The sequence below is a fragment of the Pleurodeles waltl genome, chromosome 5 (genome assembly GCF_031143425.1).
Source record: "Pleurodeles waltl isolate 20211129_DDA chromosome 5, aPleWal1.hap1.20221129, whole genome shotgun sequence".
Lineage (NCBI taxonomy): Eukaryota > Metazoa > Chordata > Amphibia > Caudata > Salamandridae > Pleurodeles > Pleurodeles waltl.
In genome coordinates, this window is record NC_090444.1 from 737,685,380 (window position 1) to 737,757,468 (window position 72,089).

The window sequence follows — 72,089 nt, forward strand, 5'->3', positions numbered from 1 at the left end:
GATTTTTAATTTTCAATCTTAATATATTTCATAGTGTGATCTGTTTTGTTTTCTATCTGATGTATACAGACAAAAAAGAAAGTTTTTTCCTTTACTTTCTAACATATGAACCGAGACAATAATTTAATTTTTGAAAAAAGTTAATGTTTTCAAGTTTTGTTTTGATTTTGCACCTATGAAAATTAGTGGTTATATTGTTGGGATTTTTTAATGTTTCTTTTATGCTTTAGTGTTTTTAGGAGGAGTATGAGAACTAAAAAGCAAAAATCATGTCCAAAATAATGTAGAGTTCCATTGGCATTGCTAAAACAATATCACTTGTAGTTAATCTCACCAGTTTGATATGATTCACCAACAATTAGTAAAAACGAATTAAGGGTTACACATAATTATTTGGCAGGTACAAGATTAGTACATAAGAATAGGATTTAAGGGAAATACAAAGGGAATATATTCAAATTTATTGACTGAAAATGTGGAAATCATTAAGGTTATGGATTGTTATATCTGTGCATTCTTACCTACAGCTGATCAGGGGGTGTTAATTCCCTCCAAGTTCCTCTGACCTGTTCTCTTGTGATGTTTTTGTTAATGTCCTCATGGATCAAGAGCTTCTTGCGCATACCTCACTACACTGTGTCTTTGGAAGTTCTTCCTGAAAACTAAAGGTTTGAAAACTATTTCTGATCACTTAAGGTCAATGTTGCTCCTTAAGCCTTTGAATAAACTGATTAATAATGAGTTTGTATATACATTTAGTGATATTGAGCATAAGTTATTAAAGAGTTTAATGAGAGAAAGGTGAAAAGGAGTGGACACTGGAAAGAAACTAAAGAGATTGAATTGGAAAAAGAAACTAAAGAGAAATTCAGGTCCTCAAGAGTGCATCCTGGATTAAGAGTGGAACAGGAAAAGAAAGAAGTTATGTTTATGGTGTGTGAAATGTCTCAACATTCTGGGCCTGGTTGAGTTTGGGGATAAGAGTGTGTGTAATGTGAGTTACATAGTTGATGATGTGTTTCTGACTTTTGAAGAACCAATTCTAAGAGGAGTTTCTTATAGCTGTGGTAAGTGCTTATTTTAACCTCCCATGTAATTGGGTGAGAAGCTGCTATCTTGCTCTAGTCTGCCCTTGTGTGTACCATGTGAATAAAATGAGTGAAAGGGATGATATGAATCTCAAAAGTTCATAGTTCTGTTAATGGATGTGCTTGGTGCTTTAATTCCTCCTATTAGTGTAGCTTTGAATGATGTGAAAATTAGAAAGTTGTCTACTTTGGTTGATCGTTTGACTTCTAATATTACGCTGTATTAACTAATTAATGAGGAGCTTATGGCGATGCATGCAATGATTCTGCAAACCTCTGTGCTTTAGAAATCCTTCCAGTGAAGGAGGGTGGAGTCTATCATGTTTTGTGGGTTCAACAATGTTGCACCCTCATACCTTATAATAGTGAGCTTATTAATAATTACATAAGTAATATCACTAATATTATGTGTTAGAAATGGGTTGGCAGAGGTATACACCTTTGTCCAAATAGGGACCACAATCCTAGTCAGGGTAAATCACACATGATCCAAATTATCCTGAACCCACCCTCTGGTAGCTCTGCACTGACCAGCCAGGCTTAACTTAGAAGGCAATGTGTAAAGTATTTGTGCAATAAATCACACAGTAACACAGTGAAAACACCACAAAAATACACCACACAGGTTTAGAAAAATATAAGATATTTATCTGGTTAAATTAAGGTAAAAACTATAAGGATTCAATAAGCACAAGTTGAGCTATCACTTTTGCAATATTAAAAAGAGTCTTAAATCTTAAAATATCAACAGTTGTCTCTTGCTAGCACATAGTACCTGGTTTGCATGAAAAATAACAAATATGGAGACCGCAGAGGAGGAGATGCATGGAAAAATATGGTGTGTGTCAGATTTTCCAGGTGCAACACAGACGATGCGTTGTTTCTTTCCACGCTGCAAGGGGCTTTGCATTGATTTCTGGGGCACAGTCTTGGTTCCTCACTGCAATGCAGGGATCTTTTTGACACCCACAGATGATGCAGGGAAATCCTGGGCATGCGGGAAGAAGTTACAGGCGTTGTGTCAATCCTGTAGGCAATGCGTCTAATTTTCTGCTGCATGATAGGTGCTGCGTCGATTCTTCACTCGGGAAATTGGGCTGCGTCGTTCCGGTTCGGATGTGCATCGATCCAGTAGGCTGTGTGTTGAATTTCCAGTCGCAAGGCAGGCGCTGAGTCGATCCTTCACTCGGGAAGCTGGGCTACATCGTTCCAGCTCAGCTGTGCCATGATTTCTCTGACGCAAAACAGCTGTGCGTCGTTTCCGGCAGGCTGTGCGTTGATTTTCAGCAGAGTTTCCTGAAATATGAAGTCTTTTTGGCCCTTAGACTTCAGAAAACAGGAAGCAAGCTCAATCCAAGCCCTTGGAGAACACTTCTCAGCAAAGTCAGAGGGCAGAAGGGCAGGAGGGAAACATTAGGGCAGCAGTCCTTTACTGCAAAGCAGTCCAGATGAGTCCTTTGGGCAGCCAGGCAGTTCATCTGGACAGGTTGCAGGTTTAAGTCCACAAGTGTCTGAGTTGGTGGCGTCAGAGACCCAGTGTCAACATGAGGACAGTGCACGCTCTACGGGCGACGTAATGCAAAAAGCCAATCCTGATGCAATGTACTAATTCATGCATTGTGTGTTGATGCAGTATGTTAACCTTTTGCATTGCAGAGATTTATCTTGAAATGTCATAAATGCTGTTTGCAATGTATTGTTCATTTTCAAGGCTTTGCTGTAGGATTACAGGGAATGGTTAGGGTGTGGTCCCTATTCTGAGCCCTTCTAGAATCCTTTCCTGCAGTCTGGCTGGGTGTGGCACGTGGGCGGGGTCTGGGTCTATTTAAGGGACCCAGCCCAGCTCCATGTGCACACTATTCAGAGGTCCCGGTGCAGAGCAGCAGCATTTTGCTGAGCTCCTGTTTCGGAGGCCTACCTAGGCTTTTCCAGGCCCTGTCCTCATTATCTTGGTGATCCTCAAGCAGGGCGGTAAGGCGGAGGTTGGGTTAGGCCCCCGACTCTGTTTTCAGAAAATCTTAGTTTTGGGCCTTTTGGGTTAATCTCGTATGCAATTGTTTTCATGGCATTTAACTCTTGTAATCCAGATCGACAGAGTGCGCGATCATTTCATGTCATTTGAATCTTGATGTACGAATCAGCAACAGTGTACACGATTCATTCTTGGCATTTAACTCTTGCAGTACAGATCGGCAGAGTGCCTGATCATTTCCTGGCACTTGAATCTTGATGTACGAATCAGCAACATTGTGCGCGATTCATTCTTAGCATTTAACTCTTGCAGTACAGATCGGCAGAGTGCGCGATCATTTCATGGCACTTGAATCTTGATGTACGAATCGGCAATAGTGTGCACGATTCATTCTTGGCATTTAACTCTTGCAGTACAGATCGGCAGAGTGCGCGATCATTTCATGTCACTTGAATCTTGATGTACGAATCGGCAGCAGTGTGCGCGATTCATTCTTGGCATTTAACTATTGCAGTACAGATCTGCAGAGTGCGCGATCATTTCATGGCACTTGAATCTTGATGCACGAATCGGCAACAGTGTGCGCGATTCATTCTTGGCATTGAACTCTTGCAGTACAGATCGGCAGATTGCGCGATCATTTCATGGCATTTGAATCTTGATGTACGAATTGACACCATTGCGCGCGATTCATTCCTGGCATTTAACTCTTGCAGTACAAATCGGCAGAGTGCGCGATCATTTCATGGCATTTGAATCTTGATGTACGAATCAGCAGCAGTGTGTGTGATTCATTCTTGGCATTTATTTCTTGTGCTTCAGATCGGCAGAGTGCGCAATCATTTCTAGGCATTGAAATCTTGATGCATAGTTTGGTATTAAAGTACATAATAATTTCTAGACAATTGAATTCTAAAATGCAGAACAGAGTGTGACCTTGCAGTATCATTTATGAGTCTATCGCAGTTCATTCATGAAAACTAATGTGTTTGTTGATTCTTGTTATAACGTAGTTGCTATTTCAAGAACTAACTTGAGAAAGTTCAATGTTCAGAGCATAAGATGTTATTCTAAATACGCTCATATGAAAGTTTACATAATCCTTCTTTATTTTCCAGGTACCCAGAGCTGATAAGGTCATGTTATAGAAAAACCCTTGATCATTCATGTGATCAGTATATAAATATTTGGAACAAAGTTTATGAAAATCAATGTGAATAATTTTGCTCTTTTATTCTTAACTCGCTGCCACAGGACTCCCTCCCCGCTGTTCCCAACCTAAAACCCCATCCCCCGCTTGGCCATTTTTAACTCTGTGCTATAATAGCTGGTAGAGTTTGGAGTTGCCAAGAGGTGGACATATTGGGAACAGGAGCAAACCCCGAGGATCCAGTCTCCCTGACAGAATAGTGAGCCCACGATTTCTTAAATCCTCCTGGTCTGCGCTAGGTTGTCAATATGGCCACATTAGATGAGTTAGTTAAAGTAATTACGAAGCTCCAATCGGAGGTAGTAGCAACTAAAGATATGGCAACCAGTCTAGCAGAGAGAGTTAGTCAGTTACAAGAGTAGAAAAGAAGGAGCAAGGTCCTCTAGGTGCGGGTTGGTTTGGTTCTCCTCTTCAAGGTTCAGGAGGAAATCCTCCAACTAACATTTCCCTCACAGTTCCCTCACCCATTCCTTTGGCTCCTCCAGAAAGGTTTTCAGGTGACCCTCAGACAGCAAAATCCTTTTTGACTCAAGTAGAATTGCATTTCACTTGTCGACCAAACACCTTCCCTGATGCTCAATCCAGGGTGGCCTTCCTGCTGTCCTATTTGACTGGAGACGCGGCCACCTGGGCAATCCCTCTTGTGTGTAAAGGCAGTCCCCTGCTTTATAATTGGAGAAACTTTGTCCAGGTAACAGTTACTCCAGCCACAGACTGGGAACTGCTAGAATTGCAGCAAGGCAATAAAGACCTAGGGGGTCATTCCGACCCCGGCGGGCGGCAACCTCCAAAAGACCGCACCGCGGTCAAATGACCGCGGCGGTCATTCTAACTTTCCCGCTGGGCCAGCGGGCAATCTCCAAAAGATCGCCCGCCGGCCCAGCGGGAAAGCCCCTGCAAAGAGGAAGCCGGCTCCGAATGGAGCTGGCGGATTTGCAGGGGTGCGACGGGTGCAGTGGCACCCGTCGCGATTTTCAGTGTCTGCAAACCAGACACTGAAAATCTTTGTGGGGCCCTGTTAGGGGGCCCCTGCACTGCCCATGCCAGTGGCATGGGCAGTGCAGGGGCCCCCAGGGGCCCCACGACACCCGTTCCCGCCAGCCTGGTTCTGGCGGTGAAAACCGCCAGAAACAGGCTGGCGGGAAGGGGGTCGGAATCCCCATGGCGGCGCTTTTTTTGCAGCGCTGCCATGGAGGATTCCCTGGGCCATGGGTAAACCGGCGGGAAACCGCCGGTTCCCCTTTTCTAACCGCGGCTTTACCGCCGCGGTCAGAATGGCCCAGGAAGCACCGCCAGTCTGTTGGCGGTGCTTCCGCGGTCCCCGGCCCTGGCGGTCATGGACCGCCAGGGTCGGAATGACCCCCCCTAGTTTCTTACTTGGATAGCTTTAATCGGCTGATAGCAGAAACATCCTGGCCTGAAGAAAAGCAAGCAGCCCTGTTCTACCAAGGACTCAAAGATGAGCTAAAAGACATTCTTGCTCAGATCGATCCTCAACCCACGGATTGTCAAGATTTGATAAATCTTGTTTTGAGATTAGACCATTGTCTTGCTGAACGACAGGGAACACGCAAAAAGACTGAGAAACATTCCTGGCGTGTTCATGAACGCAGAGAATCACGAGTTCAGAAAGAGCATAATCATGAGCCAATGGAAATTGGAAGTAACAGACGGCCCTTGATGAAAGAAGAGAAAGACCTACGTAGGAAGAACGGACAATGCCTATACTGTGGTCGAAAGGGCCATTTCGTCAAAGAATGTACAGTAAAACCGAAAAGCAAACAAATTCCCACCTAGAAAGTGGTAGCAAATGTACAACTCGAGCCGGAAAACTAGAACACCCAAGGCGTAAAGAAGGGTTGCTCTTGGGTGTAACTATGGACCCTCCACAGTCAAGACATCTAAAGTTAGACCCAGAAGTGCTAGCGAAAAAGAAGAGTTATCTAAAGAAAGCCTTAGTAGACTCCAGGGCTACTGGTAACTTTATTGATGCACAATTGGTTCAAACATGGGGGATCCCATCCAAGAAGAAGAAAACACCAGAAATTGTACAAGCCGAGGATGGAAAGCTCCTAGCTGGATGTGCAGTGACTCTACAGACCCTCCCCTTGTCTGTGATCTGTAAAGGGGGGAATCAAGATACCAAACACGTAGAAAAAATAATCTTTGATGTCATCCATGCTCCTCAATATGGGATCATCCTTGGATTGCCGTGGTTAAGTTACCATAACCCTGTAGTAAATTGGCAAGAAAGAAAAATCATGTTTTCTTCACTCCTGTGTAAAGAAAAATATCTCCAGACAGCGAGTGTCACATTTCCTCACAAATCTCACGTAGCCACAGCCGCTGAAAAAGACATCACGCTGCCCTGGCAGTACTCATTCTTCTTAGACATATTTGACGAAAAAGAACAGAAACCTTGCCACCTCACAGACCATATGACTGCCAAATTGAGCTGACTCCTGGTGCTATACTCCCTAGTTGTAGTGTGTACGCCCTGTCAGAACACGAAACCCAGCACCTAAGAAAATTCTTAGACCAATTTCTAGCTAATGGCTTTATTCGCCCCTCTAAGTCTCCTGCAGCATCTCCTATTTTTTTTGTCTCCAAGGCTAATGGGGATCTTCGAACCTGTACAGACTACAGAGGATTGAATAAAATCACAGTAAAAAACAAATACCCATTACCTTTGATTCCTGTCTTGCTGGATCAAGTTAAAAAGGCCAAAATCTACACCAAGTTAAACCTAAGAGGTGCTTACCACTTAGTCAGAATGAGAGAAGGCGACAAATGGAAAACTGCCTTTAAAACTCGATATGGTCTGTTTGAATACACAGTCATGCCCTTTGGACTTTGTAATGCACCAGCAGCATTCCAATTCTTTTTGAATGATGTCCTTAGAGATTTATTTTTTAGATCTATTTGCAATAGTCTATATCGATGATATTCTAATCTATTCTGATAACGAAGTCGAACATGTGCAACATGTCAAAAAGATTCTCACAGCTCTTCGAAAACATCATCTATTTTGCAAATTAACCAAATGTGAATTTCATGTTACCTCCGTTGAATTTTTAGGGGTCATCCTTACCCCTAAAGGCATGGTCATGGCAGAAAGAAAAGTACAAGCAGTATCTGATTGGCCAATCCCAAAGACTGTTCGAGATGTTCAATGCTTCCTAGGTTTTGCAAACTTCTATCACAGGTTCATAGATAATTTCTCACAGACAGTGGCACCAAACACCAAGTTATAATGAAAGAAAGAACCATTTCTATGGTCTCCAGAAGCTGACAAGGCTTTTTCAACCTTTAAGGAAGCTTTCTCCATTGCCCCAGTCTTGACTCACCCAGATACTGAACGTCCGTTCGTAGCGGAAGCAGATGCTTCAGATGTGGCAATTAGTGCGGTATTATCACAACGCAGTAAAGATACTGGTCAGCTACACCCTGTAGCTTACATGTCGCGAAAACTGAACGAGGCTGAACAAAATGTTGTCATCCCTGAGAAAGAGCTTCTAGCAATCCGTGATGCCTTCAAAGAGTGGAGACACTATTTGCTAGGCACCAAGTACACTATCACAGTATACACAGATCATCGCAATCTCAGTTCATGAGTTTAGCCAGACTTGTGACACCTCGACAATTGCGGTGGATGCTGTTTTTTGCAGAGTTTGATTTTGTCGTAACCTTCTGCCCCGGTAAAGACAATCGCAAAGCAGATGCCTTGTCCAGACAAGATTCTACCATGTTACCCACAATCCAGCCCCCACGAGCTATCATTGCTCAAGACAAAATCCTTTGTATCATCAAAACCGAAGACTTTTTTGAAGAAATTTGTAATTCTTTCACCATTGAAAAGTGGCAGAAATGGGCTCAAGCAGATCCCAAAAGATCAATCAAACAAGGCCTACCTTTTCATGATGCATGTTTATTTGTTCCAACTAACAAGTTGCGTAAATTAGTGTTTCATTGGTTACACGTTATACCTACAGCAAGTCATCCAGGTATTCCCAAGACTCTTGAACTAATTCAACAATACTTTTGGTGGCCTACTTTGACAAAAGACGTCAAGCAAATGGTAGCTAACTGCGAACTTTGTGATCACATCAAGACAAGTCATTCAAAACCAAAAGGGTTGTTACATCCTCTCCCAACTCCACTCCGACCTTGGGAACACATATCATTAGACTTTATTACAGGACTGCAGTTGTTCAACTTCACTCAGTAATCCTTGTGGTGGTAGACAGTCTCACTAAATATGCACATTTCATTGCTTGCAGGAAATTGCCAACTTCCAGTGAATTGGCAACAATACTTTTAAATCGAGTGGTCCGTTATCACGGATTACCAAAAGTGATTCTCTCCGATAGAGGATCACAATTTGCCTCTAACTTCTGGAAAACATGGTGCAAAACGCTACAAGTTACATCTACACTATCTACCAGTCACCATCCTCAAACGGATGGCCAAACTGAGAGACTAAATCAAACATTGAAACAATATCTGCGTGCTTTCGCTGAGAAAGCACTTCATTCTTGGAAATCAATGCTTTGGTTAGCTGAACTGGCCTACAATAACTCGTATCATACTTCCGCTGGCACAACACCCTTTTTTGGTCTATTTGGCTATCATCCTGATACTTTGCCAATCACAATTCCACAAGAAAGTTTACTTACAATAGCGGTGTCAGAAACCATACAACAGCTCCATCAAACCCAGAAACAAATCCAGCAACATCTAGATAAAGCAAAACAAAAGTATAAAAAACATTATGACAAAAAGCATTGTGAAGGACCACAATATAAGCCAGGAGACAGAGTGTGGCTTTCCACACGCAATATTGATTTCAAGAAAAAACATATGTTTAATCCCAAATATATAGGTCCTTACTCAGTCCTTCAACAGATCAATCCAGTAACCTATAAGCTGCAGTTACCAAAATCACTACGTATTCATCCAGTGTTTCATACTTCTCTCCTGAAAAGAGCAGTCCAAAAAACCCGCTCTCAACCAGCTCCAGTTCTAGTACAGGGAGAACTGGAATACAAAGTAAAACAGGTTCTGGATTCAAAATTTAAAGGTCGTAATCTCTGGTATCTAGTATCTTGGAAAGGTTACGGTCCAGAGGACAACTCATGGGTCTCCGCATCTGACATTCATGTGCCACGACTAGTGCGGCGTTTTCTTCGCATAAACCCAGACAAGCCAGGCCCTAGAGCGCGTTCAGGAGGGGGGAGTACTGTCAACATCAGGACAGTGCGCGCTCTACAGGCGACGTAATGAAAAAAGCCAATCCTGATGCAATGTAATAATTCATACATTGTGTGTTGATGCAGTATGTTAACCTTTTGCATTGCAGAGATTTATCTTGAAATGTCATAAATGCTATTTGCAATGTATTGTTCATTTTCAAGGCTTTGCTGCAGGATTACAGGGAGTGGTTAGGGTGTGGTCCCTATTCTGAGCCCTTCTAGAGTCCTTTCCTGCAGTCTGGCTGGGTGTGGCACGTGGGCGGGGTCTGGGTCTATTTAAGGGACCCAGCCCAGCTCCACGTGCTCACTATTCAGCTGTCCCGGTGCAGAGCAGCAGCATTTTGCTGAGCTCCTCTTCCAGAGGCCTGCCTAGGCTTTTCTAGGCCCTGTCCTCATTATCTTGGTGATCCTCAAGCAGGGCGGTAAGGCGGAGGTCGGGTTAGGCCCGACTCCGTTTTCAGAAATAGTTGAGTTTTGGGCCTTTTGGGTTAATCATGTGTGTGATTGTTTTCATGGCATTTAACTCTTGTAGTCCAGATCGGCAGAGTGCGCGATCATTTCATGTCATTTGAATCTTGATGTACGAATCGGCAACAGTGTGCGCGATTCATTCTTGGCATTTAACTCTTGCAGTACAGATCAGCAGAGTGCGTGATCATTTCATGGCACTTGAATCTTGATGTACAAATCGGCAACAGTGTGCGCGATTCATTCTTGGCATTTCACTCTTGCAGTACAGATCGGCAGAGTGCGCGATCATTTCATGGCACTTGAATCTTGATGCACGAATCGGCAACAGTGTGCGCAATTCATTCTTGGCATTTAACTCTTGCAGTAGAGATCGGCAGAGTGCGCGATCATTTCATGGCACTTGAATCTTAATGTACGAATCGGCAACAGTGTGTGCGATTCATTCTTGGCATTTAACTCTTGCAGTACAGATCGGCAGAGTGCGCGATGATTTCATGGCACTTGAATCTTGATGTACGAATTGGCAACAGTGTGCGCGATTCATTCTTGGCATTTCACTCTTGCAGTACAGATCGGCAGAGTGCGCGATCATTTCATGGCACTTGAATCTTGATGCACGAATCGGCAACAGTGTGCGCAATTCATTCTTGGCATTTAACTCTTGCAGTAGAGATCGGCAGAGTGCGCGATCATTTCATGGCACTTGAATCTTAATGTACGAATCGGCAACAGTGTGTGCGATTCATTCTTGGCATTTAACTCTTGCAGTACAGATCGGCAGAGTGCGCGATGATTTCATGGCACTTGAATCTTGATGTACGAATTGGCAACAGTGTGCGCGATTAATTCTTGGCATTTAACTCTTGCAGTACAGATCTGCGCAATCATTTCATGGCACTTGAATCTTGATGCACGAATCGGCAACAGTGTGCGCGATTCATTCTTGGCATTTAACTCTTGCAGTACAGATCGGCAGAGTGCGCGATCATTTCATGGCACTTGAATCTTGATGCACGAATCGGCAACAGTGTGCGCGATTCATTCTTGGCATTGAACTCTTGCAGTACAGATCGGCAGAGTGTGCGATCATTTCATGGCACTTGAATCTTGATGCACGAATCGGCAACAGTGTGCACGATTCATTCTTAGCATTTAACTCTTGCAGTACAGATCGGCAGAGTGCGCGATCATTTCATGGCACTTGAATCTTGATGTACGAATCGGCAATAGTGTGCGCGATTCATTCTTGGCATTTATCTCTTGCAGTACAGATCGGCAGAGTGCGCGATCATTTCATGGCACTTGAATCTTGATGTACGAATCGGCAACAGTGTGCACGATTCATTCTTGGCATTTAACTATTGCAGTACAGATCTGCAGAGTGCGCAATCATTTCATGGCACTTGAATCTTGATGCACGAATTGGCAACAGTGTGCACGATTCATTCTTGGCATTTAACTCTTGCAGTACAGATCGGCAGAGTGCGCGATCATTTCATGGCATTTGAATCTTGATGTACGAATCGGCAACATTGTGCGCGATTCATTCCTGGCATTTAACTCTTGCAGTACAAATCGGCAGAGTGCGTGATCATTTCATGGCATTTGAATCTTGAAATACGAATCAGCAGCAGTGTGTGTGATTCATTCTTGGCATTTATCTCTTGTGTTTCAGATCGGCAGAGTGCGCGATCATTTCTAGGCATTGAAATCTTGATGCCTAGTTTGGTATTAAAGTACGTAATAATTTCTAGACAATTGAATTCTAAAATGCAGAACAGAGTGTGAACTTGCAATATCATTTATGAGTCTATCGCAGTTCATTCATGAAAACCCCAACCCCCTCTTGGCCATTCTTTAACTCTGTGCTATAATAGCTAGTAGAGTTTGGAGCTGCCAAGAGGTGGACATATTGGGAACAGTGCAAACCCCGAGGATCCGGTCTCCCTGACACCCAGTTTATATACCCAAAGATGCATTTGAAGTGGGGGAGACGTCAAATAGTGGTTTTGAAGTGCACAAGGCCCCATTTCTGTACAGGTCTGTTTGCCAGGGTCCCAGTAGGGGGTTAGGAAGTCCATTGTGTGAGGGCAGGCCAATACCCTTTGAAATGTAAGTGTCAGGCCCTCCACCCTCCCAGCCCAGGAAGACCCATTCAGTATGCAGATGAGTGCAGGTGTGACTGAGTATCCTGTGTTTGTGGTTGTCTGGGTGAAATGCACAAGGGAGCTGTCAACCAACCCAACTCAGACGTGGATTGGAAACAGGCTGCAAGGCACAGATGGATTTTAACTGCAGAGAAATGCTCACTTTCCAAAAGTGACATTTCTAATATAGTAACATAAAATCCAACATCACCAATAAGCAGGATTTTATATAACCATTCTGGCCATACTAAATATGACCTGGTTACCCCTTTCTGATCAGAATCTACCACTCAAACAGTATATGAGGGTAGCACTAATGCTAGCCCACCCATGAAAGGAGCAGGCCTCACAGTAGTGGAAGATGAATTTAGGAGTTTTATACTACAAGGACATATAAAACACACATGTACATGTTCTGCCTTTTCCCTGCATAGCACCCTGTTCTATAGGCTACCTAGGGCCTACCTTAGGGGTGACTTATAAGTAGAGAAAGGGGAGTTTAAGGCTTTTAAATGCCAAGTTGAATTAGCAGTGAAACTGCAAACACAGGTCTTGCAATGGCAGGCCTGAGACATGGTTAAGGGGATACTTATGTGGGATGCACAACCAGGGCTGCAGGCCCACTAGTAGCATTCAATCTACAGGCCCTAGGCATATATAGTGCACTTTACTAGGGACTCACATGTAAATCAAATATGTCAATTGGGCATGAACCAATGTCACCATGTTTAAGGGAGAGAACATATGCACTTTAGCGCTGGTTAGCAGTGGTAAAGTGTGCAGAGTCCTAAAACCAAAGAAACATTGTCATAAAAGTGGGGGGAGACAGGCAAAACCTTGGGGGATGACCACCCTAAGGCTGTCTAGTCTAACAGTTTGTGTTTGCAAAGGCTCTCGTAGAACATAGGTTATGAAACTTAGTTGGTGGATAAAGCAGTGTGATTGTAAATGTTTTTACAAAGATTGGTGAGTGGTTCGATAGTAGAGTAGCACAAATTTAGACTCCATTCTTTACACATGAATCATTGCTCAAATTATGCATTTATATTTGATATTATATTTACTGTGTGCTTTAATATTATTAACATGCATGCCTATCTTAAAGCATCAATCAAATGCAACCAATGAAAGACCAAAGCTTTATAGACACGCACCCTAATGTTAATTTAAAATGCTTTTATGTATTCACTATTCACTTTGTACACTTGCAGTTTAAGTTGTACTAGTTGAAGTAAAATGTATTTTCTTATTCATGTTTGCATTTATTATGAAAAGGCGATGGTGCACATCTAGAACCACGTATTTGAAATGCACATTAAATGTGTAGTTCAAGTCAGGCTAACTTAAATGACTAAGGCCCTCATTATGACATTGGTGATAAATCCTGCTTACTGCCATGGTGACGGCCGCCAACATACCGCCTTGGTGGCGAATATCCGTTCCGCATATTATGACACATATACACACCAATCCGACAGAATACAGCCACATACACAAATCCGCCAGCCCATAGGTCAGTGATAAAGTAGCATAACCAACACCCATGCTGTTACGCCAACAGAACAATGCCCACCACATTACAACCCACGAATCACCACGGCGGACATTCAATGGCAGTAAACCATTGGTAGTACATACCGCCGCACTCAGAATGAACACCCACATACAAAACAACTCTACATTGGCCAATACTAAAAACACACATCTGACACTCATATACCCACCACATCCACCCACCCACAGCACCATAAAACACACACCCACATAACCCACAACCCTTTACAAACAACAATTACTGCCAAGAGATTGACACAAACAGCACAGAGACAACTAGACACACACACCACATACACCCATACATCCCTCACGCACCCCACATCACACAACCCACGACATTACTCAACACACTCCCACAACACACACCACACAACACCCATGTCCCCACAAAGGCACCCCTGTTTCACTGATGAGGAGTTAAGGGTCATGGTGGAGGAAATTGTCAGGGAGGAGCCACAGCTGTTTGGAGCACAGATACAGCAAATATCCTTTGCCAGGAAGATGGAGCTATGGCGGAGAATCATGGACAGGGTGAACGGCACCCAAGAACAAGGGACGACATCAGGAAGAGGTGGAACGACCTACAGGGGAAGGTACGTTCCGTGGCAGCAAGGCACCAGCTCGCCATACAAAGGACTGGCAGTGGCCCCCCACCTCCTCCCTCATAGCCTACAGCATGGGAGGAGCAAGTCTTGGCATTACTGCATCCTGAGGGAGTTGCTGGAGTAGCCGGAGAACTGGACACTGGTGAGTCAACATTTACTACTTATCACCCCATACCTGCAAGCCATCACACCCCCTCACTCCCATCACTCCACTCCATCCCACACCCTGCACCTACACATATGACTAACCCCAATGCCTAGCCCTTCATGCTATACCAATGCATGGACAGCCCTCCCAGCCCTGAATGGACACCAATCACGAAAGCATGCACAGCATAGGGAAACTACCAATCCCACAATACATCACCATACACAAACTTCGGTTGCAGGCCAACAGCAACAATGCACTCAGTGATGACAGTAACTCTGGACTTTAGGATCTGGACCAACAACCTGGCCCATAAGGGACCACTGGACAGTCGGTCAGCCCACTCACAGTCCACCACAGAGCCTCCACCATCAGTATCCAACACCACAGCACCCACCCAGCGTACCACACCTCTGTCCCCAGGACACGTCAATCAGCAGTGTGCCCACATGTACACGGACCCCAGGCCACACCTCGCCCCCAAGACAATCAGGGACCTGGGATTAGTGGCAGTAGGCACACCATTCAGGGGACAGCGACACAGGCCAACAGGGACACTGGGAGGACCGCTGTGCGCCAGGGGGAGGACAGGCCCCGGGAACCAACTCTCCAGGAGGCACTCACCGAGATCCTGGGAACCTACCAACATTCCCAGGACACAATGGGCCAGATCCTTGACAACATGCAGGAGAAATGGCAGCTGCAGGAGGAACAGTATCAGGGGATCAGGGAGGACTTGCAGGCCATCAACACCACCTTGATCTCCATAGCAGGGGTGCTAGCATATAATATATGGCCATCCTCATGAGGGAAGCAACAGCACACCAGCGGGCCACTAGCCAGTCCATTGGCCAGCCCCCCACTTCCGCTGCAGCTAGTGGGCAAGACGCCCCATCACAGGACTCACAGGCCACCAGCACCCCTCACCCTGCAGAGGGTGAACCACCCGGCAAACGTTTCCTGCGAACCAGCCAGAAGCCAGAGACACTTGCCAAGACCTCCGCCAGGAAATGAGACTCACCTGATTGCCCCCCTTGTGTCCCACCCTGTCACTTGGTCCACTTTGGAATGCCTTTTCTCCCCTTCCTATGGCCCTTTGGACACTGCACCTGTGCTACAAACAGACTGGAACAATGCCCTGGACTTTCCTTCATCATCACCCCATTCCATTGCACTTTTCCCTCAATTTCATAGCACTACAATAAACACCCTTGAACACAACTTGACTACTAATATTTTATGTGTTGAAAATGTGCATTTATGGAGACAGTCACATCTAGTGCAAATGATCTGAACACTATGAGAGCATAGAGATAATGACTTGTAGCTGTCCTTGCTCATCACATCAGTACACAGTTGTTATCTCACCAACATCTGTAAAATGACAAGCCATAGGAGACAGTAAGTTGAGATGCAATGGAAGTTAATGCCATCATGCTACAGCCACACAGAAAACATCAATAGTCAGGGGAATAGGTAGGGGGGACTAACGCAATATATGTCCCGTCAATGGCCCCAACAATATTGGGCATATGTCCTATTGCATAGAATCCGGCCTTCACAGTGGCCAGATCTTCCACCTGGGGAAAGCTATGTAGCTGCACAGACAAAACTCTTGCCAGCACGATTGAGAACATTGGCTGTGACATTCCTGCTGCCAAGCCCACTGTCACTTGGAAAGAACCAGTTGCCAGGAAATGGAGCACTGATAGCACTTGCGCAAGGGGGGGATCCCAGTCGGATGACAGATAGCAGATATCAGGTCAGGCTCCGATTGGGCACAGCGCTCTGTGATTGTGGCCCTGTCCAGTCTATAGGTGAGAATAATGTACCTGTCCTCCAGTGTAGCCAAGTCCACAAGGAGTCGGTACACGGGGTTTGTCTCCTCTTCCTATTTATCCACAGTGGTAGGTATCTAAGGGACACAAGCGTGAGTAGATTGTCACAATTTGAACAATGGAACCCCAACTTCAGTGTACATAGTGCATTTATGTGATGTGACGCAGTTAAGGTTGATATGACCGTTGTCTGCCATCATGAAATGGCAACCGCCTGTCCTGTATGTAGGGACATGTGGAAGTGAGGTAACTCCGCCGACGTTGGGCGCCGTGGCGGAAGGCGGTCTTGCACCGCCGTGCAATTCCTCATTGGATCATAAGGGGCTCTCTGGAGTAAAGTGGCCAATGGGGATCAGCGCCGGTGGTGACGGTGTACACCGTCGCGGACGTGACCGCCATTTTCTATCTGATTCCTCACTTGTTTCTTGACCTTTAACAGGAGAACACCTATACTGGGTGTGCTGCTGTGACTTGTGTCTGGAATCTATAATGGCCCGTGTGACCGGGGAAAGGGCACCTGCCTTCACTTCGGAGGAGTTGGAGTGTTTGGTGGATGGGGTCCTACCCCAGTACAGACTGCTGTATGGGTCTCCAGACCAACAGGTGAGTACACCTTGGGCACGATGCATGTGGGAAGGATGCATGGAGATGTGTGTGCAAGCATCATGTCATCGGAGGGGGAATGTCTTGTGGTGGTATACATGGTGTGCGCCGGCCGATGTGTGTGCCAATGGGGATGGAACGGGATTGGTGGGCCATATCTGTGACAGGCTGGATTGTATGTGTAACGGTGTCCTCCTGTCTGTATTACCTCTACAGGTCAGCGCCCATCAAAAGAAGGGATTATGCGTGCCATCGCCAAGGATGTGTGGACCCTGGGCATCTATGGCAGGCAGAGCACCAACTGTCGGAAATGGTGGGAGGACCTGAGACGTCAGGCACGGAGGACCCCAGAGGCCCAGCTGGAGATGGCCTCCCAACAAGGAAGGGGTGCCCGTCGGAACCTGACGCCCCTGATGTCCCGCATACTGGCGATGGCCTACCCAGAGCTGGAGGGGCGCTTGAGGGCATCACAGCAACCACAAGGGGGTGAGTACAGTGGGTATTACTACGATAATTGGTAGGTGGCATGGGATCCGGGTGGTGGGTGTGAGTTAGTGGGTGCCCCTAATGCCAGGCCAGACATTGCAGCGTGATCCAGCTCAGGGTAATGGGTGTATGGCAAATGCAGGTAACCTAGCTTGTTAGCGTCCATGTCATTCAGGGCTCTGTGGGTCCCAGGAGGTGTGCAGTTGGTGGTGTGTGGCCCTCATCTGACTGTGGCATCTAGCCAAATCACTGGCAGTGCAATGCATAATGCTCAAGCCTGATCCCTGTGTGTGATGTATGCCAACTGTGGTGTCGGTGCAGTAATTGACCCAGTGTTTTCTTTCTCTCCCTCCCCCCCTTTTTCTTCTGTCATCCTGTCCATGTGTGCCTTAGCATCATCTGGCAGAGGAGCAGGGGCACCAGTGACAGAGCAAGCTGCATCCCACAGGATCCTGGAGGCAGAGTCCACCGATGCCGAGGGAACTAGTGGGACGGAGGGCGAGGGGAGCACCACGGCAGAGACAGGAGGCGACAACACAGACTCAGATACCTCCTCTGATGGAAGCTCCCTGGTGGTGGAAGACAACTCTGTGACCACCCCAGCTGCAGGTACAGCCACCACCCCGTACCAGCACTGCCCTCCCAGTAGCTCCTCAGCGAGTTACCCGTGCCCGCTCACCCGGGGGGGGCATCTCCTTCACCCCAGGCACCTCAGGCCCTGCCCCAATGAGCCCTGCTGCCCAGAGTGAGGAGGCTATTGACCTCCTGAGATCCATCTCTGTAGGGCAGTCAACCATTGTGAATGCCATCCAGGGGCTGGCATCCCAGGTGCAGATATGCAATACATTCCTGGAGGGCATCTACAGTGGATTGGAGGCCCAACAGAGATTGATTCAGGCTCTGGCCTCCTCTCTGATGGCAGCCATTGTCCCTGTTCCTACCGTCCCCCCTCCAACTACCACTTCCCAGTCCCAGTCTCTTCAACCCCAACACATCCCAGGCACACATACAGACGAGCATGCACACAAGACAACACACAAGAGTGGCACAGTCAAACACAGGCGCCACACTTCATCCCACAAGCACTCACGTAAACACCAGACAGTCGCAGACACAACCACATCCACTGCCTCCACTGTCTCCCCCTCCTCCTCCACCTCCCTTGCAGTCACGTCCACACTTATCTGCATGCACTGCAGCAACATCCACAACCACCATCACCACACCAAGCAGCACACACCTCACTAGCAGACACCTCCACAACATCCAATGCATGCGTCCCCTGTGTCCTCTCCCACCCTGTCTGCCCCCTCTCCTAAAGGACACAAACGCAAGCACGCAGACACCCCACAGCCATCCACCACACATCAGCACACTGGCCATGCACCTGCACCCAAGTCCAGCAGACATACACCTCCAACAACCACTCCCTCAACCTCCACTCCCATCCCTCCTCCCTCATCCCACCCCACCGTCCCTAAGAAGCTTTTCCTTGCCCAACTTGACCTCTTCCCTCCCCCTCCCCCCGTCCTGCCCATAACAGCAGGGTCCCAATGACCCAGCCCAGCACCTCAGCCAAACAGTCCACACGGACACTGGTGGCACCACCTAGACGTGGTGGCCAGTCAGTGAAGGATCCCACTCCACCAGCCAGGAAGGTTAAGGATCCCACACCTCCTGCCATGAAGGGGAAGGAGCCCACACATCCTGCCATGAAGGGGAAGAAGCCCTCAACCCCTGCCAGGAAGGGTAAGGATCCAACGCCTCCTGCCATGAAGGAGAAGAAGCCTTCAACTACAGTGGAGGCTGTCAGGGTGACACCACCACCACCAGTGGTCACGGGGCCCACACCGCCAGCTGAGGAAGTGCAGCCCTCACCTCCAGCAGAGGCTGCCCAGGAGGCACCTTCACCTGCTGAGACAGTGCAGCCCTCACCTCCAGCAGAGGCTGCCCATGAGGCACCTTCACCTGCTGAGACAGTACAGCCCTCACCTCCAGATGACATATTGCAGCCATCACCACCAGCGGAAGCCATATAGGCCACTCCAGAGACTGTGACCTTGCACCCCCCCAGCACAGAGAAATGGGCATGAAGCCCCCTCCAGAACCTGTGGGATAGTCACCCACTCCAGAGACTGTGGCCTTGCACTCCCAGCAGAGGGAAATGGGCATAGAGCCCCCTCCAGAACCAGTGGGCTAGTTCCTGCATTCGGCTGAGGTGCCCCCCACCCCTCATCCCCTTGAGGTGCCTGCCCACTTGCAAACTGATTCCCCTGCAAAGTTCTATCCGGATGAAGTCAGGATTCGAGTTGGGCCTTGGACTGTGCTCTGTGGCCATTTGGGCCCTTAGTACTTTGGACTGGGCATTGGCCATTTGTGTATATTTGTACATACCTGTTTTTCGTACAATTGGTTCTTTTGGTAGCTGTTTACAATCAATACATTCTTATTACTGCATTCTTGATTTCCTTGCATTGTTCTGCCGTGTATTGTAAGGTATTGTTTTTCGTCTGTAGATGGTTGTGTGTATGGTGTGTGTGTCGGCTGTGTGTCATGTGTGTGTGTGTCACTCTCGTTTTACTCCCTCCCTCCCTTGTGTGCTAGTCGGCTGTAGTCACCGTTGTCGTCCTCGTCGGTGTTGGTATTCTAGGTGGAGCATGATGTAGATGAGCATCAGGAAGACTTGCAGTTCCGGTTCCATGGCAGCGTTGTTCTTCCCTGAGTCTCCGATGATGAGTGTTTGCTCTTTTGTGATGTGTTTCCACCAGGCTTTTGATGGCGTTGGTACCGCCCCAGAAATCCTGGCAGATTGCAGGGTCAAAATATGGTGGGCGGTACTTTGTCTTCCTCCTGGGTGTTGTCGGCTACTGCCTTGGGCAGTTGTGTTAACTCCCTGGCGGTTGGTGTGGTACATTGGCTGTCTATGGGAGTTATCTCCGCCATGGTCATAATTTGACAGTAATTACCGCCAGCCTGTTGGCGGTATTACCGCCTCTATATCACTCACCGCCAGGGTCACAATGAGGGCCTAAAGGCGTTAATTCTGAAGTGCATTCTTTGTTTGATTAGCAAATTATTTCTTTGTAGGTGAGTTCCAAGGCTTTGGTAGTTAGAGGAGTGTAGCTTGTATGTTAGTTTTAATGATAGTAAGGCCAAGGAAGAAACAATATTGGCATGAGACGTGAAGATTTAATGAGCAGTTGAAGTCTCATATTCATTGTGTATCTCGAACGTGCAATGCGAAACCTGGATGATGTTACAATTTATGAAACAGACTCGAAGATCATTGGTCCCTGGAAGGGAGGAAAAGATAACATTCATGTTGAAGGTTCTGTTTGTTTTAATTAATGTTTACACTGTTAGAAGTTAAGGCAGATTCTCATAGACTTTGAGGGGTACATACGGCTCTGCTTCCTTTATTCTTGCAAGTATGCTAAACACTTATTCCTATTTGGAAGACTTCTACTGAAGTCTTCACTTTGCTGACACCTTCCCGCATTCCCAAATTGCCTTAAACCTTTTTTATAACCATTATTAAGATTTACTTCCAAACCATCTTCCTTCCAAATTGGCAAGTGTTGGTGTACCGTGTGCGGTTGTATAGAGCGCGGCAAATACCGTGCCCCAGGTATTACAGTTATCTACTGTAGGGACCCTCCCAAATGGCAAGCACATCGTTAGAATTCTATGTTTATCCTGAGGTCCCGTATGGGGAAATACTGCTTCCAGCGCAAGTATTTTTTGTGCTAACCAAAACGGAGTTTCCTCTCGTTTGGCGGGTACTTTACCCATGATCGAATGTACAGTGGCAGGGTTTATACCTGGCGTTACTGCATGTGGTTGTGCTGGAGCAGCACGTGCTGGGTTTGTACTTAATGTTTGCATCACAAACTGTATTAATCATCTATATGTCGCTGTTAGCTCAGTATGTAAGCGACGAACCTCAGCTACTGCTAAAGTCGCTACTGCAGTGTGTGGTGTATAGGTGGCCAATAAAGGCCATGTAGGACCATCATTACTTAGAGGACCTAACCTTACTGGTAATATTGTGTGGGGTAGGGCGCCATCAAGCCAATTATTATGTTCTTGATAAGATAAAGGTATTTCTAAATATGCATATGCCCTGTATTGTCCAGGGACGTTTGCAAGTATATAGTGATGAAATGTGTTTGTGTTCCCATCAAATGCTGGAAATGTGACCCAAGAATAGAAAAGTTCTGTTCTATAAGCTGGATGGGCATCCAACACAAATGTGACTGGACCCCCCTGGGCCGTTAGTCCATTTGCTAATAAATGTGCAGTCAGAGGTTGTCTCATATTGACTGCTATTGCTACCTGCTGCGGATTCGCAATGCTAGATAGAAAATATGTTCACAGAAGGCACACCAAATATGTTTTTTCCTTTTAGAATTCAAGCTCGAACAACCTCCAGGTAGGATAACCTATGGAGCTGGGGCGGAAATCCTCAGTACCACGGACGTCTCCATATACATTACTGGGGTATCATTGTATATAATGAGACAGAGATACTCAGGAGGACCCGAAAATTAGAGCCTGACCAAACGTTGGTGGCGCCATGTCGCGTAGGCTCTCATTATTCTAATGAGACTACTGGGTTTTGAGCGGCAGAATCGCCTGTGGCGTGGGTGACTGAGTCTGACCCACTGCAGGTGATGCCTGTCACTCCAATCCGGGTTTTGCCTCGGCCAACTAGCAGTGCCTCATCCCTACCCAAGGGCAGGGATAACTGGGCAGCCAAGCGCATGACATAATTGGTTTCTCAGCGAAACCGTGGTCACTCAGGTCTCATCCGTTCCTCTCAGTTACCTTAGTCTCATATATAAAATGACAAACAGAGGTAGTATATGTTTTAATAATGATTTTAATAAAACGACTGCATCTAAGATAGCAAAGCATGAGCTGCAATAACCAGGACGACACAACATGACAGTATTAAAATTGTGACTAGGAAAGTGAAGCATAAAAATAACGCTATCATATTGTCACTATGGTCAATAGACTAACTCCTACCTAGGCTATGATAGAGCACAGCGTGTTAAGCTCTAATTCTGCGCTTCAGGTTCCCCTGGGAAGACATTATTCCCCTACCTGAGCAAAAGCCTGTAGTGTGCGTTAGCATCTGTAGCGAAGCATTCGGCAATCAGCATACAGTCATGGTTCTCTGGCTGGAATCTCCCTCTAACGTGTAAGGGACAGGGAAGTGTTTTTATAACAACACAGCTGATGTTCTGAGAAAATGTCCCTAGGTAAGAATGTGTGTTTTCTACGAATGTTGGAGACTAAACTTACACCACGTTCACCGGCAATGTACCATGCTGTAGCCTTGGAAAAAGCACAGAGTGAGCAAGAATGTCTTGTTTGAGAACAGAGTGCTGGCCTAGGCAAAAACAGTTAGATAAACAGAAAATAAAACAAGACCATAAAAGTTTCTTTTGTAACAATAATAAAATAGAGCAAAATAAAATATATCTAGGTTAGAGTGCACAGCGGCTTGGCCTAGTGTGTTAAAATAACGTGCATGGAGCTATAGCTAACATGGCTACTCAACACTTTGTATCATCGTCTGATGCATGGGGTAGCTTGACTTGCTTTCCAGTGATGACAAAAACAGCTGCAGCACTGCAGACATAGTGTGCGTGTGACATATTGTGGCATTGTATCCATTTTCCATTTTGGGTTGGGGATTGTGGCTATTATTGCTGTCATTGCAATGTGTTTGAATGTGGTGCAAGCATCCAGTTGGTGTGGCATGTGCTATGGTTTTCCATGCAGGTGTTCCACTGTGAAGTGGGACTGTGACTTTTTGATGTATAGGGAGTGATGCATTGTAGGAGTTGTGGTGCTTGGCATTGTGATTGGTATCCATGCATTAGGGAGGGACTGTGTGGGGATAGTGGCAGTGGGGTGGTGTGGCATGCAGGGGAAGGGTGTTGGGTGACAGGGGGTGCAGAAGTGTGAGATGGGATGGATTAGGGAGTGATGGGAGGTGGGGACGCATGCTGTCCAGGAGTGGTTGGTGCCTGGGGAGTGTTGTTGGCTTACCAGAGTCGAGTCTTCCGATGATTACAGTCAGTCCCTCACGAAGCATGATGTCCACGACCTTGGGGGCCCACCACCGGTCTTGTTAATGGCAATCTGGTACCTGGATGCCATGGAATGCACTATCCCTGTAGGTTGTTCAACCTCTTCCTGATGTCCTCCCTTGTGCATGGATGGGCCCACTGAATTGACCTTGTCAACGATCCTCCACCATAACTCAATTTTCCTCGCTATGGAGGTTTGCTGGACCTGAGCTCCAAATAGTTGTGGCTCTACTCTGACGATTTCATATACCATGACCCTCAACTCATCATCTGTGAAACGTGGGTGCTTCTGATGGGACATGGTGGTTGTGTTGTGGATAGGGGTGTATGTTGTGTGTGTAGGGTGCTTGGTGGGGTTGGGGTGTTTGATGTGTGTGCTGATGGTATCGGGTGTATCTGGTGTGTGTGTGCAGTGGCGATGTGTGTATTGTGTTGCTGGTGCAGTTGTGTGGTGTGTGATGGTTGGGAAGTGTGTTGGTGCCTATGGTATCAATGTGCAGTGTCCTCCGTTGATGTGCTCCTCGATGTCTCCGTTGGTAGTTGTCGTTGCAAAGGATTGTGGGGCTGTGTGAGGGGATGGTATAGAGTGCAGTGTGCAGGTGTGTGTCAGGTGTGGGGTATTCAGACTGTCCAATGTGGCGTCAGGTTCTGGTGGAGGTGATTTTTTGACTGTGGCGATTTCACACCACCAATGGTTTTCCACTGTGCTGACCGTCGTGCTGATTTGTGGGTCGTAATATGGAGGGAGGGGTGTTGTTGGCGTGGCGGTGCTGGTAGTGGGACCATCTCTTTCCCGCCCTCGGTTTGCCTGGCAGTTTGGGATCTGTGGCTGTATTTGGGCAGTCTTCAGTTTGTGACTCGTAATACGATGATCACTGTACCGCCATCACAGGCGGTCTTTTGGCGGCCGCCAGTTTCCAACCTTGTAATGAGGGCGTCTGTGACTTTGTATAATTCTGTAATGTGATTTGTCAGTTTATTGCTACATTTGCTCACCCTATGTGGACACTGTGATTTCCATTGACTTTTATGGTAAAAATGTCTATATAAAGTAGATCTTTTGGAGGTGAGCCGTTCTTGTGTTCTGACTCCCTGACCTAGGCGACTGAACCCTTGTTGATTTGTCTTGCACTTTGGATTTAAAACATTCTTCCCTTGACTTTGTGCCATTCTATTGCTGTATTTGACTGAGCCTTATGCTAATTCTCTATGCAGTCTGAAGGATTAAAATTTTGCCTTCTGTCATGCTTCGGTCATCCTGGAAATTATTTTAAAAAAACCTTCATGGTTTACACATTGTTCTTGACTTGAGCACGTTTATTTACTATAATTTAATCTGTTTCATTTTATATCAGGATACCATTTAGGGACACATTGCCTCATCTAGTATTGAGGTTAAAACAATGTCTAGCAACACAAAAGGATGATGGACGGAGTGCTGACAATGCAAACACTCACCCCCAGTCACAGATCTGGGTTTAATCCATCGTTCTTTTGCTCACCATGCCACCCCAGTTTGGACCCAGCCATATGCAATCAATATTAAAACAATGTCCCCAATCCTGCATTGGTGCTATATCTCTATCTAATCGTATTATCTAAGATTGTGTCAACAATGTTTTATATGAGATGATTAAACTATAGTTGGCTGCCAGCTGTTATGTGTTATGGTGTTAGTATCAGGGTGGGCCATAAGGGTAATATAGGAATTTACTTTGCTAGATAATAGCCAGACTAACCTAAGGTCAGGCCTTCTGAGCTTACCTTGATATAGTAAGTAGGGTGCTGGTTGGGTCATTCCATATCTGTGGGTTGTAAAATGTAGCTTGAACTTGAAGGTACGATTATCTTTCTGGATTCAGGGATGATGTAGTTTATCTTCGAAATAACCATATATTCAACTGTTTTCTGAAGATTATGGCCCTCATTACAACCCTGGCGGTAAGTGCCGCCTACCGCCATGCTGACTGCCGCCAACATACCGTGACCGCTGCGGTATACTGCTACGGGTATTATTTCCCACACATAGAAATCCGCCACTATACAGGCACCCAAACAAGTCCGCCGGGCCAAAGGTCAGTGATAAACTGGCAGTAGCAAAACCCACACCGTTATGCCAAAAGAAATACGCCCACAGCATCATGACCCAAGAATCACAACGGCAGTCATTCAACCGCGGTAAACCATCGGCGGTACACACCGCTGCGCTCAAAATACACACAACCTAACAAAACACCACCACATTGGGCAATTCAGAATTCACACACCTGACACACATACACACACCACACCCACACACCCACACCAATATAAAACACACACACTGCCCACAACCCTTTACGACCCAAAGATTTTGACAACTGAGTTAGAGACAAGCCAGGAGTACCCACTGAATCGGAGCCACAGAACACCATCACCCATAAACCATCCACGCACCTCACAGAACACACCCCAACACATTACCCCACACACCCTCACACATACCACTCACACTACACCCATGGCATCACAAAGACACCCCAGGTTCTCAGAGGAGGAGCTAAGGGTCATGGTGGAGGAAATCATCTGTGTAGAGCCACAGCTATTCGGATCACAGGTGCAGCAGACGTCCATTGTTAGGAAGATAGAGCTATGGCAGAGAGTCGTGGCCAGGGTCAACGCCTTGGGACAGCACCCCAGAACAAGGGATGGCATCAGGAAGAGGTGGAACTACCAACGGGGGAAGGTGCGTTCTGTGGTAACAAGACACCAGATAGCTGTACAGAGGACTGGCGGTGGACCCCCACCTCTTCCCCCACAACTAACAACATGGGAGGAGCAAGTCTTGGCGATCATGCATCCTGAGGGTTGGGCAGGAGTAGCAGGAGGACTGGACTCTGGTAAGTCAAATCTTTACTACTTTATCCCCCACCCTACCTGCATGCCATCACAAACAACCCCTACCCTTACCCCATCACACCACCACCTCACATATACCCCACCATCACAACCCACCCATCCCAATACCAAGCCCTGCATGCAACACCAATGCATGGACCCCATCACAGACCTGCATGGACACCCATCACCAAAGCATGCATACTAGTGACAATCACTTAGCCAAACCAAGCACAACTCACACAAGCCAAAGCTGCCTTGCTAATAACAACCATAGAGGGAAACATATTCATGCACAAGATGGCACACGCAGATAAAATAACACTGCATTTACATCCCCACAGGACCCCCACTCAACATCACCGGAGAGGAGGTGCCAGTCACATCCAGTCCCTCCCCTGAAGAGGCCCACAGTGTTGACAGCAGCTCTGCACGCCTGGATCACGATGATCAACCTGGCCCAACAGGGACCTCTGGACAGTCGGTTACCCAGCCACAGTCCCAACCCACCACAGAGCCCCCCCTCAGGAAACATCAATACGGCACTCACCTAGCGGGCCCATCCCTCTGTCCCCAGGACACATCAATCAGTAGTGTGTCCACCTCTACAGGGACCCCAGGCAACCCCTCAAACACAGGTCGATCAGGGACCTTTGGTCAGTGGCAGTGGGCACACGGTTCAGGGGACAGAGGCACAGGACAACAGGGAAGCTGGGAGGACTGCTGTGCGACAGGGGGAGGACAGGCCCAGGGAACCGACTCTCCATGCGACACTCACCAATATCCTGGGAGCATACCACCATTCCCAGGAGACCATTGGCCAGATACTGGCCAAGCTGCAGGAGACCCAGCGGCTGCAGGAGGGACAGTACCTGGGGATCAGGGAGGACCTGAGGGACATCCACACCACCCTGGTCACCATTGCAGGGGTGCTGGCAGACATGGCCAACACCATGAGGGAGGCAGTGGCACACCAAAGGGCCCCTGACACTAGCCAAACCGAAGAACAGCTCTCCACCTCTTCCGGCGCTAGTGGACTTGAGGCCCCGCCACAGGAACAACAGGCCATCAGCACCACACCAACTGCAGAAGGAGAACCACCCTGCAAACAGTCCCTCTGATCCAGGCAGAAGCCAGAGAAAATTGCCAAGACCCCCTCCAGGAAATAAGACTCTCCTGATTGTCACCCTCTGTCACCCTGTCCACCATGAACTGACATTGCTCCACTTCCTATGCCCCCTTGGACAATGCACCTGGGATACAAATAGAATGGACTCTGCCCTGGATGTTCCTCCATCAGCAAACCAGCCCATTTCAATACCCCATACACTTATTAGCACATAAATAAACACACTTGGAACAAATTCAATTATTGAGTCTGTGAATTCTTTGACAAATGTATTAGTTTCACAAACTAAACTAAGTATGACCTGCAGTGGGCAGCAGTAAACACACCAGGAGCCAGAGTGGGGCACAGAGATCTGAAAATAGAGATGCCAAAGGGTACAGTAAGTGGCCATAGAAATAGGGAAATAAGGCTGCTATGTACAATGTCAAACACAAAACTGCAATGGAAGGTGAAGTTACAGTGCCTTACCTGTGTGTCACTGGAAGTACTGTTGAATCAGTGTACATCTGTTGTCCACATCTTCTTCCTCTTCCTCCTCTTCGTCACTGATCACAGGCTCCACCGCTGCCACATGACCATCCCCAGGCTCATCCTCCTGCAGAAAAGGCACCGGGCTTCTCAAGGCCAGGCTGTGCAACATGCAACATGCAACGATGATTTGGCACACCTTCATGGGTGAGTAGTACAGGGATCGACCTGTCAGATGGAGGCACCGGAATCTGGCCTTCAGGAGGCCAAAGGTTCTCTCAATGATCCTCCTTGTTCGCCCATGTGCCTCATTGTAACATTCCTCTGCCCTTGTCCTGGCATTCCTTACTGGGGTCAGTAGCCATGAGAGGTTGGGGTAACCAGAGTCACCTGCAAATTTTTGAGGGATACCTGTTAGCCACACACCCTTAGGGCCAAACCCACACCCATATACCTACATCAATTGGGTGGGCACCATGGGCTCACCTACTAGCCGCACCCTGTGCCTCTGGAGTTAAGACATCACATATGGAATGCTGCTATTCCTCACGATAAAGGCATCATGCACAGAGACAGGATACTTGCCATGAACATGGGAATTTACTAGTCTGACAAACACACCATCTGCACATTTGGAGAGTGAAAGCTTTTCCTATTTCTGAACACTTGTTCATTTCTTCCGGGGGGGGGGGGGAGGGAACAAATGCATTATGTGTACCATCAATGGCACCAATGATGTTGGGGATATGTTCCAGTGCATAAAAGACATCCTTCAAAGTGGCCAAATCCTCCACCAGGGGGAATACGATGTAGCTGCGCATGTGTTTCATCAGGGCAGACAACACTCTTGTCAGCACGTTTGAGAACATTGGCTGAGACATCCCTGATGCCATGGCCACTGTCGCTTGGTAGGAACCACTTGCCAGGAAATGGAGCACTGACAGGACCTGCACCAGAGGGGGGATACCTGTGGGCTGGCGGATAGCTGAAATCAGGTCTGGCTCCAATTGGGCACACAGTTCTTGGATTGTGGCCCTATCAAGTCTGTAGGTCAGGATAATGTGCCTGCCCTCCATTGTCGCCAGGTCCACCAGGGGTCTGTACACGGGGGATGTTTCCATCTCCTATTCATCCTCAGCGGTTGAACTCTAGGGTGATAAACGATGAGCAGAGGGTCATATTCACACATATGTCAATATTAATATAAATATTTTTCATTTACAGAAACAGTATGTGAACTCAAGAGTTATTTGATGTGCCAATGTCTGCTGTGACGCAGTTAGGTGCCAGGGCATGTGCCCCCCTGAAATGGCAGCTGCCTGACCTGTGAGGAGGGACAAGTGGAAATGAGGTAATTCCGCTGGTGTTGTGCGCTGTTGCGGTCGGCGGTCGATGACCGGTGCGCAACATCACATTGGTTATCATTGGGGCCTATCGGTTCCAGGAGCCAATGGCGATGTACGCCGGTGGTGAAGGTACACACTGCCGCGGACGTGACCACCATTTTCTATCTGTTCACTCACTTGCTACCTGACCTTCAACAGGAGAGGACCTACACTGCAAGTGCTGCTGTGACCTGTGTCTGGAAGCGACAATGGCTCGAGTGTCTGGTGAAAGGGCCCGCCTTCACTTCGGAGAGTTGGAGAGACTAGTGGATGGGGTCCTACCCCAGTACACTTTACTCTTTTGTCCTCCAGACAAACAGGTGAATACACTATGAGCATGATGCGTGGCCCATTAATGTATGGATTGCTGTGTGTGTAAGCCCCGTGTGGGGGGGGTTTGAGGGGTCCTGCTGCATGTATGGTGGGGAATGTATGTGCTTAAAGGGATGGGAGGGATATGGTGGGTCATGAGTATGACTGTCCGGACGGTATGACTAATCCCTTTTCTGCTGTATTTTTTCTGCAAGTCAGCGCCCATCAGAAAAAGGGTTTTTGGCGTGCCATCACCAAGGAGGTGCGGACCCTGGGGGTCTTTGACAGGCGGAGCACCCACTGCCGCAAACGGTGGGAGGACCTGCGCCGCTGGGCAAGGGAAGACGGCGGATGCCCAGCTGGGGCTGGCCTCCCAAGGAGGAAGGGGTACCCATCGTATTCTGACCCCCCTGATGTTCTGCATCCTGACAGTGGCCTATCCAGAGTTGGATGGGCACTTGAAGGCATCACAGCAGCCACAAGGGGGTGAGTACAGAATCATGACTTTGCGTGCGTTAAGGTTTTACCTGGGTGGGAGATGTGGGCTGTGGGTGCCCCTAGGCCAGGGCGAACATGGCAGGGTATGTTCAATGATGGGCAAGATCAGATGCACTCAAACCCCAATAGTATTAGTGGGCATCTACTACTGGGCAGTGCCCTGTGGGTTTCAGGTGTGCAGCTAATGGCGTTAGGCATTGTACCCCATGGCCTGGTGACTAGCATTGTAACTGGTAGTGCATGGCCTACTACAAAGGGCTGTTCCCTGTGTGTTGTGTACGCCTACGGTAGTGTTGTTGCTGGCATGGACCAAGTGTATCCTCTGTCTCGCCCCCCCTTTTTGTTTTGTCACCCTGTCCTTCTGTGCATTAGCATCATCTGGTGGAGGAGCAGAGGCACCGGCGACAGAGGGAGCTGCATCCCACATGGGCCTGGAGGCCGAATCCACAGACGGTGAGGGCACCAGTGGGGCGGAGGGCGAGGGGAGCACCACGATGGAGACAGGAGGGGACGCTACTGACAGCTGGATGGAAGCTCCCTGGCGGTGGCGGACACCTCTGTGCCCACCCCAACAACAGGTACAGCCGCCACTCCCCGTACCAGCACCGCCCTCCCAGCAGCCCCTCAGCGTGTTTCCCGTGCCCGCTCACCCAGGAGGATGGGCATCTGCTTCGTCCCAGGCACCTCAGGCCCTGCCCCAGTCAGCCCTGCTGCCCTCAGTGATGAGGCTATTGACCTCCTGAGATCCCTCTCTGTTGGGCAGTCAACCATACTGAATGCCATCCAGGGTGTAGCAGGGCATTTGCAACAAACAAATGCATACCTGGAGGGCATTTACTCTGGCGTAGCGGCCCAACAGAGAGCATTCCAGGCTCTGGCCTCCGCACTGGTGGCAGCCATTCTCCCTGTCTCCAGCCTCCCCCCTCCAACTTCCTCTACCCAGCCCCAATCCCCTCAACCCCAGCCTATCCCAAGTACACCTTCAGTCCAGCAATCACCAAAATCAACACACAGAAGTGGCTGAGGCAAACACAAGCACCACACTTCATCTCACAGACACTCACACAAGCACTGTCTCCATGCAGACACACCAACATCCACTGTGTCCCCTCCTCCTCGTCGTCCAGCCCCCTCCAAGTAGCGTCTCCACTCACACCTACATTCACTACATTCTCATCCACTACCTCCATTGCCAGCACGCCTATCACTACATGCCCCTCACTGGCAGTCACCACCCCCACATCCATGCACACGTCCCCTGTGTCCTCTCCCACTGTGCCTGTGACCCCTCCTCCCAAAGGACACAAACGAAAGCACACACACACCCAACAGCATCCAGCCCATGCACCTGCACCCAAACACAGCAGACTGACACCTCCTACAACCACTCCCTCTTCCTCCACTTCCAAACCTTCACCCTCTTCCCGCCCCAGTGTCCCTCAGAAGCTTTTCCCTGCCACCATTGACCTATTCCCTCCCCCTCCCCCCATCCTTCACCTCGGGCTAGGGTGGCCAGAACCCAGCCCAGCACCTCAGCCAACCAGTCCACAGCCACTGTGGTTTCTGCAGCTGTGAGATGCTCCACTGAGGCACCCGTCAGCCCAGCCAATGTGCCAGCAACACCTGCCGGGGCCAAGAAGGGTCCGCCACCTGGCAAGGGCAAGAAGGGGACAGCAGCCAGCAAGGGGAAGGAGGCACAACCAGCCAGCAAGGGCAAATCAAAGACTCCAGCTGGCACAAGCAAGGAGGCACCACTATCTGCCAAGGGCAGGAAGGGGCACAGAACACCAGCCATGGTACTTCAGTCGTCCGAGGCTGCAGGTGAAGGCCTGGAGGCTACCACCACAACTGCCAGCACCGTCACGGCGGCCAGCACTACCACCTGCACCGCGGCCAGCACAGCCACCTGCTCCGCGGCCAGCAGCACCACTGCCAGCAGCAGCAATTTACAGGCATAGGACATCAGAGCAAACCAAGGATTCAGTGCTCCAAATGCAGGACTATTGAACATTATGGTTTTGGATAATGAAGACGCTCATTCTGGACCCCTCTCCTTTTACCCTATAAGATAGCTCAGTCGGCCAGTGTGCCACTGCGGAGTTATGTGTAACCTGCAGCAATACAATAGCTAAATTAATTACAGTTCTTGCCAACCAGATGTACGTGTAACCCAAGCAACAAGTACCAATCACAAGAGTTATATCATTGCAGTAGGCCTGCTAGCCTTTAAAATATGTAATGCACTATGGGGGTCAAAATACCGCGTAGGTCATTCTGACTTTCCTGCTGGGCTGGCGGGCGACCGCCAAAAGGCCGCCCGCCCGCCCAGCGGGAAAGCACCAGCAACGAGGAAGCCGTCTCCGAATGGAGCCGGCGGAGTTGCTGGTGTGCGACGGGTGCAGTTGCACCCGTCGCGATTTTCAGTGTCTGCTAGGCAGACACTGAAAATCAATGTGGGGCCCTGTTAGGGGGCCCCTGCAGTGCCCATGCCTTTGGCATGGGCACTGCAGGGGCCCCCAGGGGCCCCACGACACCCGTTCCCGCCAGCCTGGTTCTGGCGGTGAAAACCACCAGAACCAGGCTGGCGGGAAGGGGGTCGGAATACCCATGGCGACGATGCTTGCAGCGCCGCCATGGAGGATGCACAGGGGCAGGGGAAAACCGTCGGGAAACCACCGGTTTCCCTTTTCTGACCGCGGCTTTACCGCCGCGGTCAGAATTGCCCTTGATGCACCGCCAGCCTGTTGGCGGTGCATCCTCCAACCCCGGCCCTGGCGGTCCATGACCGCCAGGGTCGGAATGACCCCCTATGCCCTCTATGGGCTAAATATATGGTTACACTGCACTACTTTCTGCCATTCTCTTTTCATGAGTTCCTGCCCCCTCGGGTAACCACATAGTTATATGGCCATGTTTCTTATAAGTGCTATTTTTATTGTGGTGTCCTCTAGGGGCTGTTCTGAGAATTACAGTCAACATACTACAATATTCGCAGGTACAAAAACTCGCCCCATAATGCTTTGCAGGGCAACACTTTTACAAAATATTTTTGCTCATAACTCAGCCTGTGATGGCACTAGGACAATGGGACCACCTTCAAAACGTTCTCCACAATATGCTCTTTCTGTCTACATCATCTCTTGGTCCCCACACTAGGTTAGTGGGGACCCCAAAATAATAACCCCTCCCAACATGTAGTGTTGCTTCAAGTGCTCTCATGGCTGTAACAATTGTTTTATAGCAGGGAGTAGCTTGTGTTGTTTTGTAATTTTATTGCCCTATACCTGCTAGCCTTAAAATGTGTAATATGCTGTGCTCTCTAGGGGTGAAATATATGGTTACACTGCATTGCCTTCTGCTGTTGTCTTTTCATGTAGTTATACTCTCGAGGGGCTAACTATATGGTCACATAATCATGTTTCTTATAAATGCTATTTACATTGTCGTGTACTCCATGGGCTGTTCTGAGCATTACAGTCTAATGCCATAAGTTTATTTCTGATAAAGGTTTTTATTAGGGGTTACATAATAATTGTATACGTTTTATTAATCTCTCCTTATTGCAATTATGACCATGATTCAGGCCAACTTAATATCCTTATTACACTATGACTATTTGAACATTAACATAATGAAATCGTAATTGTCTGTTTGCCTTTTCTTTCTAGGTACCAACTGCTCTTTGATAGAGACCATGATTAGATGTTTTTCAAATTTGTGTTACCAAATTGTTTTGCATGAAGCCCAACATGCTGATGCTAATTTGAGGATAGTTGAGGATTCACCAACATTGGGTGCAAATAGACAAATGACTGGATCTTTTGAATAACGTATTAATGCTACTCTGCTAAAGTTAATTCATGTTGACGTTGTGCTTTGTTCTAATGTTCATGATCTTTGCTCTGCTTAAGTCATACTCAAGTTGCCACATTGTGACATTGTTAATGTGTTTTCTGGTATTAAGACTAATAAACTTGCTAGTAGAGTGTAACTAATAGGGAATAAATCTTACTAAATCGAGTGTGGTTATTCATGACTGAAAGGTCATGTTGTGTTTAAATTCTTATTAATGCAATTAACTAATTTGGTTGATTTGTTATTGTAAATATTGATGAGGTTATTGATCTATTGATTGAAATGCGGAATAGATATCTCGTCTTGAGGTGTCCCCAATCAGGGTCAAAAGGTTCATCAGCCTAAAACGAGTCCCCATGCAAGTAAAGTACCTAGGTCGGGACGCGTTATCACAACCACTCCAGTGAAAAAGTTGTTTTATAGTGGTCCCTTCATGCAAAAGTAGTTTTTCTAATGGTCCATTGATGCAAATATTATTTTTGCTCAAACAGATCAGTGTGAATGTAATTTCTTCTGTGATGGTTAGTAAGTGAACATGTTGTCTTTTCACTCCTGTTCTTACCTCCAGGTTAACGTCTTGCACAGTAAAGACAGCAGGGTAAAGACTGCAGTGTAAAGACTGCATAGTTTGCTGTTTAGCCACACTAGGCAGCAACGGATCTATTAAACCGAATTGAATTGTTGCTTAAAAAATGTGTTAAAATCTGTCATAAAGTAGACGAGAATAAAAAACCTGGGGAATATATATTGTTAGTCCAAATAAAACTGAAGGATTTTATGAAGCACAAAAATGCTTTGCACTGCTATACAGGATAGTGATGACTTGGCAACAGGCTCACAGGTAGCACAACGCACAGGCAGCACTTGTTGCTAACTTTTCTCCATTTGATAAGGGCGTCGAATGTCTTAGATGGCTGCTGAGTAACCACTAGTGATCATCGATGAGTTCTTTCTCGTACTCTGTTTGCAGTAGGCATTTCAACGCTCTTCCACATTTTGCATAATTCACATTAAAAGTATGTAACCTATTACAGATTATCAACAGCATCCTTGATTTACAATGAAGTCATTGAAATGAGAGATCTGCATGCGAATGCCCTTCTGAGGGGCCCCTTGTGCGTGTGTGGTGCTGTTCATACCTCACATAGGGGCATATTTATACTCTGTTTGCACTGAAATAGCATAATTTTTCTGACGCTATTTCAGCACAAACTTAACTCCATATTTATATTTTGATGCTAGACCCTTCTAGCGTCAAAATATTGGAGTTAAAGTCACTGTTTGCCTGTGGAAAACTACCTTGCGTCAATGAGATGCAAGGCTGGCGTTCCCAGGCAAAAAATGACTCCAAGGCCCTTGCGCCTTATTTATCCTTTCATGCAAAAATTGTGCACGGGAGGGAGGCGGGCCTAAATAATGGCGTTAAGCTGACCCTGGTGTTAGGGGTCCAGTGGACTCATTTCCATGGTGGAACACCATGATATGAGTCCACAGGTGCCTTCCCCAGGCCCTAGGGTCACCCCCACCCACACCAGAGGAACCGTGGAGGATGGGGGACCCCATCGCAGGTAGGTACAGGTAAGTAAAGGTAAGTATTTACCTTTTATTTAAAAAATGCCATAGGAAGCCCAGATATAGGCCCCCATACATGGCACAGGGTGTAATGGCCATGCCCAGGAGACCCTTGTCCCCTATGCTGGCCACTGGGGTGGTGGGCGTGACTCCTGCCTTTTCTAAGGCAGGAGTCATGTGGCATGGTAGGTTTAGTGCCATAAAATGACAATAATCTGGTTAGAGTCATCTTTTTTATTCTAACCAGCCTAGCGTAATTTTTTGTGTGCGAAACACCCATTTCCCATACTGCCATCCCCACCTGGCTAACATAAAAAAAATTGACGCTAGCCCACCCTTTGTGCCGGATTGAGCCATTCCATTGCTATGGCGCCTGGCTGGCGTCCTGGAATGGTGCAAGCCGGTGCTATACTTTTTTATGCAAACCGGCGTCAGGGCCATAGATTGTGGCATCTTAGAACACCAGCCTTTTCACTCTCCACTTTATAGCATGCATATGGGACAAGACTGACCCTCCCATCAACAGGAAACTCACTACTTCCTTTTCCAGTGCCCTCAAAATGATGCTTGCGCTGGACTAAGGAGCTGCTGGCAACCCACGCGAAGACCATTACTTGAGAAGGTTGCAGCGCTGCCTGGCATGCATTCTCATGCAGCAACTCAGGTGAAGAAGGACAGCGAACAGGAAGAGAATGTATAGGTGAGGGACAGCAGTTAAATATTACACTGACTGGAAGTGAATACAGAAATTCACACTCAACTAGGACATAATGAACGACTAACTACTTCTCATCACTCCCCATGTCTCCTCATATCTCCCCCAAGAAAATTACATACAACTTCAGAGAAAAATGTCCTGTGCGTACTTTAATACTATGCAACTTGATCCCTATAAATGCTCAATAGAGATGAAATTGTCATTTCAGAACCATCCATCTGCACTGCAAATTATGATGCACTAAAAAAAATGTACCTTGCCTCCGCCACCATTACACGTGTAACACAAAAAATGTGACAAGCTAAGAGGGACCTCAATGACAACTGTGGCTCCCTCCTCACTAAGATTGCACATTCATAGCTGTAAGAAATTGAATGATTATTTAGAGTGGGTGACTACCCACCTCAAGGAATAATCACAACCCTCATCAGGGTGAACCTTCAAAATTACAAAATTAGCCTGAACGTGATATCCTGTTAGCTAAGGCACAGCAGAGCTTTCTAGCTTAACTTAGGTGATATGTAAAGTATTTATAAAGTACCAAAACAGTAATAAAGTCAAGTGCAAAACAATAAAAATCCCGATTAGAAAAAAATAGAAAAATAGAGTAAAATCAAATACAAAAATGACACCAAAATGACAAAAACCCAATAAGGGGATCTAGATTTATGAATTTCTAAAGTTTTAGGTAGAACTGGCACCAAAACGCATAAAGCAGCAATGATAGTCAATGGTCACGTTATACTGGAACACAGGCACAATGTGATCTGACCACAATGGAGCGTGGGTCAGATACACCAACCAGGTCTGTCTTGGTCAAAGATGTTACCTTCTAACTTAGGGCCTAATTTATATACTGGCAAATGGCACGTTGTTCCAACAGGGTGACAGAGTAAATTTTTCTGGTGGAGGGACCACCTGCCAGATTTATAAATGACAACTAAGTTGGCGGTCATTTATAAAGCACTAGCAGGAACCACAGTGATGGCAGTTTCTGTCAATGCATTTCGCTGTTTGATTAGGTCTCTGTCATCATGATAGGGCCCTGCACCAAATAGTTAATTTTTTTATTTTCAAAAATAAAATCCTGAAATGGGATTTTCTTTTTCAAGATAAAAAAGACAGTGCTCCCCTCGCCATGGGAGTACTCTTCCATGGCGAAGAGGGCATTTAGCAGTTTTCACTGCCCCTTACCGTCCTTGCTGGAATAACAGGTCTGCCTCCAATGGCCTTTACTCTGCAGGGCCGTTGGAGGGTTTTATTCACTGCGGAAACGGAGCATTTAAATCGGGCAGGTGACCCATTATCTTGGAGGTATGTACAGTATACTTTGGGGCATATTTATACTCTGTTTGCACCGAATTAGTGTCATTTTTTTTTACTCTAATTCGGTGCAAAACTAACTCCATATTTATACTTTGGTGCTAGACCCCGCTAGCACCAAATTTATGGAGTTAAAGTCATTTTTTGAAAGTGGAGACCTACTTTGCCTTAATGAGATGCAAGGTAGGCGTTCCCGTGCAAAAAATGACTCTATGGCCTTAACGCCATATTTAGGGGCATATTTATACTCTGCAGCATATTTATACTCTGTTTGCACCGAATTAGTGTCATTTTTTTTTACTCTAATTCGGCGCAACACTAACTCCATATTTATACTTTGGTGCTAGACCCATCTAGCACCAAGGCCGGATTTAATCTTTTTTTGCACCGCATTAACGTCATTTCATGACGCAAAAGTGGCGCAAACTTACAAAATATTGGCCCTTATTTATACTTTTTGCTGCAAAACTGCCCTAACTCAGTTTTGCACCAAAAAGTTTAGCACCGGCTTGCACCATTTCTGTGAACCAGCCGGGCACCATATTTATGGAATGGTGCAAGCCGGTGCAAAGGGTAGGCTAGAGTTTTAAAAAATGACTTTAGTCGGGTGGGGCTGGCAGTATAGAAGAAGAAGGTTTAGCACCAAAAAATGGCTTTAGGCAGGTTAGAGTAAAAACAAATGACTCTAACCAGATTAGCGTCATTTTATGGTGCTAAACCTACCATGCCACATGACTCCTGCCTTAGAAAAGGCAGGAGTCATGCTCCCCACCCCAGTGGCCAGCACAGAGGACAGGGGTCCCCTGGGCATGGCCATTGCACCCTGTGCCATGTATGGGGGCCCATTTCAGGGCCCCCTATGGCACTTTAAAAAATAAAATGCACTTACCTGTACTTACCTGGGATGGGGTCCCCCATCCTCGCAGTCCCTCTAGTGTGGGTTGGGGTGCCCCTAGGGCCTAGGCAGGGCACCTCTGGGCTTATTCCATGGTGTTCCACCATGGAAATAGGGCCACAGGTCCCCTAACGCCTGCCCTGACCCTGGTCTTAAAAAATGGGGCAAAGCAAGCTTTGCCCCATTTTTTGACCCCTCCTCCCTCCTTTGCACCATTTTTACATGGGAGTATAAATATGGTGTTAAGGCCATAGAGTCATTTTTTTGCATGGGAACGCCTACCTTGCATCTCATTAAGACAAGGTAGGTTTCCACTTCCAAAAAATGACTTTAACTCCATAAATTTGGTGCTAGACGGGTCTAGCACCAAAGTATAAATATGGAGTTAGTTTTGCACTGAATTAGAGTAAAAAACAAATTACGCTGATTCAGTGCAAACAGAGTATAAATATGCCCCTTAGCGTCAAAAAATGATGCTAATCTGATCAGAATCATTTATTTTGACTCAAAACTGCCTAACATCATTTTTTTTTAAGCTAGCCTACCCTTTGCACCGGCTTGCACCATTCCATAAATATGGTGCCCAGCTGGTGCTAAAAAATGGTGCAAGCCGGTGCAAAACTTTTTGGGGCAAAACTGCCTTAGTGCAGTTTTGCACCAAAAAGTATAAATAAGGCCCTTTGTCTCTGTTGCAATGGTGTATTAGGCCCTCATTCTTTTAAGTCCCAATCCACCACAGGAGTACACTTCTAAAGCTCCCCCCCCAGGACCTTAGTGAAGGCATTAAGGGGTATATTTATGAGCCCCTTGCCCCACCGTTCTGCACTTTTAGTGACACAATGGTGCCTTACTCTGAGCAAGAGAGGGGTTCCATGGGCGTTGTGGTGGGTGTTCCCATGCAACACCCATGGATTCTGACGCAACCCAAGATTTACAAGAGCTTGTGAACCTGGAGATGCGCCAAAACTTTACACCTCCCCTGGAGAGGCGCACCAAGGAGAAATATCTTTAGTTCTCATTTTTCCTCTTCTATGTGTGCTGCATTCTGTAGCACACACAGAAATAGGAAAAAGCCTTTCAGGGAAGTGCCCCTTCCTGCACAAAATCAATCGTGCCTACAACACAGACACCCTTCCACTATGGTGCAAAGGTGCCTGCATTGACGCTAGGCTGCGAACACAGCACTAGTGCAGAGGTAAAAGACAGGAATGTGCCATATTGCTTTAATACAGTGCATTCCTGCCAATTCCTTTTGATGTAAGGCAGCGCAGCAATGTGACTTGCTGAGCTGCCCTGTGCCAAAAGCCCATAATAATGGACTTAGAGACCCAGTGGGTGTCAGGCAGAGCCAAACAGCAGGGTCCATTTCAGGTCCATTTGCCACTGGTCATCTGGGTGCTTCCAGAAAAAAGGCATTTTGCTGCTTTTTGTCTCCCTGCAGCCCCAATGGAGGCCATCCAATTGATCCTTGGAGTTCACTTCTTTGTCATGGGCTCAAGAGGGAGCAGGTTCAGTCCTTCAAGGCTTCTCTCAAACCACAGACAGCAGGTTTAGCCCTGTTTTAACCTTCTGCAGTTTCAGAAAGTGTTCTGAAGTGTTGAAGCCAGTGCCCAGAGATGCCACATTTAAGTCTGGCACAAGGTTTTTTTTTTTTAAATGTTTATTTTATTGCATATTAGAGAAAGCCATCATACAACCGAACGGGACAGCCCACAGACCTAAATGCAAGAGAATTACAAAGTCCAAGCCCTGCACAGTCCCTGGGCATCACCTGTTAATAAAGATTACAAAGAAGTCACTGGTCTGTATGCCATGTCAAGTCTACCACATACCGCAGGAGGTCCCAGTCACCACAAAGTAGACTTGGTGCCACTGAACTGTCTCGAGGCGGTTCACAACCTGTCCGTCGGGCTAAAAATTAAAAACAAACTCTCAAATGAAAGGAATAAGAGGAAAAGAAAGAAAGAAGGCAGGCAGAGAAAGAGCTCAGGGGCACGTATAACGAACCAATGTCACATTTCCCACTACCCTGAGAGAAGAGCGAAGGCACACCAAACACCTAGACGTGCAAACTATCACGTAGTACCAGCTCAGCCATCCTTAAAGGCCTCCAAAAAGGAGCGCAGTGGAGCCCAGGTATCCCTGGGTCGAGTGCCCTCTGGCGTCAGCTCCCAGAAAATCATCAGCTGTTCTTGACAAAAGGAGGCATCATGCAGCCAATCAGAGCCATGAGGGACCCGGCCCGACCCCAGCACATCGCAACTCTACGCTTAGCTAACAACAAGAGAAGGCCCACCAGCTGCCTATGAGGTTGCAGCACTTCATCCACACAGCCAAGCAACGCTAATTTGGGGGTAAAGGACAGCTCCAATCCGGTCATCTCCTCAATCATCCTCATGACCTCCACCCAGAAATCATGCACCTCAGCTCACTCCCACGCAAGATATAAGAAACCAGCTTCGGGCGCACGGCACCGCTCACAACTCGCATCTGCACACAGGCCCATTGAGCGAAGACCACTGGGAGTATAATATAGGGGGTGCAGAAATTTGAAGTGAATCAGGTGGAGCCTGTAATTAGGGGACAAAACTCTCATCTGCGCCACACCTGCTCAGGTATAGGCTCACCCACATCCACCTCCCATCGCACTCTAGCAGACACACCAAGATCGCCCTGCCACTCTTGCATACAATTATACAGTTTGGTGATAAGTTTATGTGGTGTCTGAGCGCCCCACAGCACCTCCAAGGCCTGACACTCCACTGGAGGATCCTTAAGCCCAGAGAATCGCACCCGCAGCATAGTGCAGACACGCAACACATACAGCCACTGCAACGCAGTAGCACGTCCACCCTCTAGCACATCCCCAGGAGAGATCAATCGCCCATTCACAAACCAATCCCTCAATTCAGCCAGACCCGCGTCCCGAAGAAAATCACGCAGCTGCCTATCACGAGACATCTCAAGATCCGCAACTGAAAGAACTGGCAGTGAAGGAGCAAAGGCAGAGCTCACCCCAGAGCGGCGCAGCAGCGCTATCCAGGCCCGAGTGGTGCACGCCACTGTGTCAGTACCTCGAGATCGAGGCCAGGAGGGACTACCCAGGACTCGGATCAAATTGTCTGGCCACACTAAATCGCTCTCAGGCGCAAGATGCAGCAGACAATGGACCGGCCGCAACCAGTAATGCGCAAAATGCACCTGGGCACAATAAACGTAAAGCTTCAGATCCGGGGCAGCAAGGCCACCCAGCTCAAATGGCAACGTCAGGCAATATGAGGCTGCCCACCGGCCCAAACCAGTCGTATTAAAACAGAATGAAGACGTCGCAAAAAGCTCGTCGGGAGCGCGAGAGGGAGAGTAAAACAGAAACAGAAATTTTGGCAAGATCACCATTTTCGCAATGGCAATACGCCCAATCAGCGAGAGCGGTAATGAGCACCACGCCTCAACTTTCCCTTCCAACCATGATAGTGCCTTACCATAATTAGCCAGCCAGAGGGTATGCATGTCGCAGCTCAGCCAGACTCCCAAATAACTAACTGGGCCATCCGCCCATTCACTGGGGTACTTTGAGGGGAACCTCGTCACCGCCACGGATAATGGCAGCACCACAGACTTGGACAAATTAATCTTGATCCCAGAAAAGGAGCCAAAGCACACTGTTTCATCCAACAGAACATCCATATTATTGCGCGGCTCCCGAACATACAGCACAATATCATCAGCATACATGGATATCAGAATAGACCGCTGTCTAAATGGCAGGCCCTTATCACCATGATGCTGGCGTAACCATGCCGCAGGAGGCTCCATTGCCACAGCGAAAAGCAACGGGGACAAGGGGCACCTCTGGCGGGTTCCGCGGGCAAACGGGAAAGAGTCAGAAATCGACCCGTTCAAGTGTAGTCGAGCAGTAGGGGATGAATACAATCATCTGATCAATTTCACAAAGCGAGCACTCAGTCCCACTCTTTCAGTAATATAGCTGCTGGCCCATGGTCTGTGCAGCATGTTCGCCAACATACGACCAGCCCTCTCTCCCTCACCATATCTCCGTGCCCAGGAGTACCGCCCCAAAAAGCAAATTTCCCAAAGCGAGGCCTCCTCATATATGGACACTGCATTCCGCAGCTCCACAAGGACCGCACCCGACCAGTCCGTCACCAGTTTGCGCTCCAGATCTGCTATCCGCCCCTCCAGCTCCATCAGCTCACGGCACAGCGTCTTCAGCATACCATGCTGCTTTGAGAGGCACACCCCACGAATGACCACCTTAAACGCCTCCCACAGGGTGCCAGCCGAGCTCACAGACCCCCTGTTATCAGCAAAGAAATGGAGTACGGCCTCACAAATTTCATCGCGGACTGCCCTGTCGCGCAATGCCCGTGCGGCAACCGCCACAGAAAAGCGCGCTCCAATTCAAAGGGCACCTCCAGTACCTGCCGAACCGGGGAATGATCCGACAGGGTACGAGGCAGGTGATCCACCAAACAAGTCCAGAGCTTCACATCTCTCGTGCCCAACTAGCGGTCTATACGGGACCAGCTGCCATGCGCATAATTGATACATGTGCCCTCTCTAGCAGTACCATGCCTCGCCCTTCGCAAATCTACCAAAGCACCATCATCCATCACAAACTGCAGAGCCCTGGCGGCCGCAACATGCTGCACTCGCGCCACCCTCTCACGATACATCACGTGGTCCAATATCACATTAACATTGCCTCCCCAGATCACTGCACCGCTGCCCACCGACTCCACCAAGCGCCACTGCTCACGGAAGAACTCAGGACCACATACAAAAACCAGTCTACATGCTCTGTCCAGCAACGTACCGCTCAGCGCAGCATAGCGACCGTGAGGATCAACGACAGCCTTCTGAGTGCGCCACTGCAGCCCCCTACGCAGCAAGATCACCACCCCGCGTGCATAGCGCGAAAACACAGAGCAGTGGAATTCCCCGACCTAGCCAGCCCTTCGCCTGTCCCTAGTGGAAGCAACCAGATGCGTCTCCTGGAGCATGCAAATATCTATTCCATGGCGTTTCACATACGCGGACATGAGGCACGCCTTACGTCCATCGCTCAACCCACGCACATTCCAGGTGAGACAGCGAACAACTGTCAACTTACTTGAGCCATTGCAATCTCTCAACAGAAGGAAATCGCCTCCAGAGTGCCCCAAGCTGCCCGCCAGCAGTAAGCGAATAAGAAAAGAGAGAAGAAAGCAAAAGTAGACTAGAACAACACAGGGTACAAACTACCCAAACCCCCACCCACACAGACCCCCCAAATGGGCCAAAGCAAAGTCCCACCCCCCGATAACAACCAAAAACTCTTTTACAATACATGTGTAAAAACCAGGACTCATCCCACGGGCGTAGACCGTGCCATCCAACCCACCATTCCATCATGAGTGGGGGAGAAGGGCGAAAGGGCCGAACAGCAAAGCAAAACGGCAGAGCAGCCGTAAACAAAAAAGAAGCATAGTATGTGAACCCCAGCAGTCACACTGAGGACACCCCAACCTCTGAGGACCTGCCCATCAGTCATTGTCACTCAAGGCAGCCTGCTCAGCCCAATGGCCCCTAGGGCTCGAATCCTCCGACTGCTTAGGCACCGATTTAGCAAATTTAGCCACCTGCTTCGGATCGGTGAAGAACATTAGTTTCCCATCATGTTGCACCTTTAGTTTGGCAGGGTATAACAGCGAGAATATCACATTGGTTTGGCTCAGTGTACGCTTAATCGGTAAAAAGGTACGCCGCGCAGCCTGCACGCCCGGAGTGTAGTCAGGAAAGAAGGCAAGTTCAGAATTCTTGTAAACCACAGGCCTTCGCTCCTCGGCCAGCCTGAGAATGGTATCTCGATCCCGATAGTTCATCAGGTGAGCAATAATGGGGCGCGGAGGAGTCCCGGGTGGAGGCCGAGGACCCAAAGATCTATGGGCCCTCTCGACCACCAACAGCCGGGAAAGTGCACCAGGGAAAAGATCATAGAGCATGCCCTCCACAAAGCCCTCCATCCGGCCCAAATCCGTGGTCTCCGGCAGGCCTATTATACGGATGTTGTTACGGCACGACCGCGCCTCCAAATCCTCATTCTTATTGCGAATGACCTCTAAAACTCTCTCCATCTGTACAAGTTGTTCACGATCACCATGCTGACGATCCTCCAGATCAGACGTCCGTGACTCCAGCTGGTCAAACCTGGAGTCATGATCATCCACCCGGGTCTTGATGCGGTCAAGCTGCTCTGCAACATGGTCAAGTTTGGCATCTATGCCTGCACGGCCATTTTTGAGATCTAGAAACATAGCCTTGACCGAGGCATCCGAGCCACCAACCTCAGAGTTCTCATCGCCAGATAGAGAGGAGGAGGAGCCACCGCACTTCTTACCACCGTCAAAGGTAAGCCTGGACTGTTTTTGCTCTGACTTGCCCATGGTCCCTCTCCGCCAGCCACCAATGGTCCACCAACAACTGAGCGACGAAGCAGTAATCCAAAGAACCCTCACCGACAAAAAATGCTTCAGCGGCGCGTGAGGGCCCGTCAACACCATCCAGGCGCGGCACAAGTGAGGCACCAGACCGATATGCTAACACACACAAGGCGCCAAATAAGAAAGTCCAGATATGGTGCAGAGCCCCCCGGCAAGGGCCTGCACACAAGACCCAAATGCAGCATTCAAAAAGGAGCGCAGAAAGTTAGGGCCCAGTCCCAGACCCACGCATCACGGCACTGGTCACCCCCTCCACAGGTGTAGTATCCTCAGTGTCAATCAGGGCCAAAGTGAACTCCACAGCCCCAGCAGATAGGAGGGCCCTCCTCACCTCCTCCTCCTCCGGCCCGATCCGACTGGCGGTGGGCTCCAGAGGGCCAGGACCAGCACAAGTTCCAGGGGCCCACCACACGCCAGCCAGGTCACGCTGGGCTCCTCCAAGCCGCCCCCAGGCCGCCAGCGACCGCGGCCCACCAGCCGCCAGCAGGCCAGAGAGCACAAACGGGCAAGGGCCGACCAGAAGCCCCGGTCCGAACTACACCTCGGACAGTCGGCCCGCCTAAAACTAGGCCGCAGCTCCGTCACCCCACCGGCGCCAGCAGCCACAGCACACCGCACGTCCGGTGCCCCAGCTCCGGCCCGCACCAGGCCATGGCCCAAAACAGCCGCCGACGAAGCCACTGCGGGAAGACAGGAACACCCCCTCAGAAATATGCTCAATCTGCTCCGACTCCGCAGCCCAGGCCCTCCCGTCAAACACCCGAGCCGGGAGGAGGAGCGCCCGACCGGCAAGCTGATCCCCGCCACCAGACCCCGCTACGACAAGCCGGGGAAGCACACTTCAGACAGCCCTCCACTCGGCCGCTGCCGGACCCAAAACCTTCTATGGGGCACAAAAAGCCTGCAGCGCTAAGCAAGCGCTCAATCCGCCACTCCGCCAGGATAAATGCCGAAAATAGGCCCTAAGCCCGACAGAGCCTCACAAAGTGACGGCCATCTTGCCGGCAGGCCAGGCCACGCCCCCAAGTCTGGCACAAGTTAATGAGGAAGGTGACTCCTTTTCTCTCCCCACCCAATTGGGTAAAAGTATCGGCCAACCTCATCCACTGTTTGCCTTAATGCAAAAGGCCCAAAATGCCATGTGTCAGGGCAGTTTCAAAATGGCGAAAGTCTTTGGCCATACTAATCTTGGGCTCTTAGGGCTGAGTGTGTGTATGGGGACTGTATTATGGCAATGCCAGTGACCTCCCACATCTAACACTAAAATCCAATTTGGAGCAGGTACTGTAGGAAAAGCAAGCTCGGAGACACAAATCTGGTAGGACAAAAGCAGGGTCTTTCATAAACCAAGCAGTTGATACACAAGAACTGACTTGGTCTCCTGTTCTTTTCCCTTCAATGTGAACCCAGGAAACAGTTATGCCCATTCAAGACAGCCCATTGTTTGTTCCTAGGAGGCATTTTCACACCTTTGTCCCTCCTATTCAAGGCAAATTACTGCTTGGGAGAAGCTGGAAAGCTGATGCACATTAGTCAGCATAACTTGAAGGTAGGGAAATGGTAACTCTAAAAAAATTACTTTGCCTTAATATTTTTAAAAAAAAATCAGACTTCACCCTTGAATTGGATTTTTAATGACTATTAAATTAGTAATCATTCATCTTGCTTGTTCCATTCCTGATATAGAGTAATAACTTTTAAATCTCTATTGTGGTTTTCTACATAAGGCAGCTAAGCCTGCCACAGTAAAAATAGCCTATGAGTGACGTGACTATAAGGACATGTTAGCATTATTCTGTGCAAATCCCATTTTTAAATACCATTCCCCCAACATTGTGCGCTACAAGGCTTACATAGGGGTGACATTAATATTTAAAATGGAAGGTTTTACTTATCAAATAGGGCTTATTTTGATAGGTTGCAGTTTATATTTACACTGCAACAGTCAAGCGACAAAGGGTAGGTCTGAAGCCTTGCTTTTATTGCCACCGTAGTGGATAGCACAATAAGTGCTGCAACCCACTAGTAGCATTTAGCATACAGACCATGGGGACACTTTGTATATCATATACTTAGGACTTATGAGCAAGTTAAATATACCAGTTATGACTAAGGTAGTTTAACCATGTGTAAAGGGGACACACAGGCACTTTACTACTGGTTAGTAGGGGTAAAGTGCACGGAGGTCTACAGCCAGCAAACAAAAATAGGATTCAACAAAGGCTAGAGATCTGGGGTGGCCACGCAGAAAAAGCAGATTTCCTTCAATAACCCTCCAGAAGCGCCACGTGATGCCACTTAATATTCATCAAACAGAAGTGACACAACTTCAAAAACAATTATTTTGTAATGCCAAGATAGCCTTTCCCATATACTCAAAATACTTCCAGAGTTCATGGCATGATGCAGCCATCCTGGACCACAAACACCATATATATATTTAACACCACACTCCAAACACACAAAGGGGGTCATTCTGACCTCGGCGGTAAAAGCCGCTTACCGCCGGTCAGAAGACCGCCACAATACCGCCGCGGCCGCGGTCAGCCGCTACGGACATTCTGACCCACACCTGCCAAACCTCCAAAAATCCGACCTCCATTGCAGTCCGCCACATCAGCGGCCAGCGATAAACTGGAGATGACCAAACCTCCACCGCCACGCCAACAGAAATACGCCCATGCCATTACGATCCACAAATCCACGCGGCGGACTTTCAAACGCGGTAGTCTATTGGCGGTACACACCGCCGCGGTCAAACTACACACACATTTACAAAACACTACCACATTGGACAATTTGAAATACACACACCTGATACACATACACACACCACTCCCACACACCCAATACAATATAAAACACACACCCACATCACCCACAAACCCCTACAACCAAAAATCAGAGACGAAGGAGAGAGAGACACATCAGAGAATAGAGAGCCAGACACACAGAGGCACACTACAACATCACACACACCACATAGTAGCACAAAGCACCACACACCAACACACTCATCACCACATACACCACCCCACACCTCATCCACACCACCCCATGGCACCACAAAGACACCCACGCTTTACGGACCAAGAACTCAGGGTGATGGTGGAGGAAATCATAAGAGTGGAACCCCAGCTCTTCGGCTCACAGGTGCAGCACACCACCATAGCAAGGAAGGCGGAGCTATGGCAGCGGATCGTGGACAGGGTCAACGCGGTGGGACAGCATCCCAGAAATAGGGACGACATCCGCAAACGATGGAACGACCTACGGGGGAAGGTGCGCTCGATGGTGTCGCGACACAACATCGCGGTGCAGAAGACTGGCGGAGGACCCCCACCCACCCCACCAGAATTCACAGCATGGGAGCAAGAAGTATTAAACATCCTGCATCCTGACGGGCTCGCTGGAGTAGGCGGAGGAATGGACTCTGGTAAGTCCTATCTCATATACTTCATCCCCCCCACCCCACCAGCATGCCAACCCACACCCCCACCCTCACCCCCAACCCCCCATCACACATCATCCCTGAGAATGTTTCCCTAGCACAACCCACCCAACCCCTCACCAACCCTTGCATGCCACCACAAACATTGGACACCCATTACCTAAGCATGACCACTGCACATACCCATCCCCCCCCACAAGCCACCCTCACAACACCACCCACAAGGGAATGCCTGCACTGGGGGACAAGGGCACCCATAAATCGCACGCTATTTCACACACAGAAACAATAACCATACTCTCTCACCCTATGCAGGACCCGAACGCCAACACACCGGTCAGGAGGGTCCTCAAATGTCCATCCCACCCCCGGAACAGGCCCCCAGTGATGACAGCAGCTCTGTCGACCTGGAAGCTGATGACCAGCCCGGACCATCGGGGACCTCTGGGCAGTGGGTTCCCCAAACACAGACACAGGCCACAGCAGACCCAAACCCCCCTGGGAACAACAGCACAGCTCCCACCCAGCGGGCCCATGCCTCTGTCTCTAGGACAGGTCAAGCAGCGGTGTGTCTGCCACTACAGGGCACCCAGGCTAACCCAACACCCCAACAACAACAGGGACCTGGGGGCAGTGGGAGTGGGCACACCGTCCAGGGGACAGAGGCCCAGGCAAACAGGGCAACTCGGAGGGCTGCCGTGCGACAGGGGGGGGAGGAGAGGCCCAGGGAACCCACTCTCCAAGAGGCCCTCACTACCATCATGGGAGCATACCACCACTCCCAAGAGGCGATGGCGACGGTACTGGCCAGGTTCACCGAGATACAGGCACAGCAGGAAGAACGCTACATGGGGTACAGCAACCAACTCACCACCATCGCTACCGCCATGGGGAGCATGGTCCAGGCCCTCAACAGGATAGAAGACACGTTGCGGGACCATGTGGCACCACACAGGGCCACTGTCACTAGCCAGGAACAGCCTACCACCTCCGCCGGCGCTAGTGGACAGGAGGCCCACACACAACGACAGGCCACAAGAACCCCACCTCCTGCTGAAGAACAACCACCCCGCAAGAGGAGCCTAAGACCCAAAAAGAATCCAGAGTAGCATGCCAAGACCACCGCCAGCATGAGATACCCCCAGAAGTCATCCCACTGTCCCACATTGCAACCCTGTCCAAACTCAAACAGCCCTTGCTCCATCCTTCCACAGGCATATGGACAATACACCTGTCAGACTGAGAACTGGACTCTGCCATGGACATTACTCCACCCCCACCCATCACCGTTTCCATATAATGTACCATTATCTAAGCACACAAAATAAAACAATTATTGCACAGAAAACCGTTTGGAGTCATGCTGTATTTTCAAAAAATCGTACAACACATAACAGTTCACAATATGTGATGTCAGTTAGTGATGACAACATACCAATGTCAATACGCTGTAGTACATGGCCAAACCAAGCAGAAGTCGGGCTATGAGTCATTAAGCACTGAGAAGGGAAGGGAAAAAGAATATGTTATTTAAAAGAGCTGGGGGGAAATACATAAAGTTGAGATGCATGAGGCTCTAAGTAAATGGGAAATGGCGTGGCTGAACCTTACCTGTGTGCTACTGAAAATACTGTTGTATGACAGCTTCCCTGTTGTCTGTTTCCTCACTGTCGTCTTCCTCCTCTTCACTCTCCACAGGCTCCACGGCTTCTACGACACCACCATCTGGACCATCCTCCTGCAGGAAAGGCACCTGGCGTCGCAAAGCCAGGTTGTGAAGCATACAGCAGGCCACGATGATGTGGCACACCTTCTTTGGTGAGTACATTAGGGATCCACCTGTCATATGCAGGCACCTAAACCTGGCCTTCAGGAGGCCGAAGGTCCTTTCTATGACCCTCCTAGTACGCCCATGGGCCTCATTGTACCGTTCCTCTGCCCTGGTCCTGGGATTCCTCACTGGGGTCAATAGCCACGGCAGGTTGGGATAACCAGAGTCACCTATTAGCCACACACGCTGTCTCTGTAGCTGTTCCATCACGTAGGGGACGCTGCTATTACGCATAACATACGCGTCATGCACTGACCCAGGGAACATGGCATTAACATGGGAGATGTACTGGTCTGCCAGACAGACAACCTGCACATTCATAGAATGGTAATTTTTCCTATTTCTGTACACCTGTTCATCGTCATTTGGGGGTACTAATGCCACATGGGTCCCATCAATGGCACCAATGATGTTGGGGATATGTCCAAGGGCATAGAAATCACCCTTCACTGTGGCCAAATCAGCCTCTTCTGGGAATATGATGTAGCTCCTCATGAGTTTCATCAGGGCAGACAACACTCTGGACAGAATCTTTGAAAACATAGGCTGAGACATTCCAGATGACATGGCCACTGTTGTCTGGAATGAGCCACTTGCAAAAAAATGGAGGACTGATAGAACCTGCACTAGAGGGGGAATTCCTGTGGGTTGGCGGATGGGTGACATCAGGTCTGGCTCCAGCTGGGCACACAGTTCATGTATAGTGGCTCGGTCAAGTCGGTATCGGAGTATTATATGGCGTTCTTCCATTGTCGACAGGTCAACCAGCGGCCGGTACACGGGAGGATTCCTCCTTCTCCTCGCAAGTCCCTGCGGACGGTGCCTAGGAAGGACAACATGGAGCACTGAGTCAATCAACTCACAGGTACGTACAACACAGCTTGCACAGTACACGAAAATGTATTGATTGCTATGTTTGTATGTGTGCAAAAGCAAGGCCTAGGCCTGTGTGACGCAGTAGAATTTAAGCCATGTGGGCCCTTGAAATGGCGGCTGCCTGACCTGTGAAGTGGGACAATGGGATGTGAGGTCAATGCGCTGGCGTGGCACACCGTGGCGGTAGGCGGTCGAAGACCGCGGCGCAAAGCAGCATTGGTTAACATTGAACCCTATGGGATTCAGGAGCCAATGACGATGTGCGCCGGTGGTCGCGGTACGCACCGCCGCGGTACGCACCGCTGTGGGCGTGACCGCCATTTTCTATCTGATTAATCACTCGAGACCTGATCATCCACAGGAGAGGACCTATACTGCAAGTGCTGCTGTGAACTCGGTCTGGAAGTGACAATGGCTGCTGCGACTGGGGAAAGGGCCCCTGCCTTCACGTCTGAAGAGTTGGAGAAACTTGTGGACGGGGTCGTCCCCCAGTATGCGCTACTCTACGGTCCTCCAGACCAACAGGTGAGTACACTGAGTGCACATTGAATGGGTAATGCCTGTGTGGAGTGGGGTGGCTGTCAGTTGGTGGGGTGGGGAGAAAATGAGGAATGCAACGCACGACTGATGAGAGTATGGGCCACATGGCAAGGGTGGGGAGGGGGGGCATGTACTCCAAACATGCAGAAATGTGACGTTTTCTCTTTCCCACCCTGTACATGTCAAACAGGTGAGCGCCCATCAGAAAATCGATATTTGGCGTGCCATCGCCAAGGAAGTCCGGGCCCTGGGGGTCTACACCAGACGGGGCACCCACTGTCGGAAGAGGTGGGAGGACATCCGCCGCGGAACCCGAAAGACCGCCGAGTCACTGCTGGGGATGGCCTCCCGACTTAGGAGGGGTGCCAGTCGTACCCTGACCCCCCTGATGTCCCGGATCCTGGCGGTGGCCTACCCTGATTTGGATGGCCGCTTGAGGACATCACAGCAGACACAAGGGGGTGAGTATCAGCACATTCTCCTATCTATACGCGCAGTGGAGGCGTCTGGGTGTGGGAGGAGGGCTGTGGGTGACAGTAGGCCAGGGCGCTTTCTGTAGTGTAGTCCCCTCCCTTAGACATGGCCCTGTGCCCCCGCCCACCACCTCTGTAGGGTGCCAAGTGCAGCTATCCATGGTTCAACATCACCCATGAGCGCGTCTGTTGTCCCTAGACCTGTTGGCCTAGTCAGAAGTACAGAGTAGTGTACCCCAAGTTCGCGGCTTAGTGCATGAGGCACCTGTGTTTGTCCTCTCCGCCAAGGCTATTGACAAGGCATGCACTCAACTTTCTTTTCTTTCTCCCCCCACCCTTATTCTTTGTTTCTTGTGCATTAGCATCATCAGGCGGAGGAGAATTGGCGTCGGAGCACGAGGGAGCTGCAGGTCACCAGGCCCCGGTGGGCACTGACACAGACACCGAGGGCACCAGTGATCCGGAGGGCGAGGGGAGCACCACAACGGGGGCCGGTGGAGACACCAGCGACACGGACACGTCCTCGTTTGGGAGCTCCCTAGCGGGGGCGGCAACATCTGTGCCCCCCGCAACAACAGGTACAGCCGCCACCCAGCGCACCAGCACCGCCCTCCCAGCAGCCCCTCAGTCTTCGCTCCGTGCCCGTTCGCCCAGGAAGGCGCGCGTCTCCTTCGCCCCAGGCACCTCAGCCCCTGCCTCTGTTACCCCTGCAGCCCTCAGTGCGGAGCTCATTGACCTCGTGAGGACGCTCATTGTTGGGCAGACTACCCTTTTGAATGCCATCCAGGGGGTGCAAAGGGAGGTGCAACAGAGCAATGCCTACCTGGAGGGCATTCATTCGGGTCAGGCTGCCCATCAACGAGCGTTCACTTCTCTGGCCTCAGCACTGACGGCAGCCATTGTTCCTGTCTCCAGTCTCCCTCTTCTAACTGCCTCCAGCCTTTCTCTGTCTCCTGTTCCTCAGCCTATCCCATCCACACCATCTGACCAGCCTGCACACACCTCAACACCCAAGGCCAGCTCATCCAAACATAAGCACCACAGAACACACAAGCATTCACCCAAGCAACACCCAGTTGCAGACATACCAACAGTCACTACCACCTCTGTGTCCCCCTCCTCCTCGTCTCCCTCCTCCCTCCCTGTGACGTCTACACTCACACCTGCATGCACACCAACATCAGCCAGTTCTTCCATCACCAGCACACCCTCCACTACAGTCCTCACACGTGCAGTCACCACCCCCACTGCCATGTACACGTCCCCTGTGTCCTCTCCCACTGTGTCTGTCACCCCCTGTTCCAAGACACATAAACGCAGGCAGACACCCAAACAACAGCCAACCACCTCATGACAGCCTACGTCTCAGTCACCTGCACCCAAAGACAGCACACCTGACTCTCCTACAACCACATCCTCTTCCTCCACTTCTATCTCCACTACTCCTACCCTTTACCCTGGTCCCAAGAAATATTACCTCTCAAATGTTGACCTCTTTCCCTCCCCTGACCCACCCCCTCCATCTGGGAAAAGTCCCAAAGGCACCTCAGCCACCACCAGCCCAGCTTCCAAGGTACAAGTGGTGCATGGAATATGGAGTCCACCCTTTGGCGGCAGTGACACTTCACTGAGCAGCAAGGGGACTGGCAGCCCCCCCCCAGGCAAGAGGACCCGGAAAGTGAAGGGCCGCCGTGAGCGGACTGAGACGGCTGCCCCCAAAGGAGGTGACTCCGGCCACTTCACCTGCCACAACAGCCAGGGGAGGCAAGGGCCCGAGAGCCCCATCTAAGGAGCGGAAGGGCAGCAGGGTGGAGAGGCCAGCCAGCAGGAGCGCGGAGCAGGAGGGCCCCACACGCCCCATCCCGGCTACAAGGGACGACACCAAAGGGCCCAGGACTCCGTCTCCGAAGGGGTCTGACACTGCACGTTCGGAGGGCGAGTGAGCAGGTTGTCCAGGCCAGGTCTGACTCCCTACACTGACTGGAAGAGCACCGCTGAACAGGGCCCCGCCGTGCAGAAGAGCACTGCTGAACAGGGCCCCGCCATGAAGACAAGCACCGCTGAACAGGGCCCCGCTGTGCAGAAGAGCACCGCTGAACAGGGCCCCGCCATGAAGACAAGCACCGCTGAACAGGGCCCCGCCGTGCAGAAGAGCACCGCTGAACAGGGCCCCGCCGTGAAGACAAGCACCCCTGAACAGGGCCCCACCGTGAAGACAAGCACCGCTGAACAGGGCCCGCCATGAAGACAAGCACCGCTGAACAGGGCCCCGCCGTGAAGACAAGCACCGCTGAACAGGGCCCCGCCGTGCAGAAGAGCACCGCTGAACAGGGCCCCGCCGTGAAGACAAGCACCGCTGAACAGGGCCCCGCCATGAAGACAAGCACCGCTGAACAGGGCCCCGCCGTGCAGAAGAGCACCGCTGAACAGGGCCCCGCGTGCAGAAGAGCACCGCTGAACAGGGCCCCGCCGTGAAGGCAAGCACTGCTGAACAGGGCCCCGCCGTGCAGAAGAGCACCGCTGAACAGGGCCCCGCCGTGAAGACAAGCACCGCTGAACAGGGCCCCGCCATGAAGACAAGCACCGCTGAACAGGGCCCCGCCGTGAAGACAAGCACTGCTGAACAGGGCGCCGCCGTGAAGACAAGCACCGCTGAACAGGGCCCCGCCATGAAGACAAGCACCGCTGAACAGGGCCCCGCCGTGCAGAAGAGCACCGCTGAACAGGGCCCCGCCGTGAAGACAAGCACCGCTGAACAGGGCCCCGCCGTGAAGACAAGCACCGCTGAACAGGGCCCGCCGTGAAGACAAGCACCGCTGAAGAGGGCCCCGCCGTCTCAAGCACCGCTCCGCTGGGCCCCGCCGTCTCAAGCACCGCTCCGCTGGGCCCTTCATCACAAGCACCGCTCCGCTGGGCCCTTCATCACAAGCACCGCTCCACTGGGCCCCGCCGTCTCAAGCACCACTCCGCTGGGCCCTTCATCACAAGCACCGCTCCACTGGGCCCTTCCTGTCAAGCACCGCTCCTCTGGGCCCTTCATCACAAGCACCGCTCCGCTGGGCCCTTCATCACAAGCACCGCTCCGCTGGGCCCTTCATCACAAGCACCGCTCCGCTGGGCCCCGCCGTCTCAAGCACCGCTCCGCTGGGCCCTTCCTGTCAAGCACCGCTCCGCTGGGCCCCGCCGTCTCAAGCACCGCTCCGCTGGGCCCTTCATCACAAGCACCGCTCCGCTGGGCCCTTCATCACAAGCACCGCTCCGCTGGGCCCCGCCGTCTCAAGCACCGCTCCGCTGGGCCCTTCCTGTCAAGCACCGCTCCGCTGGGCCCTTCCTGTCAAGCACCGCTCCGCTGGGCCCCGCCGTCTCAAGCACCGCTCCGCTGGGCCCTTCATCACAAGCACCGCTCCGCTGGGCCCTTCCTGTCAAGCACCGCTCCGCTGGGCCCTTCCTGTCAGGCACTGTTCAGGGTTCACTGTGCCCACCATGCATCCTCCTTGTCCAGTGGGGACATTTATCCACCTGATGGACTGTGGCTTTGCACACCCCAGGATGGCACAGTGGGCAAACCACCCACTGTAGAGACTTGAGAGACTGTGGCTTTGCACTCCCCAGGATTGAACAGTGGGCAACCCACCCACTTGTGAGACTTGAGAGACTGTGGCTTTGCACTCCCCAGGATGGCACAGTGGGCAATCCACCCACTGTAGAGACTTTGCGAGACTGTGGCTTTGCACTCCCCAGGATATGGCAGTGGGCATGGTGGGCCCTTCGTGGATCTGGCGTCGTGGACTCATGTGGCTGTGGTGCCCCCCCTTCCCTTCCCCCTGAGGTGCCTGTAGTTTTGTCACCAGATGCCCCTGCAGTGTTCTCTCCAAAGGACTCAGGTCTCCTGTGTGGGCTTTGCCCTTGTTTCGCTACACTTTGGCCCACGGACATGATGGATTCGTAAGATGTGCAGGACTACTTGCTTCAGTTATCCACTGCTGTGTAAATAATTTGTTTATCAGAAGAAAGTTTTGATGGTTGAAAATTACTTTTCTGAGACTATTTTGTTCATAAATATTTTTTCTCAATTTGGTTATGTGATTGTATTTTTTACGGGTGTTTGGGTGGTGTCACTGTGACTCGTTGCTCTGCATTGGTGTGTACATCTTGGGGGGGTAGGGGTCGCATATGTGTGTGCCCGTAACCTTTCCTCCTCCCCCCCTCCCGTGTGTCGTAGGTGCAGTACTCACCGTTGACGTCTGCGGCGGAGTTCGTACTCGTGGTAGATGAGCAGGTAGACGAGAGCAGGTAGGATGTTCAATTCGGGTTCCATGCTGTCCTCCGTCCTCGTGGAGTGCGTAGAGGTGAGCGTTTTCCCGTTCGTAGTCTGTTTCCGCCGTGTTTTTATCGGCGGGGCTCCCGCCCCGGAAAAGGTGGCGGATTGGTGAGTTGTGATAGGGTGGGCGGTACATTGTCTGCCGCCTGCCTGTTGGCGGTGACTGCCGCGCTGTTTGTTTGTCCCGCCGTGGCGGTCGGAGTGTTAAAGTGGCGGTCTCTGTTGGCGGTTCCCGCCAGGGTCAGAATTCCATTTTTTGGACCGCCAGCCTGTTGGCGGGTTGGCCACCGCTTTATCACCGACCGCCAGGGTCAGAATCACCCCCAAAATATGTAACTTAAGATATCCTCTGAAGAAATGGCTTGTTAATACCCTACCTTATCAATGAGTGAATGGAAGTAGTATAACAGAAAACATGTCTGGTTATGTAGCAACTAGTTTGGTGATATTGGTGTGATGTGATCAAACAACATATCATGTGCCCATATCAACCATAGGTAGGGCATTGACGAGCCACTGAAGGTAGGGAACTTGATGCAGGTAACTATTAATCTTGGATGACCATGGACAATATCTGCTAAGGCTATCAATACTACTACTCAGGCATATAGTGGTGAAGCAACTCAGGCGACTGGCACTAACTCATAGGGTGCATGGATGAAACACAGGCAATGACTACACAGGCACCTTCTCACCTTTATGGGAGCACAGAGAAATGGTCTATTTTACAAGTCTCCTGGACATTGCTGTCAGATGTATTGTCATGGTTGCTCTTCTAACCACAAACCTTATGCACTGCAGATACATCACTAGGCCTACCCACTGTAGCTCACAGAGGAATGGGGTCAGATAAAGGTAGATGCAGTGCTCAAAGACTGCTTTTATCAGCAATGTCCTGGAGTAGATAAGAAGGACAGGGTGCTTGCAACTAATATGACTAACACAAGTGACTGAATCATTCCCAACAGCTTACATTATCTATGATACGTACCTGCCCATTCCTGCCTCTCCCTAGGTGACTGTATCCAAACATTTAGTTGTTGCCTGATATCATGCATTTTCTCAAAGACTGCTAGCATGTTCTGTTTCACTTCCACCTTCCGCTCCATCACTGATAAGTCTACAAGTAAACAGCCATCACTTTGCAGTTAGTACACTGAAGGACAATTAAATCACAAAAACTACAACACAGGTAAGTGTTTTGGGGGTCAATTCTTAAACATTTACTTCAGGAATCAACACATCACATCAGGAGTCAACATATCCAAGAGTAATTACATCACAGGTTTTATGCCCTTTTATGAATCTGCATGAAACATTTAAAAAAAAAGTTCAGCTAACTAGCTTAGTTCCTGGAAAGTTTTGAGGTGATCCATAAAGCAAGGGTCATGAAAAAGGGGGTATTAAAATGTTGATTTCACATGTTAATGAATTTCCCTGGGAAACTTCTGTTGCAGGTACAGAAAAAACGGCTGACCAAAATTAAACCAAACCGTACTCAGAAAGTGTGCTTGCATGTAAAGAAGTGCTTGGGCTGGTTATGAAAGGGGTACAAATGGGTATATCTGGATGGATTGTTGATGTCAAGATATGCTCTGATTGGCCACTTTAAAGAAGACTGATCAATCCTCATTGGCCAGCCACAACATGCAGCTAGTTGGGAGCAAGAGCCCTCACTCACTGATTGGTGGCATGCTTCATCATCTGGCTTGCTCTCCTTTGGGCTAGAGACCTTTAGAAACAGTGCTGACAGGAACTGAAGGAGTGATGTGAATCCTAAGCTATGATACAGTGAGGGACTGCAACGTGTGAGGCTAAAATTGACTATAGGTACTAAAGTAACCTTTTATTCTAACCAGCAGTACCTCTGTTAAGATTGAAAACAAAAAAGGGAGAAGACTATGGAAAATAATGTTCCCACCTTCCCTACAAAAATCGGTGTATGGGAATACTACAGAGTGTTGGTTGACATGTTTCATGCCATAGATGTCCCTACGGATCAAGTGGTGTTTCTTCAGGACCAAAAAAGGTTACCTAGTCCTCACTAAAACTCTCAAATTAGGGATGCTGAATAGCCAGGTCTTCAGGGATTTTCAGAACTCTGGATGAGGTAGGGAGGTCCATAGATGAAAGGGGAGTGTCATGAAGTTGGAGAACAATGCAGGAAGAATTCAATGTGAAGTTTACTTTGGTTCAACAGTATACAGGAAACGTCCTATCCACCACACCAGCCATCAGCTACCTGACTTGCCAAACACATCCTAAGGAACCCAAACTTAATTCTAAGAATAACATTCCAAGATCACCACATAGAATAGATTCTGCATATGAACAAGACAATGAACCCTTCACAACCCCAGTATTAAGCTATGACACATCTTCCTCAAATTGTCTTTTGTGTATATGGATGCTTTTTACTGACTCAAAGAAAATAAGGGGCTCATTACAACCCTGGCGCTCAAAGACCGCCAGGGCTGTTTCGACGGAAGCACCGCCAACAGGCTGGCGGTGCTTCCCATGGTATTACGACCGCGGCGGAAGCGCAAGCGGTTTTAATCGGCCAGGGCAGCGCTGCTTGCAGCGCTGCTCAGGGTATTACGAGTCCCCCTACCGCCAGCTTTTCCTGGTGGTTTGAACCACCAGGAAAAGGCTGGCGGTACGGGGAGTCGCAGGGCCCCCTGACACGTCCCGTGCAGCTTTAAAGCGCGACGGGTGCAACTGCACCCGTCGCACAGCCGCAACACCGCCGGCTCCTGTGTTGCGGCCGTGTAGGAAAGTACCATCTTGCCTGGCATGTTACCCCCATATTTCACTGTATGTATGTTGTTTTAGTTGTATGTGTCACTGGGACCCTGCCAGCCAGGGCCCCAGTGCTCATAAGTGTGCCCTGTATGTGTTACCTGTGTTATGACTAACTGTCTCACTGAGGCTCTGCTAATCAGAACCTCAGTGGTTATGCTCTCTCATTTCTTTCAAATTGTCACTAACAGGCTAGTGACCAATTTTACCAATTTACATTGGCATACTGGAACACCCTTATAATTCCCTAGTATATGGTACTGAGGTACCCAGGGTATTGGGGTTCCAGGAGATCCCTATGGGCTGCAGCATTTCTTTTGCCACCCATAGGGAGCTCTGACAATTCTTACACAGGCCTGCCACTGCAGCCTGAGTGAAATAATGTCCACGTTATTTCACAGCCATTTTACACTGCCCTTAAGTAACTTATAAGTCACCTATATGTCTAACCTTTACCTGGTAAAGGTTGGGTGCTAAGTTACTTAGTGTGTGGGCACCCTGGCACTAGCCAAGGTGCCCCCACATTGTTCAGGGCCAATTCCCCGGACTTTGTGAGTGCGGGGACACCATTACACGTGTGCACTACATATAGGTCACTACCTATATGTAGCTTCACAATGGTGACTCCGAATATGGCCATGTAACATGTCTATGATCATGGAATTGCCCCCTCTATGCCATCCTGGCATGGTTGGCACAATCCCATGATCCCACGGGTCTCTAGCACAGACCCTGGTACTGCCAAACTGCCTTTCCCGGGGTTTCACTGCAGCTGCTGCTGCTGCCAACCCCGCAGACAGGTTTCTGCCCTCCTGGGGTCCAACCAGGCTTGGCCCAGGAAGGCAGAACAAAGGACTTCCTCAGAGAGAGGGTGTTACACCCTCTCCCTTTGGAAAATGGTGTTAGGGCTGGGGAGGAGTAGCCTCCCCAGCCTCTGGAAATGCTTTCATGGGCACAGATGGTGCCCATTTCTGCATAAGCCAGTCTACACCGGTTCAGGGACCCCTCAGCCCTGCTCTGGCGCGAAACTGGACAAAGGAAAGGGGAGTGACCACTCCCCTGACCTGCACCTCCCCTGGGAGGTGCCCAGAGCTCCTCCTGTGTGCTCCAGACCTCTGCCATCTTGGAAACAGAGGTGTTGCTGGCACACTGGACTGCTCTGAGTGGCCAGGGCCAGCAGGTGACGTCAGACACTCCTTCTGATAGGCTCCTTCAGGTGTTGCAAGCCTATCTTCTCTCCTAAGTAGCCAAACCCTCTTTTCTGGCTATTTAGGGTCTCTGCTTTGGGGATTTCCTTAGATAACGAATGCAAGAGCTCATCAGAGTTCCTCTGCATCTCTCTCTTCACCTTCTGCCAAGGAATCGACGGCTGACTGTGCTGGAAGCCTGCAAAACTGCAACAAAGTAGCGAAGACGACTACTGCAACTCTGTAACGCTGATCCTGCCGCCTTCTTGACTGTTTTCCTGGTGGTGCATGCTGTGGGGGTAGTCTGCCTCCTCTCTGCACTAGAAGCTCCGAAGAAATCTCCAGTGGGTCGACGGAATCTTCCCCCTGCAACCGCAGGCACCAAAGAACTGCATCACTGGTACCCTGGGTCTCCTCTCAGCCCAACGAGCGAGGTCCCTTGAATCCAGCAACTCTGTCCAAGTGACTCCCACAGTCCAGTGACTCTTCAGTCCAAGTTTGGTGGATGTAAGTCCTTGCCTCCTCACGCCAGACTGCATTGCTGGGAACCGCGACTTTTGCAGCTACTCCGGCCCTTGTGCAGTTCCGGTGGAAATCCTTTGTGCACAGCTAAGCCTGGGTCCACGGCACTCTAACCTGCATTGCACGACTTTCTAAGTTGTCCTCCGGCGATGTGGGACTCCTTTGTGCGACATAGGGTGAGCACCATTTCACTCCACTTTGTAGTGCCTGTTCCGGCACTTCTGCGGGTGCTGTCTGCTTCTGAGAGGACTCCATGTATTGCTGGGCGCCCCCTCTGTCCCCTGACGCAATTGGCGACATCCTGGTCCCTCCTGGGCCACAGCAGCATCCCAAAACGCTAAGCTCATGACTTGCAGCTAGCAAGGCTTGTTGGCGGTCTTTCTTCAGGAAAACACTTCTGCACGACTTTCCACCACGTGGGGAATCCATCCTCCAAAGGGGAAGTCTCTAGCCCTTGTTGTTCCTGCAGAATCCTCAGCTTCTACTGTCCAGTAGCAGCTTCTTTGCACCCACAGCTGGCATTTCCTGGGCATCTGCCCATCTCCGACTTGCTTGTGACTTTTGGACTTAGTCCCCTTGTTTCACAGGTACCCTCGACTGGAAATCCATCGTTGTTGCATTGCTGGTTTGTGTCTTTCCTGCAGAATTCCCCTATCACGACTTCTATGTCCTTTGGTGAACTTTAGTGCACTTTGCACTCACTTTTCAGGGTCTTGGGGTGGGCTAATTTTCTAACCCTAACTGTTTTCTTACTGTCCCAGCGACCCTCTACAAGGTCACATAGGTTTGGGATCCATTCGTGGTTTGCATTCCACTTTTGGAGTATATGGTTTGTGTTGCCCCTATCCCTATGTGTCCCCATTGCATCCTATTGTAACTATACATTGTTTGCACTGTTTTCTAATACTATACTGCATATTTTTGGTAGTGTGTACATATATCTTGTGTATATTTTCTATCCTCATACTGAGGGTACTCACTGAGATACTTTTGGCATATTGTCATAAAAATAAAGTACCTTTATTTTTAGTGTAACTGTGTATTGTGTTTTCTTATGATATTGTGCATATGACACTAGTGGTACTGTAGGAGCTTCACTCGTCTCCTAGTTTAGCCTAAGCTGCTCTGCTAAGCTACCATTATCTATCAGCCTAAGCTGCTAGACACCCTATACACTAATAAGGGATACATGGGCCGGGTGCAAGGTGTAAGTACCCCTTGGTACTCACTACAAGCCAGTCCAGCCTCCTACATTGGTGGTGCAGTGGTGGGATAAGTGCTCTGTAACTACTTACCACTTTTGTCATTGTACTTTTCATAAGAGAAAAATATACAAAACAAGTTCAGTGTATGTACACCTAACCAAAAAGTTTTGCATTTCTTTTCTCACTTCTTTTCTAAAGTGCTGAAAAGTACCTCTAACTTTCTAAAAAGTTCTTTAAAAGTTTTTAAAGTTTTTTCTGTCTTTCCAAAAGTTCTGAAAAACTTTTTTCTCCCTTTTTCTATCACTTAAACACTTTCTAAAATGTCTGGCACAGGCCAAACTGTTGATCTGTCCAAACTTGCTTATGATGACCTTAGCTGGAAAGATGCAAGGAGTCTCTGCATAGAAAGAGGTTTAAGTGTAAGGAAGAATCCCTCTAGAGAACTGTTGGTAAATATGCGTGTTGAACAGGATAAGGCCAGAGCTGGCACCCCTGTTGAAAAGTTAGCTGATGGTTCCCACTCTGATTCTGGGGCACCCCTAGCAAAAGAGGTGGGAGGGAAACTTCCAAGCCTGCGCCCTAGCAAACCACCTAGCATAGCTGGTACTGATGTAGAGTCACACCATACTGATAGTGTTGTCTAACATCACAGTAAGAGTATCCCTTCTCATCATAGTAGAAGTGCTGTATCTGTTAGTCAAGCTATTAGGGTGCCATCTGTTAGGGCCAGGTCTCCTTCTGTTCTATCTCAGCATACCTCTGTCTCTAGACATGTCTCACCCACCCACCCTGATGACAGAGTGTTAGAAAGGGAGCTCAATAGATTGAGAGTGGAACAAACCAGACTGAAGCTCAAGAAGCAACAGCTGGATTTGGATAGGCAGTCCTTAGAGGTGGAAAGGGAAAGGCAGAAATTGGGTTTAGAAACCCATGGTGGCAGCAGCAGTATTCCCCATAGTCATCCTGCAAAAGAGCATGATTCCAGGAATCTGCACAAGATAGTTCCCCCTTATAAGGAGGGGGATGACATTAACAAGTGGTTTGCTGCACTTGAGAGGGCCTGTGTTGTACAGGATGCCCCCCAAAGGCAGTGGGCTGCTATCCTATGGCTATCATTTAGTGGAAAGGGTAGGGATAGGCTCCTTACTGTGAAAGAAAGTGATGGCAATAATTTTGCAGTTCTTAAGAATGCACTCCTAGATGGTTATGGCTTAACCACTGAACAGTACAGGATGAAGTTCAGAGAAACCAAAAAGGAGTCTTCACAAGACCGGGTAGACTTTGTTGACCATTCAGTGAAGGCCTTGGAGGGGTGGTTACATGGCAGTAAAGTTACTGATTATGAAAGCCTGTATAACTTAATCCTGAGAGAGCATATACTTAATAACTGTGTCTTATTTGTTGCACCAGTACCTGGTGGACTCTGATCTGACCTCTCCCCAAGAATTGGGAAAGAAGGCAGACAAATGGGTCAGAACAAGGGTGAACAGAAAAGTTCATACAGGGGTGACAAAGATGGCAACAAGAAGAAGGATGGTAAGTCTTCTGACAAGGGTGGGGACAAATCTAAAAATGAGTCTTCATCAGGCCCACAAAAACAGTCTGGTGGGGGTGGTGGGTCCAAATCCTCTTCAAATCAAAACAAAGAAAAGAAACCATGGTGCTATTTATGTAAAATAAAAGGCCATTGGACAACAGTTCCCAGTTGTCCAAAAAAAAGCACCAAGCCTCCTACCACTACAACCCCTACTGCTACACCTAGTGTCCCTACTAATAGCAGTGGTGGTGGGAGCAAACCTACTAATAGCCAATCCAAGGGAGTAGCTGGGCTCACATTTGGTAATTTAGTTGGGGTTGGTCTTGTTAGGGAGACCACAGAGGCTGTGTTAGTCTCTAAGGGGGCTATTGATTTAGCCACCTTAGTTGCTTGTCCCCTTAACATGGATAAGTACAAGCAACTACCCCTAATAAATGGAGTTGAGGTTCAGGCCTACAGGGACACAGGAGCCAGTGTTACAATGGTAATAGAGAAACTGGTCCACCCTGAACAACACCTACTTGGTCACCAGTACCAAGTAACAGATGCTCACAACAACACACTTAGCCACCCCATGGCTGTTGTAAATCTCAACTGGGGGGGGGGTTACTGGTCCAAAGAAAGTTGTGGTTGCCTCAGATTTACCTGTAGACTGTCTATTAGGGAATCATTTAGAGACATCAGCTTGGTCAGATGTGGAGTTGGAGGCCCATGCAGCAATGCTGGGCATCGCAGGGCATATTTTAGCGTTAACAAGGGCTCAGGCCAAAAAGCAAATAGGACAGGGTGACTTGGATCCTGGAAGAATGGACCAAGTGCTCCCTAAAGCTAGGGCTAGTAGAAGAAAGCACTACCTACTATCCCTCCCTCTACAGTGGATTCTACTTCTGAGGAAGAAGAATTTCCACCCTGTGCAGAACCTACACCAGAGGAGCTGGAAGCAGACACTGCTGAGCTTTTGGGTGAAGGGGGGCCTGCCAGGGAGGAGATGTGTGTGGCACAGCATACCTGTCCCACACTAGAGGGTCTAAGACAGCAAGCTGTCAAACAAGCAAATGGGGATGTCAGTGACTCTCACAGAGTTTACTGGGAGGACAATCTTCTGTACACTGAAGCAAGGGATCCAAAACCTGGAGCTGCCAGGAGATTGGTGATTCCTCAGGAGTACAGAAAGTTCCTCCTAACTCTAGCCCACGACATTCCCTTAGCTGGACATTTGGGGCAAATGAAAACTTGGGACAGGCTTGTTCCCTTGTTTCATTGGCTTAGAATGTCAGAGGACACAAAGGAATTTTGTAAGTCCTGTGAAACCTGTCAAGCCAGTGGCAAGACAGGTGGCACTCCAAAGGCACCCCTTATTCCACTGCCTGTGGTTGGGGTTCCCTTTGAAAGGGTAGGGGTTGACATAGTTGGCTCCCTTGACCCTACTGCTTCAGGCAATAGGTTTATCTTGGTGGTAGTGGACCATGCCACCAGATATCCTGAAGCAATTCCTCTAAGGACCACTACAGCTCCTGCAGTGGCAAAGGCCCTCCTGGGAATCTTTTTAAGGGTGGGCTTCCCAAAAGAGGTTGTATCAGACAGAGGAAGCAATTTCATGTCTGCTTACTTAAAGGCCATGTGGAAGGAGTGTGGTGTGACATACAAGTTCACTACACCCTATCATCCACAAACAAATGGACTGGTGGAGAGATTTAACAAAACTCTCAAAGGCATGATTATGGGACTCCCTGAAAAACTCCGCAGGAGATGGGATATCCTTTTACCATGCCTCCTTTTTGCTTACAGGGAGGTACCCCAGAAAGGAGTGGGCTTCAGCCCCTTTGAACTCCTATTTGGACACCCTGTGAGAGGTCCTCTAACACTTGCTAAGGAGGGTTGGGAACAACCTTTAAAAGCTCCAAAGCAAGACATAGTGGACTATGTACTTGGCCTCAGATCAAGGATGGCTGAGTACATGAAAAAGGCCAGTAAAAACCTTCAGGCCAGCCAAGAGCTCCAAAAGCAATGGCATGACCAGAAGGCTGTTTTGGTTCAGTACCAACCAGGGCAGAAAGTGTGGGTCTTGGAGCCTGTGGCCCCAAGAGCACTCCAAGATAAATGGAGTGGACCCCACACAATTGTTGAGAAAAAGGGTGAAGTCACCTACTTAGTTGACTTAGGCACTGCAAGGAGTCCTCTTAGGGTGCTCCATGTCAATCGCCTGAAACCCTACTATGACAGGGCTGATCTCACCCTGCTCATGGCAACAGATGAGGGACAGGAAGAAGAGAGTGACCCTCTCCCTGATCTCTTCTCTTCCACAGAACAAGATGCTCTGGTGGAAGGGGTTGTACTGGCAGATTGTCTTACTGCTGAGCAGAAAGACCACTGCATAAATCTCCTGGGTCAGTTTTCTGAACTCTTTTCTACTGTGCCAGGCACCACTTCTTGGTGTGAGCACACTATAGATACTGGAGACAGCTTGCCTGTCAAAAGTAAGATCTATAGGCAGCCTGACCATGTCAGAGACTGCATAAAACAAGAGGTGCAGAAAATGTTAGAACTGGGAGTGGTTGAGCACTCTGAAAGTCCATGGGCCTCTCCTGTGGTACTTGTACCAAAACCTCATTCCAAAGATGGAAAGAAGGAAATGCGGTTTTGTGTAGACTATAGAGGTCTCAACCAAGTAACCAAAACTGATGCTCACCCTATACCCAGGGCAGATGAGCTCATAGATACACTGGCATCTGCCAAGTATCTAAGCACTTTTGACTTGACTGCAGGGTATTGGCAGATCAAATTATCAGTAGATGCTAAAGCAAAAACTGCATTTTCAACCATTGGAGGCCATTACCAATTCACAGTTATGCCTTTTGGATTGAAAAATGCACCTGCCACTTTTCAAAGGTTGGTGAATACAGTCCTGCAAGGGCTGGAGGCGTTTAGTGCAGCATATCTGGACGATATAGCTGTCTTTAGCTCCAGTTGGGATGATCACCTGGTCCACCTATGGAAAGTTTTAGAGGCCCTGCAAAAGGCAGGCCTCACTATCAAGGCTTCAAAGTGCCAGATAGGGCAGGGGAAGGTGGTTTATCTGGGACACCTGGTAGGTGGAGAACAGATTGCACCACTTCAGGGGAAAATCCAAACTATTATAGATTGGGTTCCCCCTACTACTCAGACCCAGGTGAGAGCCTCTTTAGGCCTCACTGGGTACTATATGAGGTTCATAAAGAACCATGGCTCCATTGCAGACCCTCTTAATGACCTCACTTCAAAGAAAATGCCTAAGAAGGAATTGTGGACAGCTAGCTGTCAGAAAGCTTTTGAGGAGCTGAAGCGGGCCATGTGCTCTGCACCTGTCCTGAAAAGCCCCTGTTACTCCAAGAAATTCATTGTCCAAACTGATGCATCTGAATTAGGGGTAGGGGCAGTCCTTTCACAACTTAATTCTGAGGGCCAGGATCAACCTGTTGCTTTTATCAGCAGGAGGTTGACCCCTAGAGAAAAGCGTTGGTCTGCCATAGAGAGGGAAGCCTTTGCTGTGGTCTGGGCACTGAAGAAGTTGAGGCCATACCTGTTTGGCACTCACTTCATTGTTCAGACAGACCACAAACCTCTACTTTGGCTAAAACAAATGAAATGTGAAAATCCTAAATTGTTGAGGTGGTCTATATCCCTACAGGGAATGGACTATACAGAGGAACATAGACCTGGGAGTACCCACTCCAATGCAGATGGACTCTCCAGATCTTTCCACTTAGACAATGAAGACTCATCAGGTCATGGCTAGTCTTATTGTCCTTCGTTTGGGGGGGGGGGGTTGTGTAGGAAAGTACCATCTTGCCTGGCATGTTACCCCCATATTTCACTGTATGTATGTTGTTTTAGTTGTATGTGTCACTGGGACCCTGCCAGCCAGGGCCCCAGTGCTCATAAGTCTGCCCTGTATGTGTTACCTGTGTTATGACTAACTGTCTCACTGAGGCTCTGCTAATCAGAACCTCAGTGGTTATGCTCTCTCATTTCTTTCAAATTGTCACTAACAGGCTAGTGACCAATTTTACCAATTTACATTGGCATACTGGAACACCCTTATAATTCCCTAGTATATGGTACTGAGGTACCCAGGGTATTGGGGTTCCAGGAGATCCCTATGGGCTGCAGCATTTCTTTTGCCACCCATAGGGAGCTCTGACAATTCTTACACAGGCCTGCCACTGCAGCCTGAGTGAAATAACGTCCACGTTATTTCACAGTCATTTTACACTGCCCTTAAGTAACTTATAAGTCACCTATATGTCTAACCTTTACCTGGTAAAGGTTGGGTGCTAAGTTACTTAGTGTGTGGGCACCCTGGCACTAGCCAAGGTGCCCCCACATTGTTCAGGGCCAATTCCCCGGACTTTGTGAGTGCGGTGACACCATTACACGCGTGCACTACATATAGGTCACTACCTATATGTAGCTTCACAATGGTAACTCCGAATATGGCCATGTAACATGTCTATGATCATGGAATTGCCCCTCTATGCCATCCTGGCATGGTTGGCACAATCCCATGATCCCACGGGTCTCTAGCAGAGACCCTGGTACTGCCAAACTGCCTTTCCCGGGGTTTCACTGCAGCTGCTGCTGCCAACCCCTCAGACAGGTTTCTGCCCTCCTGGGGTCCAGCCAGGCTTGGCCCAGGAAGGCAGAACAAAGGACTTCCTCAGAGAGAGGGTGTTACACCCTCTCCCTTTGGAAAATGGTGTTAGGGCTGGGGAGGAGTAGCCTCCCCCAGAATCTGGAAATGCTTTCATGGGCACAGATGGTGCCCATTTCTGCATAAACCAGTCCACACCGGTTCAGGGACCCCTCAGCCCTGTTCTGGCGCGAAACTGGACAAAGGAAAGGGGAGTGACCACTCCCCTGACCTGCACCTCCCCTGGGAGGTGCCCAGAGCTCCTCCAGTGTGCTCCAGACCTCTGCCATCTTGGAAACAGAGGTGCTGCTGGCACACTGGACTGCTCTGAGTGGCCAGGGCCAGCAGGTGACGTCAGAGACTCCTTCTGATAGGCTCCTTCAGGTGTTGCAAGCCTATCTTCTCTCCTAAGTAGCCAAACCCTCTTTTCTGGCTATTTAGGGTCTCTGCTTTGGGGATTTCCTTAGATAACGAATGCAAGAGCTCATCAGAGTTCCTCTGCATCTCTCTCTTCACCTTCTGCCAAGGAATCGACTGCTGACCGCGCTGGAAGCCTGCAAAACTGCAACAAAGTAGTGAAGACGACTAATGCAACTCTGTAACGCTGATCCTGCCGCCTTCTCGACTGTTTTCCTGGTGGTGCATGCTGTGGGGGTAGTCTGCCTCCTCTCTGCACTAGAAGCTCCGAAGAAATCTCCCGTGGGTCGACGGAATCTTCCCCCTGCAACCGCAGGCACCAAAGAACTGCATCACCGGTACCCTGGGTCTCCTCTCAGCCTGACGAGCGAGGTCCCTTGAATCCAGCAACTCTGTCCAAGTGACTCCCACAGTCCAGTGACTCTTCAGTCCAAGTTTGGTGGAGGTAAGTCCTTGCCTCCCCACGCCAGACTGCATTGATGGGAACCGCGACTTTTGCAGCTACTCCGGCCCCTGTGCACTTCCGGCGGAAATCCTTTGTGCACAGCCAAGCCTGGGTCCACGGCACTCTAACCTGCATTTCACGACTTTCTAAGTTGTCCTCCGGCGACGTGGGACTCCTTTGTGCAACTTCGGGTGAGCACCATTTTACTCCTCTTTGTAGTGCCTGTTCCGGCACTTCTGCGGGTGCTGCCTGCTTTTGAGAGGGCTCCTTGTCTTGCTGGGCGCCCCCTCTGTCCCCTGACGCAATTGGCGACATTCTGGTCCCTCCTGGGCCACAGCAGCATCCCAAAACGCTAACTGCAAGACTTGCAGCTAGCAAGGCTTGTTGGCGGTCTTTCTTCAGGAAAATACTTTTGCACGACTCTCCACGGCGTGTGAGATCCATCCTCCAAAGGGGAAGTCTCTAGCCCTTGACGTACCTGCAGAATCCTCAGCTTCTTCTGTCCAGTAGCAGCTTCTTTGCACCCACAGCTGGCATTTCCTGGGCATCTGCCCATCTCCGACTTGCTTGTGACTTTTGGACTTGGTCCCCTTGTTCCACAGGTACCCTCGACTGGAAATCCATCGTTGTTGCACTGCTGGTTTGTGTCTTTCCTGCAGAATTCCCCTATCACGACTTCTATGTCCCTTGGGGAACTTTAGTGCACTTTGCACTCACTTTTCAGGGTCTTGGGGTAGGCTATTTTTCTAACCCTAACTGTTTTCTTACAGTCCCAGCGACCCTCTACAAGGTCACAAAGGTGTGTGGTCCATTCGTGGTTCGCATTCCACTTTTGGAGTATATGGTTTGTGTTGCCCCTATCCCTATGTGTCCCCATTGCATCCTATTGTAACTATACATTGTTTGCACTGTTTTCCAATACTATACTGCATATTTTTGGTAGTGTGTACATATATCTTGTGCATATTTTCTATCCTCATACTGAGGGTACTCACTGAGATACTTTTGGCATATTGTCATAAAAATAAAGTACCTTTATTTTTAGTATAACTGTGTATTGTGTTTTCTTATGATATTGTGCATATGACACTAGTGGTACTGTAGGAGCTTCACTCGTCTCCTAGTTCAGCCTAAGCTGCTCTGCTAAGCGACCATTATCTATCAGCCTAAGCTGCTAGACACCCTATACACTAATAAGGGATACCTGGGCCTGGTGCAAGGTGTAAGTACCCGTTGGTACTCACTACAAGCCAGTCCAGCCTCCTACAGGCCGTGATCCCCACTGGGCCGGCGGGCGGAAACCAGGTTTCCACCGACCGGCCCAGCGGGGATCTCAAAATGACCGCGGCGGGAGTGCGGCTGCATTGGCAGCCGCCCAGCGGCCATGGAGGGCGGCTGCAGCCGCCCGCCAAGGCTGTAATGAGGGCCTAAATCTTTAAAAAAAAACTTAAATAAAACAATGAAGAATATATTTTTAAGACACATCCTAGTTTTATACGAACCTTTGCTGAATACAGGAACAAATAGTGCATTTAAAGGAATAAATAGAGCACATATATAATTCATAGCAAATATTCAGTTTCATACATAGTCCGTCATAAATTTGGGAGGGACAATTGCTTGTTTACTCCTTCAGAGTTCAAACTCGTCACCTGAGTTCATTCCGTTAGAACTTGCACGACTTAAAGAATCAGAGCATACGACAAAAATTCTTCCTAAGTTCCAGATACGGTTATCAGTGAGCTTTACCGAGTTGTGAAACAATTTGACAGTCCTAAATGGAGTAGGAAACTTAAATGCTCCATACCGCTGAGGGTACTTTACTCTCACCCAGTCACCCATCTTTACAGTCTTGGAAGTGGCATGTCCACATCGAAGTTTTGCATACTTTTCTAAACCTTTTCCTTCTCTGTATCCTTCCACACCTCACCATCTGAGGGGCTTCCCACATTCTTACACATCATATAAGCTGGATACATTAAAGTATTGGGTCTCCTGCCTCTGAACAAGTCAAAAGGTACTTTGCCCAAGACTGAATGAGGTGTAAGATGGTATGTTATTACTCCCTCAAGGATCTCACTCTTCCAATCCCTGTTCTGCTTTTTAGCAATCTGGATGGACCCCTTCAACACTGTGTTAAACCTCACTACCATCCCATTGCTTTTGAGATGGTAGAAAAAACATTTCTTGTGCTTGATCCCCTTTTTTGTCAAACAATCTTGCATCTTTTCGGACACTAGCTGTACACCGTTATTCGTCAAGATACATTCAGGAATCCCTTCTCTGCTAAAAATATTATTGTGGATCCTAATGACATTGTTTGTTTCTATGCTCTGTGTAAAGCATATTTCCGGCCATCTCAAAAACATGTCTACCAAAAACAGTACATAGGAATGACCTGAACTACCAGTGACTGGTCCTAGAATGTCCAACGCCGCCTCTTGCCAAACTCTCTCCGGGGCCTCTCTCACCACCACATTCTGGTTTTGCATACCTTATCACTTGCAGTACACTCCATACAGTCTTGCAAAACTCTTTCCACCTGCACATCAGTCCTGGCCCACCAAAAATATTTTCTGGTTCTTTCTTTAGTTTTAGAAATTCCTGGATGGACCTAAATGACCAAAATGAATGAATTTTCTTTTGTCTGACCAAGACAGGAGGAGACAGTTTCATGCCCTCTCCACAGTAACCCATCACTCATAAATAATTCCTCTCTCACATCACAGTATTTAAGACCATCCTCACTCACAGCTCCTTTAGTGCCCCAGCCATTGCTGACCAAGTTGGTGACTTCCTG